The 72,089-nt window shown below is 37.9% G+C and overlaps 2 protein-coding genes and 1 pseudogene across 2 annotated transcripts in view; 1 reads left to right on the forward strand and 2 right to left on the reverse strand.

Moving 5' to 3' along the window:
* Positions 1-427: 427 nt before the first annotated feature.
* LOC121419828 (hemicentin-1-like) lies at positions 428-36,712 on the forward strand. Its single transcript, XM_041614293.1, has 17 exons — positions 428-762; positions 6,276-6,349; positions 7,209-7,559; positions 8,769-8,944; positions 13,520-13,679; positions 14,406-14,753; positions 16,335-16,649; positions 17,060-17,368; positions 17,717-18,037; positions 18,435-18,743; positions 19,081-19,371; positions 20,315-20,335; positions 23,117-23,383; positions 30,421-30,555; positions 31,413-31,553; positions 35,308-35,345; positions 36,211-36,712. The coding sequence occupies exons 2-17, from the start codon at positions 6,286-6,288 to the stop codon at positions 36,421-36,423; spliced, it is 3,459 nt and encodes a 1,152-aa protein (XP_041470227.1). The 5' UTR covers positions 428-762; positions 6,276-6,285; the 3' UTR covers positions 36,424-36,712.
* A 3,853-nt stretch (positions 36,713-40,565) lies between these two features.
* Positions 40,566-41,695, reverse strand: LOC121420586 (annotated as a pseudogene).
* Positions 41,696-53,168: 11,473 nt separating this feature from the next.
* The window catches only part of LOC121419829, a 19,396-nt gene continuing 475 nt past the window's right edge, over positions 53,169-72,089 (reverse strand). The window contains exons 2-7 of the mRNA XM_041614294.1: positions 71,502-71,585; positions 70,838-71,008; positions 65,572-65,733; positions 57,012-57,090; positions 55,523-55,593; positions 53,169-53,762 (exon numbers count right to left, since the gene is read on the reverse strand). Coding sequence (XP_041470228.1) covers positions 53,494-53,762; positions 55,523-55,593; positions 57,012-57,090; positions 65,572-65,733; positions 70,838-71,008; positions 71,502-71,585 — 836 coding nt within the window. The 3' untranslated portion in view covers positions 53,169-53,493. The remainder of the gene's footprint in view (positions 53,763-55,522; positions 55,594-57,011; positions 57,091-65,571; positions 65,734-70,837; positions 71,009-71,501; positions 71,586-72,089) is intronic.

A 72,089-nucleotide genomic window follows, 5' to 3' on the forward strand; every position in this document is an offset into this window, starting at 1 on the left:
CACTTCCGTGCTATAGAGTAAGATCACACACTCACTCTATGTGAACACAGTCCGAGCAAGGAGATATCACATATCTCCTTGGTCCGAGAACCTTCACCTTGTTTCCCCATCAAAAGTTTTGTTCATTACAAGCATAGGCCTTACTAAAATAACGACAAATTTATACAATTCATACAATATTAAATGTGTAATATATACTAGGATGGCAAAGAAATTACTTTCGAAAGAGCCGATAGAAGATCCCTGCACTTTCGTCTCTCAAGTGGGAATTCTTTCTGTATCGATCCTTTCTGTTCTTCTGGCCTGTAAACAAAAGATTAATAATTAATCGAAGATATCTAGAAAGTAACAAGTACTTCATACTCGGGAGGAGAAATTGGGGGTCGGGGAGTGTGGCCGCTCCGTTAAAAAAAAAATCATTATTTTCAAGAGCACTCGCCTGATCCTCGGGCGATAGACACGTCCATCTACTCTGCTTGGGCACCATTGCCGTGATTGATGAACTAGCAAGGATGAAAATCTGGGACACATTGTGAGAACCCTTTTTCGAAAAAGTGCCCCCGTTGTCACGTATCTTTCCTGCTTTACGGGGAAAATATCCATTGCAATCTTATAACAGAAAATCAAGTGGTCATGTATTTTGTAACACAGTGTGGATAATTATGACACAAGCTAATCTGCTTCCGCTTTTTGATTACGAAAACGATTTTTACAAGCACAAATTCTCTTGAAAAGCATCTCCAAAGATTAAACGGAACTCCGGTGAGTATAAGAACATTATCTTCGTCTGTAATAACTATTTGCATTTTGTTATTGTTTCCAGTTACTTAAAGCATTGCGGTATATTAGATGTCATGTTAAAGGGGAATGAAACCTTTGGAACAAATAGGCTTGTGAAGAAACAGAAAAATCAAAGAATAAGAATAAAAAAAGTTTGAGAAAAATCGGACAACTAATGAGAAAGTTATGAGCATTTGAATATTGCAATCACTAATGCAATGGAGATCCTCCCATTGGCAATGCGACAAGGATGTGTGATGTCACTGATGAACAACTTTCCCTTTGGTGGACTATAAAATACCCTCAAAATGTCTCTTTTTGCTTATTCTTATGATGATGCAAACTCTTTATCCATGATGTATTCTTAAAAAATATGTATTACATGCCCTCATGTAGAAAGAACACATGATCTATGGATAGATGTGATAAAATAGGCAATTCAAGTGAAATATATACTAAAGTAATGGGGAGAGTTGTTCACAAGTGACATCACACATCTTTGTCGCATTGCCAATTTGCTATCTCCATAGCATTAGTGATCGCAATATTCAAATGCTCATAACTTTCTCATTATTTGTCCGATTTTTCTCAAACTTTTGTTGATCTGTTTCTTTGATTTTTCTGTTTTCACACAAGCTATCTTGTTCCAATGGTTTCATTCTCCTTTAAAGTTTATGATTCACCAGTAACTGAGTGTTCCCTATGCAAAGCCTATTGGAAGAAAATAATTCCACATTCAACGGGTAAACGTATATTAATAACCCATCTAGGAAATTATTCCATTAAATTTTTGAACGTTTTAGTCATCCAACCTCTTAAGTCCAGATCATACTATATATATATATATATATATATATATATATATATATATATATATATATATATATATATATATATATATTGTTAAGAAATGGATGAAGAGAACAATGGTAGGCGTAGCTACGAACGAATCGAACCTGGGCCCCCAGCTTTGAACGCCGGTGCCTTAACCACTAGACCACAGAGACGGGTTAGTGACTAGGGCGAACCCAATCCGATTAACCGTCAGATAGACAGATTTTCGACACTATACCAATTATAATTTCCTTTGTCAGGTGAAGGTGGGTTTAGAACAATGACAAGCCGTCATGCCTCGACTGGATCAAAGCTATTGCTTCGATACAGTACGCGTATGGGAGAAGAAATACAAACGTGTAAAGTTATACTGTACACCAGCTTTTTGGCAACTCTTTTTATTTAAATATTGTAAAGAAATTGATGAAGAGAACAATGGGAGGCGAAGCTTAAATCAAGGTTGCCCAGAGCTATCTTCCCTGCCGGGAATCGAACCCGGGCCCCCAGCGTTGAACGCCGGTGCATTTACCACTAGACCACAGAGACGGGTTAGTGACTAGGGCGAACCCAATCCGATTGACAGTCAGATAGACAGATTTGCCAAAATAAGTAAAGAGTTGCCAAAAGCTGTTGTACATGTATAACTTTACACGTTTTTATTTCTTCTCCCATACATGTACTGTATCAAAGCAATAGCTTTGATCCAGCTGAGGCATGGCGGCTTGTCATTGTTCTAAACCCAACTTCACCCGACAAAGGAACTTATAATTGCAGTGTCGAAAATCTGTCTATCTGACGGTCAATCGGATTGGGTTCGCCCTCGTCACTAACCCGTCTCTGTGGTCTAGTGGTTGAATTTGTGACCCCCGATTTCTTTCACCAAATTTGAAGCTTTTAATCAGCCCGGGTCAGCTGTGCGCACACACAGAACCGACTAAGCGTACAATGTCCGCTCAGCTGCGCGGTTGAATCTGATTGGATCGGATTGGATCACGCTAGGTTCGCGACCGTTCTATTTAGAGCAAGGGTGACACGGAGGTGGGCATGGTGGGAGGGACACGTACGGCGATTTATTGAGACTGTTTTTTTTTCAGCAGGCATTGTTTCTTGTCATTTTCTTGTCAAGGAATGTGAGATGCAATTCATTAGCTATCTCATCGCTCTCTGCCTACGTGATTATTTACTGAAGATTAGTACAAAATAATGTCGCCTCTCTTCTTCATCTTTTTCTCATTCAATCTCATCGATACCCGGTGTCGGGTTTCTCTTCCCTCCCTCGTGGAGAAATGAAATGCGCAAATGTAGCAAAGTTCCCCAAATCAGACGGAGGCTCGAATTTGTTTAATCTTTTGACGGTTTTTTTTTTCATCCAATCAGAATCATTTATATATCAAAATGTTCAGAATGTACTGAATCACTTGAATCTTTTTCCGGTGGTAAAAAAAAAACACTCCCGGCAAGAAACCGCCAGATCTAGCCGAAGTGTTCAGTCAAAAAGTTCATTACCACATAAATTTTGACCAAATTGATGGAAAATAAACAAAAAATTGACGGTGCGATGGCACAACAAAAAAATCGTGATTTTACATCACTATAACGGTGGTGAACAAGGCCAATCGGATCAAAATATGTCGTTGAAAAAGGGGGGAAATTATGGAAGCTTAAAAGTGCCACCAAGATGTTGAGATAATTATCTCGGGAAGTCGACATATTGATATCAAAAGATAAGATGACGAGATCCCAGATCTCATCATGTCGACATCTTTTAAAAGAGATGATGAGATGACAAGATCCCGGATCTCATCATGTCAACATGTTTAAGAAGAGATGATGAGATGACAAGATCCTGGATCTCATCATGTTGACATCTTGTAGAAGAGATGATGACATGACAAAATCCCGGAACTCATCATGTTGACATCTTGTAGATGTCAACATGATGAGATCCGGGATCTTGGGATCTTGTCCTCTCATCATCTCTTGTCATCTCATCATCTCATCATCTCTTCTACAAGATGTCAACATGATGAGATCCGGGATCTTGTCATCTCAACATCTCTTCTAAAAGATGTCAACATGATGAGATCTGGGATCTTGTCATCTCATCATCTCTTCCAGAAGATGTTGACATGATGAGATCTGGGATCTTGTCATCTCATCATCTCTTCTAAAAGATGTTGACATGATGAGATCCGGGATCTAGTCATCTCATCATCTCTTCTAAAAGATGTTGACATGATGAGATCCGGAATCTTGTGATCTCATCATCTCTTCTAAAAGATGTTGACATGATGAGATCCGGAATCTTGTCATCTCATCATCTCTTCTAAAAGATGTCAACATGATGCGATCCAGGATCTCGTCATCTGATCTTTTGCTATCAAGATATCGACTTCCCAAGATAATTATCTCAACATCTCGGTGGCACTTTTAAGCTTCCATAGGAAATGGCACATTTTTGCGGCTTTTCACGGCGGCGCGCGGTGTGTTTGAAGAGGTTGACGCTTAAGTGTTTGAGCAAAATCCATATGCGTTTAAAGCCGGGGGCCCGGGTTCGATTCCCGGCAGAGGCATTTTTTCGGCATCACCAATTTTTCCAAAGGGTAGATAGCTTTGGGGAACCTTGATTTAAGCTACGCCTACCATTGTTCTCTTCATCCATTTCTTTACTATATTAAATAAAAAGAGTTGCCAAAAGCTGTTGTACATGTATAACTTTACACGTTTATATATATATATATATATATATATATATATATATATATACAGTGCGTCCCAGAAAAAACGAAACCGAGATTTAGCGATCATTTATCATTACTTAATCATAAATAAAATAAACAAATGACCTACCAATTTAAAGCTTAGAATCTCCTCTTTCATCTGATATTACTTAGATTATTTCTCATTCACGCATGAGTGAGCAAATACAATTTGAAGAAAGGATATCAAAAACTCATTTTGCGGGGGGTATCTGGGTTTCAAAAAGAAAAACACATTTTTGAAAAGTTCAATATCTCTTCTTTAATTTGATACCTAAATTACAGAGAATGGTCAAGAAATAACAAAGTTCTGGTCATTTGAAATAAGGCTTGAATTTCAATAATTTCATAAATTGAAGAGGTTCTCCAGGCTGGCTTTCAAACTCACTCGACACTCCGTTTTGTTGACGATCAGCCATGCATTAAATCTTTTGTTCACCATGCGAAAGCTTCTGTGGGAAACCGGTGAAAACACGTTTATCTCATGAAATTATGGAAATACAAGCCTTATTTCAAATGACCAGAACTTTTTTATTTCTTGACAATTTTCTGTAATTGAGGTACCAAATTAAAGAGCAGATATTGAATTTTTCAGAAATGTGGTTTTCTTTTTGAAACCCAGATACCCCCCGCCAAGTGAGTTTTTGGTATCCTTTCTTCAAATTGTTTTTGCTCACTCATGCGTGAATAAGAAATAGCCTAAGTAATATCATATGAAAGAGGAGATTCTAAGCTTTAAATTGGTAGGTCATTTGTCTATTCTATTTATGATTAAGTTATGATAAATGATCGCTAAATCTCGGTTTCGTTTATTCTGGGACGCACTGTATATATATCAATTTCGTAATTTTTCTTTCTTTGATTGGTGATCTTTCTATTTTTGATTTCTATGGACAAACATAGTATTATCGGCACTGATTATCGGGTACAGCTGAAATGCTTTGTAAAAATAGAAAAGAAAAAAAAACTGTTGTTTTTTGGTTAAAATATATTACACAAACTTTTCCCTATTTTCTTCTATCAAAACCTTTGCTACAAGTCTCCAACCGTTGCCGCTACTAGATAGATATATAAATTTATATTCACACTGTAAAAAACCCAAACAGATACAGAGTCTGATTTGCATTGGGGCCGTGTCATGAATAAAGTGTACAAAGTAAAAGGCGCCCAATCTTAGTAAACGTGAATACAATTGAGTGCGTTTTAGTCAGAAAAAGGGTAATCCAAACCTAGGGAGCCGATATACAATGACCATTTTAGGCTATAACATTGTGTTGGTTTGATATGAAGAAAATAAAAACAAACTCGTCAGCTTTCCATTGATACCATCTTTGTACCAATTGTGTCACGCATGACCGAATTTCTACTACTACTGCTACTAGTACTACGACGACGACGACGACGACGACTACTACTACTACTACTACTTCGACGACGACGACTACTACTACTACTACTACTACTTCAACAACAACTTCTACTACTTCTTCTACTACTATTACTACTACTACTACTACTACTACTACTACTACTACTACTACTACTACTACTACTACTACTACTACTACTACTACTACTACTACTACTACTACTACTACTACTACTTCTACTTCTACTACTACTACTACTACTACTACTACTACTACTACTACTACTACTATTACTACTTCTACTACTACTACTACTACTACTACTACTACTACTACTACTACTACTACCACTACTACCACTACTACTACTACTACTACTACTACTACTACTACTACTACTACTACTACTACTATACTCCTACTGCTACTACAACTACAAATGTGTGATTGATTTATATACATTGTTATCATCAAGCATGCCAAGAAGCATTTTTTTTACTTGGAAATTGTTTTCCACTGATTTCCTTTCCAGACTAAACGCAATGGCGATGTTCTTTCAGGCCTTCTTTTCTCGACATACGCAGTCAGTGATCTTAATATTATATGGTAAGAATTAATGCTTTCTGTTTACTTTATGGTCATTTGGAATTTAAAGATTGTGTGACCACCAGAATAAAACTGATCAAATGAATAGGCATATGGAATTTATCCCTCATCCAGTAAACTCATAAGTATAGAATTGCATTCAAATAAAGTAAAAAAAATCATGAACTGCAATTAATCATATGACAAAAAAGATACGACGAAAGTGATCACTAGTCACTTTAACCCTTCTTACAATATAAACACATATAAAATTTAGATAAATGATTATTAGGCACATATATAGATAAATCAACCATTAGTACATAAAGCCATGGAAGCAATTAGTAGTTGTAATAGATTATGTAGATACACGAACGTGTAGGTAATAAAATATATTGAGTTAAACAGTGATACGACCCAGGTCGCTCATTTTATACTGTTCTCTGTTCTTCCGCTTTTCTCAATTTTTCTTCCCTTTTTTCTCACGTACCTGATTATTTATAGGGAAAGATGGGGCAGGGGCAGAGAGGTCGCCTCCTGCTCCCCCGGGCCCTGTGGCGCTACCCCAGCCCAACATTCTCATTAGTGTAATGACTTGATTTGGTTAAATAATATGCGTTGAAAAAATGAAACCACTAACCCTTTATAGTCAATATTGTGGGTAAAACAAAAAATCATTCGTTGGTCTGGCAATTAATTGCAAATTGGGACTTCACTGCTTGTCTCCTAGCTTCCAACAGGCATTAAAATTCGATTCGCTCCTGTAAGAATTGATATATTAATAATTGTTAATTTGCATCATTAATCTGATTTTTTTTCGTAAAACTTTTTTTTGGACAACACTCCGCTTAAGAAACCTATTTGGTGCTCTTGTTTGAAGGAATGACTGTGTATGCCTTTGCCATTGAAGTAACGATAAAACAAACTGGACTGGCTATTCTTGGAAGGAACGCCATTTTAAGATGCCACTACCGAGAGACGTCTTCGTCCACCCAATCAGGGCTCGTCTACTGGAACTCGGACAACAGAAGAAATTTTATCAGTGGTACATCGAACTCTAGTATCACAAATAATTACCGCCCTCAACGGTATCAAATGTGGTTTGATGGAGCATCGAATGGCGTCTTAAAGATTTTGAATGTGGGTTTTGATGACGAGATGACGTATACATGTGGTGTAATCACAGAAAGCGGGAGCGGCGTAGCAGAAGATTTTGAGCTAATTGTTCTTGGTGAGATATAGAATGTACAATAAATGGAAGATGATCATGACGATGATTATGACATGGGGTCCGTAACACAAGGATTAGCGATCATCCGCTAAATCGATAGACCAATCAACATCTATGTTTCATGCGCATTTGGTTCAAAGTGCCGGAAATGAACCAATGTTTGCTATTCGTCGCCAAGCTTTGTGTTACGGGCCCATGATGCTATCGAAGATGGTCAAGATAACATGATGAAAACAGGAATGCTTTGTTGTCCGACATGACTTTTAAAAGATTCTTATTGGGAATGAAATATAGATGAGAGCTCTATAATGATGAATTGACATTGTTAGGGATAGTAGAGGAGGTTGTTGTCAAAGACCCGGGTCAAAGGATACATATCAATACGAAAGGCCTAACGTTACTTGTAAAGTCATTCATGTCAATAACGCCAATCCCTCGAGTTGAATGAATTCTATTTTTCTGACTTAAAGGGGAAGTTCACCCTGACAAAAAGTTTATTGTAAAAATAGCAGAAAAAATAATAAAAAATATTGCCGAAGGTTTGAGAAAAATTCAAAAAATAATTAAAAAGTTATTAGAATTTCAATTATTTGATTTGTGACGTCATATGCGAGCAGCATTCCTACGTAGCGAATGGTAAAAAAATCAATGAAATGTCATTTTCTCAGAAAATTGAAAATGGTTTTCACTGTATTTTTTGTGTATCAAAAGACAAATCATTTCACACCCGATCATGAAAAGAAAACAAAATTAAGTCATCAGGAACCATACAAAATTTGAAATTCATACATTTTATATTATATAACACATGGGGCAGCTGCTCGTTTATGACGTCACAAATCCAAAATTTTGAACTCTAATAACTTTCTTACTCTTTAACGGATTTTCCTCAAACCTTCACCAATATTTTTTACTATTTTTTCTGCTATTTTTACAACAAAGATTTGTTCAGGGTGAACTTCCCCTTTAATGATATTAATTCTATAACTTGTTTCATAAGGAAGTATTCTTTGGAGGCATTGAATAGGCCTTTAAATTTTTATCAAAATTTATTTTTAATGATTCCCTTTTTCGATATACATATTGTGATATTGGTAAAATGGAGAAATAGAGGAGGGGTCCCAGTGGAAGAATCTATGGCGTCCCAATGGTGATATTTACATGTACGACTCACTTTTATTGAATAATCCTTGGGCAATGTAAATACAGCTCCACCGTCTCATGTAATCATTGAGAGCAACGGATCCGGCAGCAGTGAAGTGGTCGTCGTTAGTGGTCAATCCCATTCAATTACATGTGCTTCCGGGTCAAGCAAACCTAGTGCGAGTATCACGTGGTCTAAGGTAGATGCGAACTTTGACCTCCAACTTCATGAATTTGATCAGGTGAGTTTTGAATAATAAAGTATTTTCCATAGGTTCGATAACCACTTTGCCGTGTAATGATAAACGCGAGATTTAAAGTAAAAAAGTCATCACTAGTGCTTGGTTTTTTTTTGTGTGTGTGTGTGGGGGGGGGGGGTGGTCACAAACTTACCTGATAGAAAAGACAGTGTCTCACAGTGGCTCCCAGTGTGTGTCGCCTTTACACAGTCAAAATGTTCCTATTTAACAATGTTAGTCTCATATTTAAAGAGTATGCGTGGGTTCGTTGGTAAGACCTTTGGCGAGTGAGGGTGTTTGTTTATTTACTTATTTATTTATTATTCATTTATTACTTATCTATTCATTTGGTTATTTATTTATTCATTTATTATTTAGTATTTATTTATTTATTTCAAAGAAGGGTAGCCCAATCAGCAACAAACTGGTTTTCGTTGGGGCCCTTCGTAAACAAACACAAGTATCAAACATGGAGACATATTAAAAATCAAGTAATGAAATAATCAGAATTAACTATGGAAAATAACAAAATAAATGAAATATGATAGTGTACTAAAAGTACACCAAAATTATATATACACAATAAAAAATGAACGAGATTAGATATGTACAAAATGATGAGAAAGAATAGATTCCACCATCAGTCCCTACTACATATCAAATGTTTTTTCCCATTTTGCCATTTCCCGTTTAAACTGTTTAATGTATTTTATGAATCGGAGGTGTTCGGGTAATTCATTCTAATGAAATGGGCCTCTGGCAAAAAATGAATTTTGGTAGAAAGGTTGTTCGAGCATATGGCACCTCGATTATCATCTTATTTGTGCTCCTTATTGTTCGAAACGATACTTCTTCAATAAAAATAAACTTATCACAAAGCACCTGAGGAGAAGCTTCGTTAAAAATTTATGAACCATATTAAGCAAGATGGTCTACAAAAGACATTGCGTATTTTTGGCCAGGATAATACTTTAAAAATTTGTTCGGATTGAGTTTCCAAGAGAAATTATACATCATGTATGCTATCCTCTTATGTAATCTCTCTAACTTACTGTGATTAATTTCAGATCTTCCCGACCAGACGGTACATCAATACATTATATGATGCATTACAAAAGCCCAATACAGCTTATTCAATTGTGCTTTATCAAAATACTGTTTACAGCGACAAATAGTTCCTAGTTTTTGTTTCACAATTAAAACTATACTCTCAACATGTTTATGTTAAGTCGAGATTGTTATCTATTTTAACTCCTAAACATTTGTATGTTATTACACATTCCAATTGACATCCATTTAACACTATCGATAACGTATTGCTGTCTAGTGTTCTTAACTTTTGTTTTGATCCTAGTAGCATCGTTTTGGTCTTGTCTCTATTCAAAATCAACTTGTTTTTGTTGAGCCAAGAGTCCAAATGCCTTAGAGCTTTTGACGGTTTGAGCTCCACCTCTTGCTTCGATTCCCCAAACAGAAATAGTAGAATCGTCAGGATGCACATCTACGGTGCCATTTGGTTTAGCGTTAGGGAGATCGTTAATGAATAAAGTGAAAAGTATCGGGGCTAAGATCGGACCCTGTGGCACACCCATTGTAATGTTTCTTAGGGTAGATTTTTCTTTTTCTAATGATAATGATAATAATAATAATGTAATATAGGATGTTAGGTGCTCAAGGCGCTCCTATATTACCCGGTTAAGCTAGGCGTTCATAGCGCACACAGCTTTTTAAGGAATTACTTCCTACCGGTACCCATTCACCCCACCTGGGTCGAGTGCAGCACAATGTGGATAAATTTCTTGCTGAAGGAAATTACGCCATGGCTGGGATTCGAACCCACGACCCTCTGTTTCAAAGTCAGAAGACTAATCCACTTGGCCACAACGCTCCACATGATACATATTGTTGGCGGTTTTTCAAGTATGAATCAAACCATTTGATGACATTTGGTGAGAAACCATACTGATGTAATTTATCTAATAGTAGAGAGTGGTTAACCGTAGTAATTGCACTTCGTAATATCTTGGAGTGTTGATAGATACGGAACTTAAATGGAATGTTCATTTTGAACACATGTGTTCAGAAATTGGTAAAATGATTGGTTTCCTTGGCGGACTTAGGCGGTTTGTTAATGAATCTAGTTTAAAGTCAATATAGTCTTCGGTTATCCTTCCACACTTTGATTATGCTGATATTTTTTGGCAATCTGCATCTAAAAAAATATTTGAATTTATTGCAAAAGCTACAAAATCGTGCAGAATGAATTATTCTAAAAATCGATCCATATTTGCATACTGTTACGATACTGCAATAAATAACAGTAAATATTGAGTGTTGAATTTTTAATTTCCTTTTCCTTTATTACAGGAAATTGATTATACATTAACAATCCTAAATAAAACATAAATAAATATTGATCATACGTCTCTTAGGATTGCGATAATAATCCAAATAAAAGTCCAAGTTGGCTGGCGAAAAGTAAAAATTGACAATGATGGCGATGGTGAAACTGATGTTGAAGCACGATGAATAACAAGAGTCACTGTAGCGAGTTGAAATGTAGGTGAAGACGATGTTGATGATGATTAACAGTCAGTTTCAGCAATCCATGGGTTAAAAAGCGTTCATTAAACAGGTTGATGATCTCGATGAGAACTGAGAATTCCTCACTCAAAATAACAGCAAACAGTTCATTGATGGCGGGTAAATAATTCCACAGAAGATAAATATTCCAGGTGGAAATAAACTCTGCTCTGACTTAAAGTCTGGGTCCTGTTCTGATATGATGAAGTGATCTGGTATGATGAAGTTATCTGGTATGATATGATGATGTTCTTGAAGAAACTGTCACCTTATGTATACACATTTCAACTATTCTACATACTTCTATTATTGCCTTTAAAAAGAACCTTCTCCTTTCTGGAGTAATCACATTCTGGAAGACTCTTGAATGTTCTCAGTGAAATTAACATGTCAACAAAATAGCTAAGCCTATTGTTTATTTCCACTACCAATACAAGTCTATTGTAAAGCAATCTCTATATATTGTTTAACAGTCTGTATTGTCTCTCTTGGGACATACTAGAGATAACAAAGATTATTCAAAGATTATTCAAAGATTACTCATGTGTAACACAGCTATATATTTCAGTATTTTGACGGAGAGTTTGTCATATCCATTTGGGTTTTTGGTTTTTGCAACTATAAGATTTTATATCTTTGATGACGAAATCTACAAAAATAATAGAGAAATTAAACAAATCACTTTTTGCTGATGTGGTTTACGGTACACCATGTGGAGTGCTATAGAAACAGTGGATAGAAGAAGAGAAGAAGTGGATAGGCGAAAAAGTGGAGATTTGAGAGTAGAGTATTCTTTCTTGAAAATAGTCCTGAAAAGGACTGTAAACCAGAAGGAATGTTGAGTGAGAACAGCTTGAGTAGTAGAGCTGATGAGGAGATGCGGGCTTGAGTCGGCGAGTAGAGATGATGAGTAGTAGAGAGACTCGACGTTTCGGACAGGTTGACTGTCCGTCTTCCTGAAGACTATTACTCAAGCTGTTCTCACTCAACATTCCTTCTGGTTTACAGTACTTTTCAGGACTACTTTCAGGAAAGAATACTCCACTCTCAAATCTCCACTTTCTCGCCTATCCACTTCTTCTCTTCTTCTATCCACTGTTTCTATAATACTCCACATGGTGTATCGTAAACCACATCAGCAATTGTACATGCCACCATGCAAACCTTCAAACAACATCCAAATCACTTTTTGTCTGCTTCTGTGTGTGTGTGGGAGGGGGAGAGGTGCACGTGCGTTTGAGATATATTGAATAGTATATCTCAAACAATGAAAAGACACCTAATTCAACGTTTAACAAAATTGCAAAGGGGACATTGGGCACCTCAGCATTTCATGAAGAGTCCAGTCAAGGCAGAGGCGATGGAACGTCAGGCTCAAACAATGAAAGTTAAGGGGCATCTATTGTTTGGAATACAAGAGATGCCCCTCCATTTTCTTTGTCCGAGCCTGATTTTCCGCCGCCTCTGAGTCAAGGGTTTGTTAGTGACCACTTAGTTGTGGGCCAATTTGGCCAAAAATGTCAAAATACGCTTGTACAAAAAAAGGAAGATTATTTTGCGCATGGGATTTTTTTTTTCTCTATTCCCCTTTTTTGCCACCTACCCATGTCACATGAGTTTCTTTGCAAATTTAAAACTAATAAAGGCCTGCTGGAAAAGAAAACAACGTACTACGTGCACATTCTTCTGTCTTTTTATGCAATATTTGATTGAATGCGATTTATAATTTCACTTACACTTACACTCATTAATTAGATCCGTCATAATGAAAATCTTTGTGTAATCTAATGTACTATGTATTGAATGATTGTTTTTTTTTAATCATGTACTCTTTGTAAAATATCTTTGTATGTTCTCATATTTTGTAAACATGTATATTTCAGCAACTGGCTGCCAAGCATGTATATACTGCCAGTAAACCATGACTATACTATACACATTCTACGATACATCATACTCTTTAAAGTGAATAATCTTTTAGAATTATCAATTTAGTCCACTACCCCTTCAGAATCGGATGATCGCATGGTGATTACCCAGCGCCTGGTGAGTTACATACCGATGCCACCCCACGACAAGAAGAAATTACGTTGTGCTGCTTCTCATCCTGCTCTTACATCTCCAATATCATCTACAGTGACATTGCGAGTCATGGGTAAGTGGTGTTCTTCTACAGATCCGTCACTTTAATAAACCGGTTGGGTGTTTCATTAAGCTGTCGGAAGTTAAGAGCGACTTTAAGAGCAACTGGTGATCCTTTCTTGTGGTATATTCATTGGCGACGGTTTCGCGCGTAAGAAAGGTTCACAAGTCGTTCGTAAAATCGCTCTTAACTAACGAACAGCTTTATGAAACACCTACCAGAATGTTCAAGTTATCACGCTATTTCTTATTAGACCCTATGCATTGACGTCATGCACTCCGCCACCTCAGAGGCTGAAGCCATCGACTTATATACCTTCGTATATCTGCATTTAACAACTCCGTTTATGCCTATTTCTTTATCCTTTGAGAGATGGCGCTATGAGATTATGACGTCATATGCAAGGTCTATTCAATGAAATTTCGAGATTATCATGTGTAAGGGTGCAATAATGGGGCTAGTTCTTGAGCCACGCTCCCAGTTGGCAATCTCGAGTTTTTGGAGTGCGCTTTAGTGAACTAATTGACAGATGAACCGCACACAGGTTTTACTTCAAGAAAACTTGGTAATGTTTGCCCATTGCATTTGATAAACTGTACACAATGTGTGCATCCTCCATAAAAAGAAGGTTTCATATAGGCTTACTGACTCTTCTCCGACGTGTCGATTTCTTGGAACGCTGTATATACCTCTTGATCTATGCGATAACTTACGTAAAGTTATTCAATCTGTTCGTAGTTCTACCTCGTGATATGAGGCTGATCTTGAAAGAAACCAACCTAGAGACCACTTTAACCGGAAACCTTGATGTAGATGATGGTGATACCATCACCTTCCAATGCCTGGTCCTTCAAGCTTCTCCTGCAGCCACAATCTCCTGGAGGATTACCGAATCTCCAGGAGATACCATTGATTGGGTAACCAGGGTAACTGACAGAGGTGATGGTCTGATGGATACTGATTCTCACGTCCAACTGGTTCTTTCCAGCGAGCAACACCATAACCGTCTACTGACATGTGAAGCTACTCTGCGCATCAACTCGAAGACCCACACGATTTCAAGATCTGTTACTCTACGTGTTCATGGTAAAGAATCCTTTCCATGTTTTACGTATTGATAGTTAGGAGTTTTCGTTCCGTAACATATGGTGGATTCAAGAACGGAATAAATGTATTGTCAAATGCCTGCTGTGGGAGCAAAGACGTCTGTGGCGAAATTTAAAGGAGAATGAAACGATTGGAACAAGATAGATTGTGTGAAAACAGAAAAAATCAAAGAAACAGATCAACAAAAGTTTGAGGAAAATCAGACAAATAATGAGCATTTGAATATTGCGATCACTATTGCTATGGAGATAGCAAATTGGCAATGCGACAAAGATGTGTGATGTCACTTGTGAACAACTTTCCCAATTACTTTAGTATATATTTCACTTGAATTGCCTCTTTTATTACAACTATCCATAGATCATGTGTTCTTTCTACATGAGGGCATGTAATACATATTTTTAAGAATACATCATGGATAAAGAGTTTGTATCATCATAAGAAAAAGCAAAAAGAGACATTTTGAGGGTATTTCATAGTCCACCAAAGGGAAAGTTGTTCATCAGTGACATCACACATCCTTGTCGCATTACCAATGGAGGATCTCCATATCATTAGTGATTGCAATATTCAAATGCTCATAACGTTCTCATTATTTGTCCGATTTTTGTCAAACTTTCTTTATTCTTATTCTTTGATTTTTCTGTTTCTACACAAGCCTATTTATTCAAAAGGTTTCATTCCCCTTTAATGAATACAAACAGCAGCTGATCAAAGATACATTTGCAAATATTGCCAACAACTCTGGAACTACGACAAAATTGCTGTTCCGGTTAATCAAATTTCGACAAACACTTCTTAGCTGTTTGTCGTTAGACGGGATTTTGACAATACATTTATTTTGTTTATGAATCATACGTACGATGCTGAGCAAAAACTCATTGATATCTGTTCAAAAATGTTCCCACGTTGGAGGGCTGAGAATAAGAATCTGCGCATAGAACTGTGAAGAATCAGTTTCCTTTGGTCCAATTGTGTCCTTATGGGAACTATCTACTGTACTTGTTTGGCTAAAGTTTGACAGCTACTTGAAAATCCTTCCCATTCTTGAGAAGACATCCAATTTAATTCATAGTCTGTAAAATATATTGATGGACAACACTGTAAAAACTTCGAAGATTCCCCAACATCAAAAAGTAGATCTAAACGGATATGTGAAGCTTATTTTTGGTTGGAAAATTGAGTTTTTCATAGATTCCAGCAATAAACCTTCCGTAAGTGAAATATTCTCATGTGCTTTCTTGAAATATTTGAACAGATCGAGATGAATAGTAATACATAAAAGTAAGACACTGTACCTGCGGTGTTATCATCAGTGATAAATTATAATGGTTTTGCAGTATCAATGCTGATTTCGTAGGATCTTTATGAATTCATGCTCGTTGAGCAGGGGATATACATGTACGTATGACAAGGACAAACACATTTTTTGGAGTTAAAATAAACATTTCTATTGTGAGCAAATCCATTTACGCGGTCTATGGAATTGGGAATGTCAGCCAAAGTCTTCTTCTCCGATGCTGTAGGTAAACCGATTCTCTCTCCTTACTGTGTTTAAAGGTCCCCCGAATACGGTAACACTTGAAGGAACAAATAACCTCCTTGAAGGTGCTCAGAGCTCCATAACCTGTTCAGTGCCCAACGCTTTCCCTGAGCCAAGGATCACCTGGGACATCGATGGTCGTGACGTCACGGGAATGACCACTAAAAGTGCAAGTGTAACAGATAGAGGGCGCTTTACCGTAAATAGTTCTCTTCCCCTTGACCCCCAGAGAAGCGACAATGGGAAAGTTGTGACATGCAGAGCAATTCATTCCAGTGTCAGTGGTGGGGAAGATCACGTGACGGATGCAGCAGCCACACTTGATGTTCACTGTAAGTACATGCATATACCATTCTGCTTAAACAGGACACATTTCCTACATACTGGGTGTGCGAGATACCAAAGACGCTCAGGCGAACTTGCAAAGACGGTATATGTTTTTTGTAAGCCCGGTTACTTTCAAGGAATATGTTTTTGACGATAAATCTATATTCTTGCAGGGCAGGTCCCTTTACCATGTTTACCTCCCAATTTTTACTTCTACTAGAAATCAAAAAAATAATTTGCTTTCTGGAAGGATTTCGTTAATCCATTGGCTATTCTCCCATATTGAGAGCCAATCAATTTTGCAGAATATTAAATCACTGATTACAGGCCCAATGCAATATACCCCGTTCCATTGTGAGGAAGCGGAATAAATGTATATTTGTATCTTTGAGAAATACCCTGTCACTCTTGATAGATTGCCCATCGAATATCACAGCAACATGTCCTGTGGTACGAGATGGCGACGAAGCCAGAGTTAGATGCAGCGAGGTGATTAGCAACCCGGCCACCGTCGTGAGGATGTTTGAACATGAGCAGACCGTTCCCAAAACCTTGACGATTGTAAAATACAGAAATGTAACGTCACCGGTCCATGGGGTTAAAACAAATATCATTTACAAGAGGCAATTCACCAAGGACAGTGGTCCCAGGGAGTTCCGATGTTGCACAGAGTCTTCTACGATTTGTCCGAACATCTGTCATCGCTGTAGAGCTGACATTCAGTGTAAGTCTACTCTAATTTATATATGCCCTCTTACGAAATTCAAAATTGTGCACCGGCCCATGCACAAAACTCTAATTAATATCTTCCCTGTTTTCAGTCGAATGAAGTAATGAATAGATTTGCTTGTTTTTATGGCCTCACCAGAGCGAAAAGAATGTCAGAGAAACATAGACACGATGGTCCAGAAGATTATATCTATAAACAAACAATCCTTAATATCTGCTATTGTAGTATAAGTTATCATAATTAATTTCGTATCATGAATGATATGCCTTTCTTTTGGCGTTGGTTTAAATAGAGTTATCATATCTAAAGATTATTTCGTTCCGACACCTTTCAAACTCCCAGATCCTCCTGAAGTTTATCGGCTTTCGGAAGGTCAAATACTCCAGGTCACAGAGGGGGATAGTGTCAATTTGACGTGCTGCGCAGACGCAAACCCCACCCCGGAAGGACTGATCACCTGGATTGCACAAGGTCGACATAATGTCTCCTGTTCATCCGGAGGCCATTCACATGTTATTGAAACAGTCAGGGGATCCACAGGTGACGCTTGCAGCACGTTGACCTTTGAACCAGTGACCACAGGGGATGCCGGGATACACGAATGCATGGCTGACAATGGATTCGCTACCTCGTACTCTGTCACCTTCGAGCTCCAAGTAAAATGTAAGATCTAGTCGGTGAAAAATATATTGCATTGGACAGAGATACTGTTTAGGGTGGGTGCTTCATAAATATGATAAAGTTGTTTGTAATATCTTGCACGACTTTACACAAAAATGGCGCATACATGCTAAGCAAAGTTCGCTAAAAAGATATATAAGTTAACAAAGTGTCACACCTGAAAATTTACCCTGATTGGGCGCTCGAGCATCAAGGAATTCCTTCCTACCGCATAACCAATAGTGCTCGATGTTAAACTATTGGTAAACTATAGGGTCCCCTACTTGGATAATTCTCACCACACAGTATTATTTAAGTTGGATATCAATTACATGAATATTACCTTTTAATTTTATTCACTGAGCTAACTAATGTTCATTGATTTACATTTACCTGCCAGTCCCGCCTTGCGCTACGGCAGACCAAAGCACCATGTTATTAAATGATGGAAGTCACGCTACTCTACTGTGTGACGTCATTTCAAACCCACCATCCGAGGTCACGTGGTACTTTGACAACCAGCCAATCAACACGAGCAGTCCGCGGTATCAGGTGACTACTGGTGGCAGCGGTGGGATCAATCACATGCTCATAAGAAGTGAGATTGAAATACTTGGCATATCTGCTTCGATTGATGCAGGAAACTATTCCTGTATGGCGTACAACTCTCTGGGTAATGGCACGAGCACCACCCATCTTAAAATTGCAAGTAAGTTAACCCAATCGTTATATCTACTGTGATCTTTAAAAATAATCTATTCGTTTATTGTTTTTTTTTTATTGAAAACTTCTTCATAATAACTATTCTAGATTCACCACTTTAATTTAAAGTACTATTACTAACTCTTGTAAACAAAACCCTATCTTTGCCACCATGCGTGTCGTGAACTTCTACTCTATATTGGTAAATACCGTCTGGACTATAGAGTATATCAATTCATGTGATCACTGCTACAGTAATAAAATATTCCAGATTACAAGCCTTGTTTTCTTCTTCATATTTTGTAACATGTGTTTTTCTCGACTCTTCCCGATTTCCACTTCAGCTGTACCAGATCCACCGACGGAACTACAAGCTCCCATAAACTCAATAAAAGAAACATCGTTATTGGTGGAATGGAAACCTGGCTACGACGGTGGCAAGGAACAAACATTCCGATTGGCCTATTGTTTGGTTGACTCAATGACGTCATGTTTTCAGATATCCAACCTTCGGAATAATACATCTTTCGAGTTTGCGGATACTCTGAAACCGTACACCTTATATGCCATTAGTGTCTGGAGTACGAATGAAGTAGGGCAAAGTACCGAAGTTTCGATCAACGCCTCGACAAAACGTAAGAAATGCATAATTCCACTATTCCTCTCGTATGATTCCACACGTGCACATAACGATATAGATTCTGTATACTATGTACTATTTGAAGTTTTGTATGCAGGAACGGAGATGTAGTGTGAATATTTCCCCTTTTAATCGCGGATAAATTATGGAGCTTTTTTTTTAATTCCTGGTGGTGATGGCAAAATATATATCTTTAAATAAATGCCTTATGTGTTCAACCAAGTCACAGAATCTTGAAATACATATAAAAATTATATTCCGCACTTTTCGCATTTACTACAGGGAAACTCCCTACAACGCACCAATTCCTTTTGAAATGCAAGTTAAATAACAATGGAGAGTTGTGGGCTTCTGTCGAAAGTTGGTGGACCGGGACAGCATCGGAATCTCTTGACTCTGGACAACGACATATTTGCAATTGTATGTCCATTGCAAATCTTAGGATGATCAGCTGTCCCAGTACACCAAGCTTCGACAAAAGCCTCTCAACTTTCCATTGTGAGTTTAATGGCATTGTCAAAGGAATCGACGAATTGAAGAGCTTTCCCCCCAGTATATGCGAAAACTCCGTATTATTACTAGGAGGCTGCGGCATGTTTTGAATAGGAGGGGGGGGGGGGGGGGCTGGCAAGACTACATAGAGGTGACGTATGGCATATTTCGTTCTCTAACAAATTTATTTCTCAGGGCAATATAGAGTCATATGTCATGACGTATCGTTATAATACTATCTTTCCTCTTTTTTTCCTTTGCCACATTCCAGTTTTCCCTTCTCTTTCCCTGTTCTTTAATGCTTGCAAAACCACAGGGAAGGGGCAGGGGTAGTCGTCCGCTGCTCAACCATAGTGCCGCCCCTGCTTTTTTTAAATTCTAATTCTAACAAATATTTTTTATTTTTTTCATCTTCATCATTTTTTTTTTCTTTTCATATTTTTCAGCTTTATCACCTTCGGACTTGGGTGAGTTTTATATTCAACAGTACTTTCTATTTTCAGTACGACCCATGCTACTAATTCAAATCCATATGACCTCACATGCAGTTAAAATAGGTTTGAGAATATTCTATCACATTGGAGATGGAGCTCGCTTATGAATGGGCAAGAGTCTATAATGGGTTAAGAAATTCCTAGCAATTTCGCTAAATAAGTTAACCGCAATATTCCAGAGTTTGACAGTTGTATAATTCTGAAGCACCTATCCAAATATCATTGAGGCAACAAATTTGACAACTTAGTAAGTTTGTGCTAGCGTGTTGTTACGGCTTTTAAGGAAGTTCTTATTATAACTTAAAGGGGAATGAAACCTTTGGAACAAGTAGGCTTATGTAGAAACATAAAAATCAAAGAATAAGAATAAAGAAAGTTTGAGAAAAATCGGAACAATAATGAGAAAGTTATGAGCATTTGAATATTTCAATCACTAATGCCATGGAGATCCTCCTATTGGCAATGTGACAAGGATCTATGATGTCACTGATGAACAACTTTCGCTTTGGTGGACTATAAAATGCCCTCAAAATGTCTCTATTTGCTTTTTCTTATGATGATACAAACTCTTTATCCATGATGTATTCTTAAAAAATATGTACTACATGCCCTCATGTAGAAAGAACACATGATCTATGGATAGATGTGATAAAAGAGGCTATTCAAGTGAAATATATACTAAAGTAATGCGGAGAGTTGTTCAACAGTGACATCACACATCTTTGTCGCATTGCCAATTTGCTATCTCCATAGCATTAGTGATCGCAATATTCAAATGCTCATAACTTTCTCATTATTTGTCCGATTTTTCTCAAACTTTCGTTGATCTGTTTCTTTGATTTTTCTGTTTTCACACAAGCTATCTTGTTCCAATGGTTTCATTCTCCTTTAAACAGTCAAGGAAACTCCCGCTTTTGCGAGAGCGACAGAATCTCGATTAACAGGGATTTGTGGTCGCATGACGCAATCTTTTCGGATCTCACCGAATAGCTTTCCTGTACAAAGTGAATGGGGTTTTTTTGACATACCCTCACTAAAAAATTCATATAAAAAAAGCACCACGGTGGCGGATTTTTATTTTCAAATATGTTAAAGAAAACTAAATTTCTCATCTATATTCCAAAAAATAGAATTCGCCACCGTGGTGCTTAGATGCTATTGAAGAAAGAAGACACATTTATGCTGAAAAAAAGCAAGCAAAAGTTCTCGTAAGAGGAGGTTAGTCTCTGCGTTCAGCCTTTGTGCCGCGATACTCCGTTGCATGTTGTAGCCGAACGCGTGGTGTGTGTGTGTGTACAAATTGTACAAAGTGTGCATAGAGCTATGGTACTACCATGGACATTCCATGATCATGCTGAAAGTTATTTTGGGTACGGCATTACGTAATATATGATAAGAAAGACTTGGAAAATATATTCGTTCCTATGGTAATAACCTCTAACCAGCTCTCCGGCGGTTTAGTGCTATGGAAAATGGATATGCAGTTCTCGATAATGTTCATAATCTAAACCATTGATCTGACACCTGTTCACTGCTAGCATGGATCATGTCGAATGGAGAATGGTCATGATTATAATGACATCATGATATTCTCATCTGGGCTGGACGTTTGAGGGAAGTTTGGACATGGATCGAGCTGACAGGCAGACTTTTATAATGCACTTGATTTGGTGACCGGTAGCCCCAATACTTTGCAGTATGTATGTTTTGAAGGTGAATACAGTATACTTTCTTCCAATTTGTTGGCTTCGTCAACCAGCCAATGATTGTTTTAGGACAGACCTGTATTCGGCATGTTTTGAAATTGCATATCGACGTAATAATTTCCATGATTTCAGCCGGCACTGGTAGTGGAAATAATATTATAATGAATTGATTATGGATTGTGCATCAGATCATAAGCTGAATGCTGAGGTGGAATCAACATGAAAGTTGGATATTACGGATATGACGGTGGATCCAAAAATATGGTCTTATTACGGTACATTTAACGTCAAGATTAAGGGTAAGTGATGAACGATTGAATGCTTGACAATAAATAAGAGAGAGAAAGAGAGAGAGGGGGAGAGAGAGGCACATGTTCTAAAGATAACAATGTCCCGAAGAATGCACGGTTGTCATGGAGCTAACAGCTCTATGGTTGTATACACGCGTACACATTTTCACCGCTCTTACCGAGTGTTCGCACACATACATAAGGGTCTGAAAGCAGCCGAGAAAGACTACACAGGGCGAAGGTTTTCAGCGGTGATTCACGCTTCGGTGAACGCAACTATCTCGAAAAAGGGACGTTTCAAACGATCTCGGAAAAGCGGGAGTTTCCCTGACTGTTAAAGGGGAGTGAACTGTGTGTATTCTCTCATTGACTGTGTGTTGTTAATACATAGCCTTAACATATACGTTTTTAGATATCTACTAATACTACAGAGAATACATTGACCTATAATTGTATTTGTAAAGAAAAACTAAAATGTTTTGAGAGGAAAAATAATTGTGCTACTTGGTAACATAATTATTGTGGTATAAATGTGTTGAGTAGTTAATTAGCATCTTATCATTCAAGTGGGTCTATAATTATAATAAGACTACAGTAGCATTATGGGTCAGGACACTGGTCAAGTATGAGTAGCTGAGGACTCGAGATGGCGCTATTGGTTCGTATCTGCTTTAAGAAAGTATACGTCTAACAACAGTGTAGTAAATAATAACATTTACAAGATCCACTAAGAACTGCCTCCATTTTGTGATGTATAGAATTCGAAATCACCTACAGCCCAAGCCAGGGCGTGGTCATCATGCAGTCAGCAGGCGGGTCAGCGATAGGTGGCGTTATTCCCAATGACCTCTGCATCCGAATTGAGGTCAATCTAGGTCAGGACTGGGTCCCAGGAGAAGGATGTCTTGAAGTGGGCGTGGTCAAGACTATACAACGTGATCTATTAGAAGGTCAGCTTCGAGGAGTAAGCTGTGGTCGAGAGTTATGTAGCATCCACAGTTCAGTGAAAGTTCAAAACAGCCAAGGTACCACTTTTTTCGTAACCCATGGCCACTAAAAAATGTAGTTCATTCGAATAAAAGTAGGAACGTAAATCAAATATATTGTTGAAAAATTAATCAAAATCGGATGTCAAGAAAGTTATGACATTTTAAGGTTTTCCTTATGTTCACAAATTTCATGAAAATTCATGAAAATCAGATGTCAAATGATAAAATTATGATATTTCAATATTCACAAAACAGTTATACACACATCCAGATCCAAATGCAAATGAGGTTACTGATGACGTCATCCACTCATTTTTGTCTCACCTGCAGAGCAGAGTGAGACTATAGGAGCCGCTTTTCCGACGGCGGCGCACAGTGGGCCGGGACGAAACAAAAGTGCGCCAAAAGTCATTTTGGGCAATTTCAGATTTTTAATTTTTGTCATGCCCAGCTAAAAGACAATACTTTGAAGAATATTTCAGCAAAATATTTCATTCCGGAATTTGCATAAAGGTTGTTAATTTCCTACCTCAAATCGTAAAATGTGACATTTTGCGAAATGTCGCGTATATGACATCCTAGTTGAAAAACAGGCCATTTCACAGGAGGTTTTTCATGTAGGAATCTGAAATGGCTCCCACATAATCCTGATATATTCTTTTCTCGTGTGAAAGGGTTCAAAGTAGATAAAAGACACATTTTAAGAGGTTTATAGGATGTTTTTTCCTCGAAATAGGCTGAAAAATCCATGTTTTTTGCATTTACAATAGAATAGTTTAGATTTCCGTGGATTTCCGTCTAAATTCTATAAACATCATTTTTCCCGATATCTAAGCTTTAAGTCGATACCAAATTTAGCTGCCCGTATTTGCCCGTTTTTATATTAGAACCGATTTAACTCGACACAACACCCCAAAAACCTGTTCAAAAACGGTCATTTTTATACCGCGCAGTCATCTTTAGCGCACCGCATGGGGGTACATTGCCGTTCGCTTTTGCACGGCGGGGACCATTCCCCTTCCATTCCATGAAAGTGACGTGAATTCCAGGCTTAATTTAAACAAAATAAATGTTGCTAAAACAAATAAGGGCTATACCCACAACTCTTCCAGGGAAAAAAATTACTTGTAGAATAATTTCATCTCAAAACCCTCGTAATAGTGATACATTCGTGGTGTTATTTACTCAACGTTTTACACAGGTCAACACAGCTTGATAAAGCACGGTTAATATTTTTCAGATTTTAAAGTTTTTTTGTTTATAAATGTAATCAATAATCATTTTGATGCAGTAAAAAATATTTTCGGCATCTCTTAAAACACTTTTAAGGCATAAACTAACATTCACTCTGCCCAACTTTAAAGTAGCACATAACACAAAGTTTATATACTACTCTATGTAATTTGTGTTTTCACAGATATTTCAAGTAGCCAATCAAAATTTGGTATGAAGAAGACGTCATATCGGTTTTAGATTATGTTCAGTCGATTCTACGCCCAAAATTACCCATAATCAACATGTTAAAGTAAAAATCTAACACGGAATATAATTTTGGCGCACTTTCAACCCATTCTGGCCCACTATGCGACGGCAGTGGCGTCAACATCAAATCTTAACATGAGGTTAAGTTTTTGAAATGACATCATAACTTAGAAAGTATATAGACCTAGTTCATGAAACTTGGCCATAGGGTTAATCAAATATCACTAAACATCCTATCAGAGTTTCATGTCACATGAACAAGGTCAAAGGTCATTTAGGGTCAATGAACTTAGACCATGTTGGGGGAATCAACATCAAAATCTTAACCTGAGGTTAAGTTTTTGAAATGTCATCATAACTTAGAAAATATATGGACCTAGTTCATTAAACTTAGACATTAGTTTAATCAAGTATCACCACACATCCTGCATGAGTTACACGTCACATGACTAAGGTCAAAGGTCATTTAGGGTCAATGAACTTTGGCCGATTTGGGGGTATCTGTTGAATTATAATCAAAACTTTAAAAGTTTTTTGATCTCATTCATGAAACTTGGACATAAGAGTAATCAAGTATCACTGAACATCCTGTGTGCATTTTAGGTCATATGACCAAGGTCAAAGGTCAATGAACTTTGGCCATAATGGGGGTATTTGTTAAATTACCATCCTCTGTAAGTGTATTGGTCTAGTTCATAAAACGTGGAAATAAGAGTAACACTGAATCACTGAACATCTTGTGCGAGTTATAGTAGTTTTCAAAGTCAGCACTGCTGCTATGTTGAATCGCGTGATGCAGGTGAGACGGCCAGAGGCATTCCACTTGTTCAAAATTTTATTTAAACAAAATATGAAACATAATTTTACACTCATGTACATGTGAAACAATGTTTGATTTCTCGCTGAACTTGTGGAAGTACCATTGTTGTAACCAACAGACTGTTATCATATACTGTTGTCAATATAATCAAATCTACCCCCAAAATAAAATACTTTATAATAAATAAAAAACATTCAATGTAAAAAATGAAAAATCCATATCCATATCACTGTGTTAAGAATATGTGGTGTTAGGGAAACGCAAGGGAAACTTTAAAACTTTCAAAGCTTTCTTAATTTACATCCGATTTACATAAAATTTTCTGTGGTATGCTAGTCTGGGTTTTCTCTTTTTATTCAATAGCTTTTTTGTTGTGATGTTCTCGACCTTTCAGCTAGATTTAAGTTTTCTTTATCTCGGGCATGTACAAATATATATACTAGTGCCAGTCTCTCTGATAACAATATTCAATTATTTAATAGTGCATATCACAGGAAAGCAATAACATCAAAATCTTAAACGCTTAGGTTGTAGGTAAAATCACTTCAAGTAGTTATATGGTTGGTTCATTCCACATGTCAAAAAAGAAAATAAAACTAGAATTTTAATTCGTCTTACGGACGAATTAGGTGATCTGTCTGTGAATCTCATGATCACGATCACGATCTATTTTTTTAATCATGATCATCATTTCAATGCAGATCAATATGAATATCATCACAATAAACGTAGTTTTACCAATGAAAGGACCTGTTAAATACTGTTGAAAAACATTAAAATAAAAGGTTTTATAAATCTTGTTTTTCTAAAGAATGTCAATTCCAATTTAGCAAGTAATAACACGAAATAGTGAGCATAGTGTTGACGAAAGCAAGATTCTAGAATCCAGTTTTGAAAAAAAAAATTAAACCAGTATGCATTGACCAGTATTTAGTTGCCTCATGAGCAGTAATGACTAAATGACATTTAATTTCTTACATGACGATATGTAGATTTCATTGCAAGATATTATACAAGCATGCCTTACAAAGCAGGTTGGAGCAATTGCATAGACCAGGTGAATAGAATAGCAAAGCAATGAACACTGACGGAGGCATTTGTTGCATTTCTTTCTGGAGTGCAGCGTTAGCCGTGTTCTTATAACAATACATAGCCAACTCTGAAATACCAGTTGCTAGTACACGCATTGTTGTTTTTTGCATGTATTGAATCGCACAATCTAAAAGAATAATCAAGACATCAAGGTTGTTACTAATATCTCATTAAATATAAAACAATCATGTCACTTTAGTACCAACGAACTTTTTCTTATCATTTGCAGAATGAACCCCAAACTGTCTATAGGGGTTACACGCAAAATGAGACAAAATTTAATAAAAAAAAAATAATAGATGCTGATGGGTTTCGATCCAGGGACCCTCGCATTACAAGGCAGATGCACTAACCATCAGACCATAGTAACTGCCATACACTTGCAAGGCAACGATAAAATATAACTTCAAATTGAATTTTTAAGGTGAAAGTTATATCATAAATTATACTTCTATACATTGTTAATATTTATGATGATCTCCTGCTCAAAATGATACAAATGTAACATAATTTGGAAGAATATATAATTAACTACAGTATGTCGAAAACCGGGCGAAAAACGACCAATGATTACGGAGTTATAGTCATATTTGCAAAATTATTAAAACGACATGAAACAAAAATTGAAAATTTTAGTTTTGACGCCAATTTGAAGACGTTATGATAAAATGTATTGTCAAATGTGACATGAAATCACATCTACAAGTCCTACTCTATCCAAATATAAAAGAAAATTTGGGGGTCAACGGACTATCTGAAGAGTTATATAGAATTTTGTAAAAGCATGTTTTTGCACATTTTTGGCCTATTGTGAACGCGCGCTTGCGCGCGTAATTCAAACTTTGACGGAGGCGCATTCCTTCATTACTGGTCGTAGAAGGTCGGTTAAGGTATCAAGTTATTGGAAATTTCATAAAGAATGCATTGATGTAAAATAAAGTGCAGTTGTACGTTGCGTAAGGACGTTACGCGCGTAAACGCGCGCGAAAACCTGTGAGCGCGCAAATTTCTGAAATGCTTAGAATGACCTGATTCGTACTCTACTTTGATCAAAAAGTGATTTTGAGCATTTTAAAATTTTGACGCGCGCGTACATGCGCGTCGTAACCTGTACATGACCTTTGATGACATGGACAGTTGACCCTTGATCTGAAGTTAATTTGATGTTAATATTGTTAATTTTTGATGATTGATAATGGAGATATTGTTGATAATGTGATTTTACAAAATGGCGCGTAGATGACGTCACGATGACCATTTGACGTTGAACTTGTTTCGTACACATTGTATGATAACTGTCCATAATTGATAATATTTTGATGAAAATTGATTGAATAGTTTTGATGATTTTGGTGGAACAAGAAAAGGGTGGAAAAAGAAAAATAAACTAGAATTTTAATTCGTCTTACGGACGAATTAGGTGATCTGTCTGTGAATCTCATGATCACGATCACGATCTATTTTTTTTAATCATGATCATCATTTCAATGCAGATCAATATGAATATCATCACAATAAACGTAGTTTTATCAATGAAAGGACCTGTTAAATACTGTTGAAAGACATTAAAATAAAAGGTTGTATAAATCTTGTTTTTCTAAAGAATGTCAATTCCAATTTAGCAAGTAATAACACGAAATAGTGAGCATAGTGTTGACGAAAGCAAGATTCTAGAATCCAGTTTTGAAAAAAATTAAACCAGTATGCATTGACCAGTATTTAGTTGCCTCGTGAGCAGTAATGACTAAATGATATTTAATTTCTTACATGACGATATGTAGATTTCATTGCAAAATATTATACAAGCATGCCTTACATAGCACGTTGGAGCAATTGCATAGACCAGGTGAATAGAATAGCAAAGCAATGAACACTGACGGAAGCATTTGTTGCATTTCTTTCTGGAATGCAGCGTTAGCCGTGTTCTTATAACAATACATAGCCAACTCTGAAATATCAGTTGCTAGTACACGCATTGTTGTTTTTTTGCATGTATTGAATCGCACAATCTAAAAGAATAATCAAGACATCAAGGTTGTTACTAATATCTCATTAAATATAAAACAATCATGTCATTTTAGTACCAATGAACTTTTCTTATCATTTGCAGAATGAACCCCAAACTGGCTTATAGGGTTTACACGCAAAATGAGACAAAATTTAATTTAAAATAAATAATAGATGCTGATGGGTTTCGATCCAGGGACCCTCGCATTACAAGGCAGATGCACTAACCATCAGACCATAGTAACTGCCATACACTTGCAAGGCAACGATAAAATATAACCTCAAATTGAATTTTTAAGGTGAAACTTTTATCATAAATTATACTTCTATACATTGTTAATATTTATGATGATCTCCTGCTCAAAATGATACAAATGTAACATAATTTGGAAGAATATATAATTAACTACAATATGTCGAAAACCGGGCGAAAAACGACCAATGATTACGGAGTTATAGTCATATTTGCAAAATTATTAAAACGACATGAAACAAAAATTGAAAATTTTAGTTTTGACGCCAATTTGAAGACGTTATGATAAAATGTATTGTCAAATGTGACATGAAATCACATCTACAAGTCCTACTCTATCCGAATATAAAAGAAAATTTGGGGGTCAACGGACTATCTGAAGAGTTATATAGAATTTTGTAAAAGCATGTTTTTGCACATTTTTGGCCTATTGTGAACGCGCGCTTGCGCGCGTAATTCAAACTTTGACGGAGGCGCATTCCTTCATTACTGGTCGTAGAAGGTCGGTTAAGGTATCAACTTATTGGAAATTTCATAAAGAATGCATTGATGTAAAATAAAGTGCAGTTGTGTGTTGCGTAAGGACGTTACGCGCGTAAACGCGCGCGAAAACCTGTGAGCGCGCAAATTCCTGAAATGCTTAGAATGACCTGATTCGTACTCTACTTTGATCAAAAAGTGATTTTGAGCATTTTAAAATTTTGACGCGCGCGTACATGCGCGTCGTGACCTGTAAATGACCTTTGATGACATGGACAGTTGACCCTTGATCTGAAGTTAATTTGATGTTAATATTGTTAATTTTTGATGATTGATAATGGAAATATTGTTGATAATGTGATTTTACAAAATGGCGCGTAGATGACGTCACGATGACCATTTGACGTTGAACTTGTTTCGTACACATTGTATGATAACTGTCCATAATTGATGATATTTTGATGAAAATTGATTGAATAGTTTTGATGATTTTGGTGGAACAAGAAAAGGGTGGAAAAAGAAAAATAAATAAAAAGAATAAATAAAGAAATAAATAAAAAAGAAAATTCGTAGAAACACAAGAGGTGATCTGTCAATTGACAGATCACCTAATAAATGTTGAGGGAAGAGAGAGAGAGGGAGAAAGGGAGATAGATAAGTTTGTGTTGGCTAGCGTCCATCTTACAACCGGGAAGTCAGTAGTTGATGCCCCAGCCGCATCAGACCAAAAGGCGTTTAAGAGATTGGAGTTTCTGAATACCATGTTTATAAAGCTCGGTCGATCTGGCGCTGCACGGTGGCTGTCGGGCCCACGATCGATTGGGCAAAATCAATTGTATGAGTAATTCTATTTCAGATAAGATCTATTTTCTATTTCGAGCAATAAAATATGGATTATCAATTTTGGGGTTAAATACCATTTTTTCTCTTTAACCTCAGGTATCCCCTGGACGATAATCATAATCATATCTGGTTCCGTTGGAGGCATGATATTATTAATACTCATTGTAGTCTTTTGCTGGTGCATCTGCCGGAGGAGGAAGAATAACAAGGAGACAATTAGAGATCTCAAAAGTAAGTTACGATCCCTTTTTTGTGTTTTAAGATAGGATACAACATTACTAAGTCCCCCTCACACCTAACCGTATTGCCTGAAATATGCCTTGCGATAGCTGGCGAAAGGCATGTTTTAAGAAATCGCTTTCAATGGTAACGGATAGTAAATCATATTTACCCTTCGTGTTTGGGTTCGCACACCTTCTAAACTAACAGCTGCAATTATTCAAATTCGCGCAGAAATTTTGAACATGTATAAAATTTCCCGACGAATTGAGAAATCGTTGGTCATCTGTTTGAATTCGCATCTCTTATTTAGTCTGCGGTAATCGTTCGTTTATCGTTCGTGTTTTTTGGTCGCGCATAGTCCCTCAACGCACATTTGCCAAAGTGGCCCGATCTCGAAAGAACCCGTAACGAACCAACACGATGACGCAACGAACAAGATTTCCCGATCTAATCCCTCGTCTTCGTTTCTAATCGCACGCAATATCAAACCATTGCTTACTGTTCGTTCGTCTTCTGGGTTATATCAGCCCTTTGCTCGCCTTCAGCAGCAATTCTCTCATGTCAAATTTATCCTTCGCTTACTGTTCGTTGATAAATTTGACAATAGTTACTGATCGCATAATTTGACTGAAATTTTATTTGAATTCGTTGAATTCGCGTGCATTTCGTTCATTTTTTTCCATTCGTCACCCTTCGTCCTCCTACATTCGGTCAGGTGTGAGGGGGCTTTAAGGCCACTCGAATGAAGTGTTAGCCTATGCACATCCATGCCTTCAGACTATTAAATCTCACGTCGAGTCACGGTTCCCCGGCATCGCTGTTTTTTTTAATCTTAACATGCTTGTCCCTTCCCCTCTCTCCTTTAGAAACAGTATCATCTGATCCTGTCCGGCAGACTCCGAGTAGTTGGTACCAACCTTTGTCCTTCCGGAGGAATTCCCTACAACCTCCTGCTCTACCACCGGATAGACCGAGTGTCAAGTCCAAAACAGACCCCGAAGCTGAAGGTAAGTATCAGACTGGCAGTCATAGGGACGCACCATTAGATATCCGGGGGGGGGGCTGCAATTAAAAAAAAATCTTGACTTGCTAAATGACACACCATCAGAGTAAAAAAAAATGAATGGTACAGTGATCAGTCATCTGAAGGGGGGGGGGGGGGGTGTTGCACCCACAAATGTAATAACGCCCACAAATGTAATAACACTTTACCCACAAATTATCACAGTCTCTAAATGCCAAAAAAAAACTAATCAGCGCTCCGTAACACAAAACTTTGCGATGAATCGCAAATATCAAAGAACTGCACTGATTGGTCCCTGGTAGGAATGTTTTAACAGATATATGGCGCAATATGGATCGTCATCATTGCAAGTATTCTAAACCAAATGGGCGTGTAAAGACTTTGGGCTCATATTATTATTTTTGAAACAACCGGGTCTGGAATAAAGACTTTGGATTTATATTATAATTTTTGAAACAACCGGGTCTGGAATAAAGACTTTGGGCTCATATTATTATTTTTGAAACAACCGGGTCTGGAATAAAGACTTTGGGCTCATATTATTATTTTTGAAACAACCGGGTCTGGAATAAAGACTTTGGATTTATATTATTATTTTCTAAACAACCGGGTCTGGAATAAAGACTTTTGATTTATATTATAATTTTTGAAACAACAGGGTCTGGAAAAAGACTTTGGATTTATATTATAATTTTTGTAACAACCGGGTCTGGAATAAAGACTTTGGGCTCATATTATTATTTTTGAAACAACCGGGTCTGGAATAAATACTTTGGGCTCATATTATTATTTTCGAAAAAACTGGGTCTGGAATAAAGACTTTGGATTTATATTATAATTTTTGAAAAAACGGGTTTGGAATAAAAACTTCGGACTTATATTATAATTTGTTAATTAACCGGGTCAGGAAATGAGACTTTGCACGTTTGTGCTAAATGAACGCATTACTATACGATTTTAGCTTAGAACGGATTTGCCAAAAATCCCTTTTAAATTTATTACATTTGTGGGTAAAGTCATTATTACATTTGTGGGCGATCAAAAATTATTACATTTGTGGGTAAAGTGCATTATTACATTTGGGTGAAATTATTACATTTGTGGGTAAAGTGTTATTACATTTGTGGGCGTTATTACATTTGTGGGTAAAGTGTTATTACATTTGTGGGCGTTATTACATTTGTGGGCGATTATTACATTTGTGGTTGTAACAGGGGGGACTTGTTTTAATGGAATAAGGAAAAAAAAACTTTACTCAAAGAAGAAAGGAAAAAAAAATGCGTCAAACCAGAACTTCCAGCCCCCTTGGTATCTAATGGTGCGTCCCTTATCAAATATGAGTAAAATACTTCGTAGATACATGGATTGCTGACCTCTTAATGTCACAGATGACGATGGAGGACTTGGACCTCCACCCGGATGTCCCGCGGTGTCTCCGGGGACATTTGCTCCACGCTTGATTTCGTATAAGATTAGGGTTGGGGCTGCAATAGAGTTTTATTTTAGGTTAGGGGTTAGTTTTAGGATAGGGTATATATTGTCAAATCCAGGGTTGGAGTCGGCGATTCCATAAGTGTGTGAAATTCAAAGCGGAGGAATTGCCGGCGGGGTAAATGTAATAGAACTGTTCACAGACCTACACAGACCTCCAAGGATACCCAATGCGTTAACATGGATCTGTCCCTGGATCTGATCCTTGGTAGTCAGGTGTCTATATGTGACTGATGATTTAAGCTAATTGTCTATTTGTTGTTCTAGAAAACAAAATCATTATTATCATGAAGCAGTATATTGCAGGTTAGAATCCCACTGGTTCCATTTTTTTCTTAAACACATACTAGTAATGCCGAAAATTTGTTTACAAAATATAATTTCTCCTATTAAAGCCTCATTAGTAAATCGTTATCATTGCTTATTACATAGAACCCTACCTGGCGACTTATGTTGGTTTTGGGGTGGCTGGACACATCCGTTCCTACGGTGTGAGGAGATAAACTCGCAATCTGAAGACCCTTTATTCAGCTAAGCCCCTTTTAACACGGATCATCCCGTATTGCCGATTCGGGGTCATCCATGCACAGTCAGGGATTACCGTGTACACACCGGATAATCATTCGGCGCCATCCTTGATGAACTGGAATATCCGGGAGAGAAATTGAACATGTTCAATTTTTCATCCAGGAGTACACGAACGAATAATTATCCGTGTTCTTCCTTGTAGCCGCCGTGTACGTCCCGAATGTATCATACAGGCTCCGTGTATGCCCGGGAGGTACTGGATAATACCGGCTATATCTGGGATCGAAAATTTCCATTATATGCGAACATAAACAATAGTCCGTTTTCTTCGCCATTTTTATATATAGGCGTTACAAAAATGAAGGATACTTAATCTTGGACACTGCTCTAGAAATATCCTAGTAGAGGCCTTAGCCACCGTGAAGGTCCGTGTAACGACCAAGTAACTGTAGTCACTCTGGCAGTGGCAGGAAAACATTAATTTGACACCCCGGATCACCACGACTGAGATCCGTGTTGCATTCTTGAAGATGTGAAGAATGGGTTTGTAGTAGTTTGTGATGCGGGGTATGCTGAGTGTGACCAAGGAGATATCTCCTTGGTGTGACATGCATGAGTGCGTGTACATGGACATAAAAGGATACTCGTAGCGGTGTGTGTGCGCGTGCGACAGATGAGGGTGTGCGTTAATGTGTGTATGCGTTCCCCATTTCAATTAACAATGGTATTTTTGCAGTATAGTTAATTCAATTACAGTAAAGAACCATGTAAACGTTTTCTGCAGAGTTCCGAGCGTTCATATCACTCCTACCAGCATGACCAGGGACTCCCTCTTACGTCCCTGGTCCTACAAATGAAGCTAATGTTTTATGAGCCTAATTACAACAGGACGGCTAAAGATATTCGTTCGACCCAAATTGTTTTCAATTTGATATTGCTGATTAACAAAAGTCTATGAATATAATTGCGAATCTAACACTGATTTTCGAAATCGTCTACTTCCTATGTCTAAATTGGGAAGATATGTCAATAGCTTTGGAACTATTCTTTTGACTTGCGGAAGAATTGGGGCTATTTTACTGTTTCAGTTGATGAATTTGATCCCATCATCGTTATCTTCATAAATGGCGATTTATTTTTAAAATGAGCTGGCTATGATGCCTTTTTCTGGTCAGATATATATCCTATCCAATGGTAGTAATCATTCGACAATCTAATTTCATCTTTATTTTTTATGAACTTTTCAAAAGTCTATCGGGAATGTTTTACGCGCGCGACACCCCTAGCGCACAGTAAAATCAGTGACGCGAGAGGTATCCCTCTGATGTCCCTGGTAAAATTCACAAACAACAGAACATAGCGTGGAGCGTTGTGGCCCAGTGGATTAGTCTTCGGACTTTGAAACAGAGGGTCGTGGGTTCGAATCCCAGCCATGGCGTAATTTCCTTCAGCAAGAAATTCGTCCACGTTGTGCTGCACTCGACCCAGGTGAGGTAAGTGGGTACCTGGCAGGAATTTATTCCTTGAAATGCCACCGCGCTGTAAAAGGCTGCGGGGCTAAAGCCAGGGTAATAATATCCAATGGAGCGCATAGGGACGCATTTGGCAGTGATATGCGCTATATAAGCATGTTGGTATTATTATATTATTATTATCCATGTAATTAGTAGATTGGATTTTCCATCATTCGTTTTTTACATTATTTGTTAACGTTGCAGATCCAGCTTATGAGATTCCGGATCAACCTCCAATTCGGGTGAGTATCGTTAATCAAAGTAATTTAAGCCAGGAGTGGGGTTCCGTGGCCGAGTGGAAAGTTCATCAGGTGTTCAGTGCACTGTAAAAACTGTGGTGTTAAAACTGACACCAATTGGTGTTAATAGAGGACCACACCCTGAGGTGTTAAAATAACACCCTAGAGATTGGACATAACACCAAATAGTGTAAATGTAACAACCATAGGGGTTGTAATAACACCTATAGGTGTAAAAATAACACCACCAATTTAACACTGGTGTAAAATAACTGGTGTGGTCCTCTATGTACACCGGTTAACACCACAGTTTTTGCTATGTGTGCTTCTATTTGTTTACAAAGGGCATTGTGCAAATTTCCGTTCAAATTATGACAGTGATGGATTTTCTCATGCATATTTTGAGGTTGATTGGAGCCCTGGGAATCTTTGACAAGGCAGACAGATAATGGAGTTCCATGGACAGATCAGTGTTCTGTCTTTCAAAGAGTTGCTATTAATCAGATCAACCCCAACTATATGGAAATCCGTAAAAGTCATAGATTTTCCTACAGGAAATAAAGAGTGGCACACTGAAATCCTCCAGACGATGGACTAACGATAGCAATGATAATAATTATAATGAAAATGATAATACATAGGATTTATATAGCGTATTTTCCATTTTTATTACAACCTCAAGATGCTTAGAAAACATGAAAAACAAAATGTGGGTTAATGTATGAGTATACATAACATCTCGATAACTTGCAATTAGTTGTTGGCGTTGCTGGCTCTTCATAGTCGCGGTTCGGATCAATCGCAACTCTCTATAAGGAGCCCTGAAATGTATTTTCTCTTACAATTTTTCACTCTTACTTCCCATCAGACATTCATGTATAACGACACTTCACCGAGATCCCCTTCCGCCGTGAGAGAAGACCCGGATGTTGCTGATGACGGATATATTCCGATGATGACTAACACAATGACAACCTTCACGAAGACGTCCATAAAGCCTAAACCTCCAAAACCATTACCTAAACCCTCATCTACATATGACAACATCAAAGGAGGAGTTTATGAGAATCTCAGGAGTTGAAAAGAAATGGCTCTAGACATGCTAGATAAAAACAACTATAATTATCATCACCACTTCAGCCAGTGGCGGACCGTAGGCGCCGCTTTTCCGACGGCGGCGGCGTCAACATCAAATCTTAACCGAAGGTTAAGTTTTTGAAATGACAGCATAACCTAGAAAGTATATGGACCTTAGACATAATGGTGATCAAATATTAATAAACATCCTGCCCGAGATTTAGGTCACATGACCAAGGTCAAAGGTCATTTAGGGTCAATAAACTTAGACCATGTTGGGGGAATCAACATCAAAATCTCAACCTAAGGTTAAGTTTTTGAAATTTCGTAATAACTTCAGAAGTATATAGACCTAGTTCATAAAACCTGGCCATAAAGGCGAGCAACTCTTAATAAAGATCCTGCTTGAGTTTCAAGTCACATAATTAAGGTCAAAGGCTACTTAGGGTCAGTGAACTTTGACCATTTTTGGGGTATTTGTTGAATTACCATCATAATCTTTTATAAACGTTTATAGATCTGATTCATATTACTTTGACATAAGAGTACATGAAGTTGGCGCTCTACCACTGATGACCGGTTATCTCTAAATGCAAAGCTAATCTGGTCCGGTATCAGAATTTTCTCAGAGTTGGACGAACTCACTCATTTTCGAGTAAGATTTGCATCTTTCTAGAGTGGTTTTACACTTTTTTTGGACTAAAAGTGTTTAAAAGATTCAAAGTTCACTTCAGAAAGAACTATAAAGTCACTCTAAAAGGACGTGCAGTTCACTCCAAATGGATTGGTCCTTACTATCACTCTAAGGAGGCGTTGCAAGAAAATATTTGCAATCAATCGCAAATATTCCGTTGCAATTTTACGTTTGATTGATCACTTTTACTTTAGCAAATCGGGGCTAATATTTTGTGCTCAATCAGCTCTAACCCAGGGAGCGCCGGCTCGCGTAGCGGGCCAGCGCTCAGGAGCTCACCGTGTATTTACCCATACTCACTGGACAAGGGTAGATTATGGTCAAAATATCTAGCAAGATAAATTATGAAAACAGAAATTATGCACTTACCGCGATTATATGGATGAAGGTCTAACGAGTGGCAGTTTTCCTGACATCTGGGCACAGACTGGAACCTCAAAAAAAAAACACGAAAAGTTCTCTCCTACCCCCGTTTCGAACGGCCATTTTGTTACAATTCATAACCAAAATGTTTTCATAATTTATCTTGCTAGATATTTTGACCATAATCTACCCTTGTCCCGTGAGTATGGTCAATTACACGGTAAGCTCCTGGGCTCCCGACCGCTACGCGGGCGGGAGTTCCCTGGGTTAAATCAGCTCGTAAAAAAATGTATAATCAATCTGGGCATCAGAGTAAATTGCAGTTAGACTGTTATAAGGAATATTAGATGGAATGTAGTTGGATCAGAATTACGGTAATGTGATCAATTGATAGTTTATCAAGTGACTTTATCGACGATCTACAATGGTCAGAAACGATCTGAATTTGCTCGTAGACCAAGTAAATTCACAATCGTTACGTACAGCCACTTGATTCAACAAAAGAAGTATTTCTGCTTTGTAGTTTTATCCACATCCGATTTAAAATGTTCAAGGTTTAAAGAAATTTTGTACAACGCTCTTTGAAACAAACTATTGGAACACTGCAGTGGTTGTGCTACAGTTTAAAACAACCACGCTTAATTTGTTGAACATTACATATATTTATTCTTTATGATTTTAAACAGCTGTTCTAAACTGTTAAACAGCTACTGTAAAATACACATTATCTTCAACAGCGTTTGCACTGCATGTTCCGTGTATCATAATCATGTATATTTATTTGCGATGCTTTTGCCGAGTCAGTATGTCATCAGAACAGATAATTTCAGTTCGTAAAACAATTTTAATGATACCATCCTGGAATTGCTATTTATGCTGTTTTAGGCCTTACTTGTTTTGTGTGAAATTTTATTATTGTACACAATTTTCTGTTTATAACGTGGAGAAGGTTTACGGTTCACCATGTGTAATATGAAGTAGGGAATGGAAATACAAGCAACAAAATTGAAATGGAAAGAAGAGAAAGGATGAAAAAAAGGAAATTAGAGGTATTTTCTTGAAAGTGAGTGAAGTCCTGAAAAGGACTGTAAAGCAGATGAGATGAGCTGAATATGGCTTGAGTAGCGATGGTTTGAGTAGTAGCAGGATGAGTGAAGAGAGGTTACTCGACGTTTCGGGCAGGTTGACTGACTGTCCATCTTCAGAAGACGGACAGTTGAAATGGTGAACCGTCAACCTGCTCCATGTTATAAACTCCACCATGCAAACCTACAAATAACATTTGCTATGTTTACCTGTTATGTTTTTTTTTATTGATTCCATTGATGATTAGGTGCAATTGATAGTACAAATAATCTGTATATAATCGGTCGCCAAAGACTATTACGAATGCGATACGAACGATATATCAATATGATCTAAAATACACCGTAAATTGAAACTGTTTATATGCACGTTTATTAATCATTCGCCTCCAACACATGGTCCTTCGAATTGAGCTGCGTTGGGTCTAGTTTGGACACTGATTCCCATGCTCGAATATGTAAAGCATACAACTTAAATACAAGTAAATCTATATAACACGCTGATACCTTGATTTAATGCAGATTGTGTACCCTACCTCGTGAATTTTAATTGAATAAAATTATGCACCATAAACGCACACACATGTCGTCGGGTGTATATATATATATATATATATATATATATCGCATTCATTTACGAAGTTTTGTTCAAAAAAGTAAAATATTGTAACAAAATAATCAGTTTGTCCAATCACTCTGGACGTTCCCCTGGATAGGTAGTATAGAACGTAGGCTCCTTTCCAGTAAAATAATACATAAGTACTTAAAATGTTTTTATCTATTATTGATAATTTCATGAAAACTTGGCAACTTTTCTTAAATCACGTTTCATAAGTTTTTACTCTGATTCCCGTGCTCGAATATGTAAAGCATACAACTTGAACACAAGTAGATTTTATATAACATGCTGATACCTTGATTTAATGCAGATTGTGTACATTACCTCGTGAATTAAAATTCAATAAAGTTATGCACCATAAAGGAGATCTGTCTTTGGGTATATATATACTGCATTTATTTTACGAAGTTTTGTTCAAAAAAAGTAAAATATTGTGACAATATATAATCAGTTTGTCTAATTGTGCTTAGGTAAGGTGAATTTGTGCGTATATGAGAGAATCCACGATGATGTGTATTTCTATAGAAGTCACCCTTGTATGAGGTCCAAGTCAAACAGACATGTATACATAGAACTACAAGGAAATATGGTAATATGGTAGGCTTACATTGGACCAATTGAACCCCCCAACAAAAAACAAGTCACGTTTATTAATGGTTTTAAAAACCATTCCTTTGTGCGGATAGAAACTGCACAGTTTAGGTAAGTGCACCAAGGGCAGAACACTTTTTTACGATTGATTACATTGACTACAATGTACAATTAATCATAAAAAAGCGTACGATTAATCTCTAACCTTTGTGTTACGGGACCCTGGTCTGAAAAAAATGTTTCTTATCTAATATCTAGATATCTTGACAATTATTATGCACAATATGTCTGTTAAATCTCAATTAACATGATTTATATCGTACTTTATACATACAGGGTGCTTCTAAAAAGAAACCGAAGTTCAAAGGTGAGCTATTTCAAGAATGCACTAGTTATTCATGTGATTTCTATTTTACATAACTAAGTAAAACATCAACTGTGATTTGACACCTTGCTTGCGTCACAATTGGCACCGGTCATGATTCTTCAAAAACATTAAAACAAAGTTGGTTTTGTGCCTGTACATTAAGACCCTAAAAGTAAAAAAAAAGTAAAACTTGAAAAAAGTAGGTTGTGTATCCGAATGAAACACTTGGATGTTTTACGCTTTGAGCACTCTGCTGAGTGGATTTGGCGAATTATAAATCATGACTGTTATCATGATTATCAAATCATATCTCTATTTTCATAATTATCATATCTATTACATACCAATGAGTGGTGCAATTCCTTTATACACATGCACACCGTTGCACATCTGGCATAGGTTGAAGGGTCTACTTAGCTTTACGCGATTACCGAGGTCTTTTGGTCAAATAAATTGTCCGAATGCTCTCTCTTCTCTGCAAGTTTCCATTGAAGTCTTGACCAAATAAAGGTACCCGGATGGTCGAACTAGTCTTCCTGGTCAAAATCTCTCTTAAGGCCTTCCTGAACTCTGGACAGTGGATGCTGTAAATTACTGGATTCACGCACGAGTTCAAGAAAGCAAGAGCGACCAGCGCTTCGTATGGAGGGCTGTAGATGAAGCTTGCATCCAACCACTGCATGCTAACGGCCAAGTACGCGAACGTATTCGGTGCCCAACAAATGATGTACATTACAACAATGATGAAAAGGAGTTTGACTGCGCGTTTTTTCGCGACAACGTTTCTGTAGGCAGGACTCGAACGATGATTCCGTACACTGCTGGCAAAGCGTCGAGTCTGCCGATGAAGAGTTGTCACGATCAGAACATGAACGGCCAACATTACAGATGATGGTAACAAGAAGAATATTACGATTACAAATATGCCATAGATCTCCTGTATAATAGTAGATTGGTAGCGATATATGCAATTGTGTGAAAGTGGTTCAACAACATGAAACACGAATTCGGGAGCAACACACACACAAGAAGAGCACCAAATTATACCCACGACGATGGAAACCCGACGACGTGTTATTAATCGCTTAGCACGCAACGGAAACACTACGGCGATACAACGTTCAACTCCGATCGCAGTGAGTGTGAATATCGAAGCGGAGCAGGATACCCAAAGAAGAGCAGACGATTTTACTAGTTTACAGACGAAATTCCCAAGGAACGTTACTGGAACATTCTGTGGTGTCGGATGCGGAAACATGTACAGTGACGTCAAAAGATCTGCCGCAGCAAGAGCGCCGATGAGAGTATCTGCGGGCCGCCTCGTCGTTCGTCTTTGAAACAAAACTATCACGACCAGGGAATTTCCGACCACGCCTAACGACGCAATTGCGGTCTGGAGTATCTCCCACCATGACCACGTGACCGGTTCCACAGCCAATCAGAGAAAGGCAATCCAGATATATTTGAAGTGGTTTCGATGCTGATTTCACCATGGGACTCTTGCGGAATCTTAGAGTCTGCGATCAGTTCTATCTCGGAAACTTGGTCGGATCCCATGTTGATCACTCTTGACGCTCCCCTGGATAGGTAATATATAAAGTAGGCTCCATTCAAACTAAATGATACATTGGTAATTCAAATGTTTTATAAACCTACCCCTAAACCTATTTTCGACAATTTAATGAAAACTTGGCAACTGTTCATAAGCCATGTTTCATAAGTTGACTTGGCAAAATAATGTATTTCGCCATTTCTACAAGTCGACGACACCGTCAAGTTTCCGTAGATATCAGCGTTAACAATTTAAAAATATTAATGGCTCTGTTAAAATTCATAATTCAATTTTTTGAAGGGATAAAGCGAAAATATAAAAACAGGGCAGCGGAAAAAGAAGAGAAGTAAAAAGGAAGAAACGAGGAAAGCGAAGAACATGAAGCCGAAAAGAAAAAGTAGGATAAGAAGTAAAGGAAGAAGAAGAAAAAGCACGAGAAAAGGAAAATTATTTAGGAAGAAGTAAGTATGAGTAGACGTAAAATAAGGAGAAAATTGTAGAATTTCAATTCCTATGATAAAAACAAAACAAACAGAATTATATTTTGTCAATACACACCTACCTTTTCTCTACGCGGGACGTGCAGTCGATAGGCATAAATCATCCAGATGTGAGACAACGTGAACGCTTAAAATCTCACGGAAAAGAAATGTAGAGAGTAAACTCTGTAAAAAACAGCATCGGAAAGTTTTGAAATGTCAACGGGCTGTCGCACTATTGAGGGTCTGTTTCATAATCGTCGCAACTATTGGAAATTCGTCATTATATCAACTCCTATGAGACAAGTTGATTTTGATTGGCTGCTGATCCGTGTTAGCATGGTAGTTGCCAGTGGCAAAGTTGATAGCATTCACTCTTTATGAAACACATTCCCTTATACGTCAATGTATCTATGGCAATATGGCATCTGGCATATTAACGTACAATGATATTTCTTACTCTAATTAATTTACCACCATTGAAACTCCGCAAAATGTTTTTTTTTTCATGCTTTAGATGGGGATTGCAAAATAGATTTCAGGGGTTTCAATGCCCATCATATTCCATTTGTTTCCACAAAGCATATTCTTAAATGATATTAGTTCACCTACTTTGAAATGAGAAAGGAAATGTCTGCTCCTTGCTTTAATCTCTCTAAGTATTGTTGGATACCCCTAATAGGAATTGCATTGCCTTTGGCTAGTCTAGACATATGCATATTTTACAGCACAAACGTCAAATAAACTTATGAAAACTGTATTCTGTTACATCGTCCTTAATGCACTTTAACAAATTAATTTGAAAAGAAATATAGTCAAGGAACGTTTATACTGCAGAAAAAAGTGAATGTTTGAAACTAAACAGCTAGATGTAGAAAAGTACCGTGTAGACTACAGAGAACTATGAAATATTAATTTAAAACCAAAATATAGGCAAAGAATTTAAACCACAGAGAATTATAAAATATTGCAGCATTTACAAATTGCAATGCTTGCATGTCCACTAAAATTTTCTTCCAAGCCTTATACTCAGGTGTTGTCGACGAATTTCTTTAAAAATATCTGACCAAAAAAATCTGACTAAAAAATATCTGACTAAAAAAACTGAAATAAATAAAATTGAAATTGACCATACACTCTGGAAGAAAGAACTCCAGGGGGTGTTTCACAAAGATTTAAGTATGACTTAGAGTCGCACTTAAATACTGAGTTGCATACGATATGAAAGGATTCACTGCATTGGTCAGATTGTGTCATGGGGACGCGCACTACTGCGTGTCTATCAATAAGATCACGCGTTGCATATCATGTACGCGTCAGAATTTAAGTGCGACTTAAGTCATACTTAAATCTTTGTGAAACAACCCCCTGGCTTTTTTCTACCACTATGTAAATGCTCTAATAATTATGTTTACATATATATATGTTAATGGCTACCATTGATCTTCAACAAATCTTGGGCCCATTTCATAAAGAGTTACAAATGTTGTAACTTTGTCATTATGGCAACTACAATGGTAACCTTGATTTTGATTGGCTGCTGAGCCCTGTTGCCATGGTAGTTGTCATAATGGCAAAGTTACAACAGCTGTAACTCTGTGTGAAACGGACCCTCAGAGTTTGCAAGGTCCCTCCTGTTTCCCGTGTCGATAATAAGTTATGAAAATGATGTCCAGATATAATTGCACTAAAAAAACTTATTTTGTATTTACGAAAAGTGAAATAGGTATAACTTAAGTGACTGAAAAACAACGTCTAATTTAAATCTTTAAACTAGCACGTTTGGATTAATGTGCTTCAATGAAATTAAAATGATTTTTCTTTCACCGATATCTTGAAAGTTCTGCAAGAATACTATTATTTTTTCTTCCTTAGTGTATTTCATCCATATGAAAAAGCAATATATACAACATGAATCAAATGTCAGTATTAATAAAAAAATACTTTTCTAATGTTAGCCTAGTCCTTTAATCAATATGTTACTCTTCCAGAATCTTCTATTTACCTATTCCTACTGGTCTAGATATTACTTTGCCGTAAGAAGGTAAGATAGAACTCGAATGAGACCATCAATGAGCAGTCAATTCTTGTCAGCCTCCATTCTGCAGATGACAGTCTCAATGAAATTCGGCTAAATATTCATTTATTGCTACAGGAGAGAAGCCAAAAACGATCCATTAAAAAAAAACTATAGATTGGATTTATATGAATTACATTAAGTGCTTGTATTGTACGAGGAGCTGATGACTTGTTATTGTTCGTCACCTCCGATATAGCTTTTATCATACCAAGGAAACTATTGCCAATAGTCAGTAAATTGATGATCGATTATTAATGCAAAAGTCCTTGGGTGTTGTACGTTGCCCATAATGGTAGGCAGTATTTCTCCACTTTAATGGCTGTCTCGATTTTGTTTCCTTTCATACCTATTATATAATGTCTCCATTCACACAGTTTCTGTTGGTGTGATATGATTTTTTTCTCTTAGATCATTGGCATTCTTCGGTGTTTAGCTATTATGCCCTAATAGAAAATTGATCATTTCCACTTAAAGGTTACCTGTCAAGGCAATCAGCATTTTTTTTCTTCTGTGGGTGGCATTTCACCCAGAAAAAAATTCTATTGGTTTTTGTGGGTCCTATTATAAATGCATTTATTTTTGTAGGTCCAATATTCGATTTTCCTTATGGAGACCATTATCCACAGATACATCATGTACATGTAGCTTAAAAGGTTTCTGGGGCCCGTTGCATAAAACTTTTGCCATTAAAAAAACTCTGGCAAACAAAATTATGCCATTGGAAATTACACATTAAAAGAATTCTGGCAAAAAAAAATTGCCAGAGTTTTTTATTGCAGAAGTTTTATGCAACGGGCCCCTGATGATTCAATAGACGTAGAATCTCCACTAAGGTCTTTCGGTGTACGTACTAGTTTGGTGTTGTTGGTATTTCTTAAACAAAATTTTCCCGATTCCCCTGTTCATGCAGTCCGAACCGTGATCTTTTCGCGGTTTCTCCTCTCAAACGATTCTCAAGTCGATTGAATAAAAACGCCAAAATAAATTCTTACTCTGGTAAGCTAATGTTAACAGTGGAAACAAAATCCTGATTATTATTCCGGAAAAGAAAATGTATGAAAATAGGCTGCCAAAGAAAAAGATTCTTACGATTTTACAAAAAAAAAATGATCATGATTATGGCTACTTTAAAGTTGTATTCCCCATGACTGCTATTCTCTCAAGCATTTTACCTGCCATACCTGGCTACATCTATCTATATATCTCAAGATGCAGTGCCAAAGTCATCGAAAATATATATATATGTTTATACATACATACATACTTATATATATATATATATATGTTGTAAAGAAATGGACGAAGAGAACAAAGGTAGGCGTAGCTTAAATCAAGGTTCCCCAGAGCTATCTACCCTTTGGAAAAATGATACCGAAAAAGTGCCTCTGCCGGGAAAGCTCTGGGGAACCTTGATATAAGCTACATCTACCTTTATTCTCTTCGTCCATCTCTTTAAGATATTTAAATAAAAAGAGTTGCCAAAAGCTGTTGTACATGTATAACTTTACACACACACACACATATATATATATATATATATATATATATACATTAACAATATATTAGATTATGCTCTTCTTCAAAGAAAATAGATAATGAACAAAGTAATCGAAGTAAAGTCAAAGACAATTTCACCTTAACTATAGTTTGGATTTATTTGTCGGAAAGTGAAGTATGATGAACAAACAAGTTCATACAAAATTGCGTTCTGGCGTCGTATACGCTAGCTCGATACATTGCTTGGTAACCATATCATTTCTTTAACATAATTACGTAATAATCAAATGATATTTATTATCGTTCTGTCATTGTTATTTACATATTTAAACTCATGAAATAATGAAGAACCCATACTAAATTCAAAATTCGAAGATTAATACAATTTTCCGGTCTATTCATATACGGCTGAACTATGTTTATTTAGATTGAGATTTTATTCACTTTCCGTTCACAATGCACAATAAAAACAAAGTAACAATACATAGTCATATTTAAAGTAATAATAATAATAATAACTAGAATTTAATTCGTCATGCAGACGAATTAGGTGGTCTGTCATGATTTTTCATTCAGTGTCGGCTAATGTATAAAATGAATCACTTAGATATGATTGATAATCTTGATTCTAGACATCCTAAGAATAAATTTTGACCATTGCTCAATGTGATTATTAATGTGGTGATGACAATCGTCAGACATACATATTCACACAGATATATAGAAGATAGATCATGACTATATATATATTGATGGATGGCGCGATGGATGGATCAAGTGATGGATTGAGAGATAAATGATAGGTGGTTATATTAATAAAACATAGATAGACAGACATATAGATAGATTGATGGATAGAGACAGATAGATTGATATAGAAAGATAGACATATTCAAATAGATATATATAATAGAAATTGACAGATAGATATATAGATAGATAGATAGCCAGACAGACCGACATACATATAGAAAGATAGATAGACAGGCAGATAGATAGATGGATATATAGAAAGATAGATAGATATACATATCTAAACAGATTGATATATTATATTAGACAGAGAGAGAGATAGATAGACAGATACATATGCAAAGTAGGTAGAAAGACAGATAGACATATATATGGATAGATAGAGTGAGAGAGAGAGACATATTCAAACATGTAGATATACATTTCACAGAGAGATAGACATATATGTCATGTAGGTAGATAGACAGACAGATGGATGGATTGATAGATAGATAGAAAGAAATATACATAGATTTATAACAGATAGCGGATGGACGTATATGATTAGATAGATATAATATGAAAAAAGGTGATTATAATCTGTTTTATTTTGCAATATTTTAGCTATTATTTATTAGAATTGTTATAATTGATCGTGCGCAAGATATTAAAAAAAAAATCATGTTCAGCCGCGGACTCAAACCCCTGCCCGCATAATTGAATGAGATGCAAGTCTGACGCCTAACCGATTGAGCTAGAATATTTCCCATAGACTTTACACGTAAGCAATTTTGAGAATTACAATTCCAATATTGCAAGTGAAAAACGGGCATGATCCCGGCATCTGGTCAAAAAGTAGCGGGCACATTACCGAAAGCCCAGAATCTCAGCTATAACATATTAAAAGCTCAGGAAAAACTGGCAAGAAGAAATGGAGATATGGCTCACGAAATAGAGGAATGTCGAATGTAGTTTTGAGAAAAAGTCATGTCCCATAGAGATTACACGCAAAGTACACGTGATATGAAAAAAGCAATTATAATCTGTTTTATCTTGCTAAATTTAAACTTTTATGCCTTTTAATTATCATAAAGGATCATGTAAGAGGTGGCAAAAAGAAAAAAAAATTGAAAAAAAAATCATCTTGTTCACCCCAGGACTCGAATCTCCGCCCTCGAGAAAGCAAGTCAAATGCGTTATCCATTGGGCTACGATATTCCCCATAGAGATTATACGTAAGCAAATTTGAGAATTACAATTCCAATTTTGCAAGCGAAATACGGGCATGATCGCGGCATCTGATCAAAAAATGGAGGGCACATTCCGAAAGCTAAGAATCTCAGCTACAACATACTACAAGCTCAGGGAAACCCGACAAGAAAAAGTGGAGATATGGCTCACGAAATAGAGGAATGTCGAATCTAGTTTTGAGAAAAAGTCCCATAGAGATTACAAGCAAAATGAGGAAAAATGACATGCCTCTTTTCATCGCTGTTTTACGCAATGATGCGTTTCTCAAAACGAATATTTATGAGGAGAAAGAGTACATTCTAAACTAAAACATATCAAAATCTGGGCGAAAAACAATCTATATTCGAGAAGTTACAACCAAATTTGCATAAATTTGATGACGTCATTTTTGAAAAAATAAAATTTTTAGTTTAGGCGCCATTTTGATGACGTCATGATATAATTTAGGGATATTGATGACATGAAATCAAATCTACAACTCATACTCTATCGATATATGAAAAAAAAATGGGGGTCAATGGACTATTTAAAGAGCCACAGTAAATTTTCAATAGGCATGTTTTTGCACATAAATATGGCCTATGGTGAGAGCTCGCGCGCACACGTGCTGCAAAATTGAACGGGTTTTAATTTCGTCATTAATGGTCGTAGAAGGTAAATCAAGGTATCAAATTGTTCAGAATTTCATTATCAATGCAAAGATGTAAAAAAAAACGGTGTTTCTGCGTCGCGTTAAGACGTTACGCGCGAGCAAAATTTTGAAATGCTTAAAATGACCTGAAACGTACTCTATTTTGGTCAAAAAGTGATTTTGAGCATTTTGAAATTTTGACGCGCGCGTACGCGTGCGTCGTGACCTCCAGGTGACTTTTGATGACATGACCTGATGACCCTTGACCTGAAATTGATGTGATGTAAATATTATTGATTTTTGATAATTGATAATGGAGATATGATTGATAATGTGATTTTACAAAATGGCGCCTAGATGACGTCATCATGACCTGATGACCTTCAAAAGCTTATTCTGACGTGTCCATGACAGATCCTATAAATGACATCAAATTCAACCAAATTGATCAAGTCTGTTTTGAGATAACTTGGCGACAAGAAAATCGTTAAAAATAAATAAAGTAATAAGAAAATTCTGACGAAATTAAGAGGTGATCTGTCAAAGACAGATCACCTAATTAAAATAATAATACCAACATGTTTATATAGCGCATATCACTGCCAAATGCGTCCCTATGCGCTTCATTGGATATTATTACCCTGGCGTTAGCCCCGCAGCCTTTTACATGCAGCGCGGTGGCATTTCAACGAATAAATTACTGCCAGCTCGTACAATATCAATCGGTATAATGCATAAGATTTAGAAGGTATAAACAATGAAAACTAATGCGAACAAAAGCAACCCCGACTAATAACTATATAAAATAGAACGGAGGGGCTTGCCAAGAAAAGTAAAGCTTGTATGGGAGGCAAGCCCCTGAAAGTCAGTTTCAATACGTAGAGACAACATTACAAACAATAGTATAAAGAGAGACGGAAGACAGTTTTAAGGAGGCTATACAAAATATCGAAAGTAACAACGAAAGAGTGACACAAATTTCAGCCGAACCATATATTCATCACATTTTATATTTACTGAAATATGTTTATTTCAGTGTTTCTCTTTTAAAGTTGACTCAAAAGTATTTGATAATGACTATTTGCTTTCATCAGGCTTTTTCATGAGGCTTTAGGAATCAGCCCACGAAACATATATTTTCAGTCCATATATCTGCATGACTTCATCAGTCCTCCGACAAGCTAGTATAGGAGTGACGTCACACAGATGACAGCAGTTGTGTCATTCACTTTGCACACATTCGCGCCTAATCTCAACCGGTTTCTGTATGATGGGGTGTCTATACTTCGCGGATATTTAAAAATGTTCATCAGGCTTAAATTCATTCACAAAATATTTACATTTATGCAAAACCATTTCAAATAACATCTAACAAATTGACGGCAAGACCGTAAACTAAAATATATCTTCGCGGAATCCACGAAATGGCACAACGTCCCAAAATCATGAAAATCAGGTGAAATAGCAATTTTGAGTTTATTTCAGTTTTAGTATTCTCTAGCTATGGTCTATCATTTCACCGAAATTTAGAACCCAATTCTTTCTAATTAATGAGATAATTAACGTGAAAATGCAACACAAGCCTTAAAAACTTTTGTAAAAAATTCCACGAAGTGGCACACACACAAACCGACACTTGTGTTTGATTCAGTGCTACGTCAAATAAATTTGATGTTCATTCGATAGATTTTTTTACTTTTTACTTGAACGTAGCATTCTGTCAGGTTTATATGGTGTTAACAGTTCAATAAGATACAATGGAGCAAACTGATCTTCTACCATTTTCCATAGAGGTTCATATTCTCATATTTTATCAACATATGCATAATTGTTCTCTTAAGTAAACAAAGATTACATTTATCATCATTTTTTTAACTCCATTTAAATAAATTGGAGTGGGACGGAAGTACGCCAAGCTGGTATAACCAATTACCTAGGAAACATTTTACGTCTTGGTTTATCAGTCATAGTGGCTGACTTTAAAGGACGAGTCCACCCCAACAAAAACTTGATTTAAATAACAAGAGAAAAATTAAACAAGCATAACACTAAAAATGTCATCAAAATCGGATGTAAAATAAGAAAGTTATGGCATTTTAAAGTTTCGCTTATTTTCAACAAAATAGTTATATGAATGAGCCAGTTATATCCAAATGAGAGAGTTGATGACATCACTCACTCACTCACTATTTCTTTTGTATTTTATTATATGAAATATTTTTATTTTCTCCGCATTGTCATGTGAAATGAAGTTTCATTCCTCCCTGAACACATGGAATTGCATTGTTTTAACATTTTAACACTTTGAAATGTCATAACTTTCTTATTTACATCCGATTTTGATGAAATTTTCAGCATTGTGCTTGTCTGATTTGTCTCTATTGATTCAAATCAACATTTTTCTGAGGTGGACTTGACCTTTAAAGACATCAGATATTTATACTCTTGGGTCATTTTATCAAAGTGGAGACAGACAATGGCAGAGTGGGGATTCGAACTCACAACCTTGCGATTACGCTCTAATCACTGGACCACCACACCGGTATCGTAATCACAAAACCATACCGGAGCGTGGCCGAGTGGTCTAAGGCGCCTGGTTATACATAAAATATCCGGGGTTCGATCCCCGGCCGCGGCACCTATTCCCGTGAGCATGCATTTGATCGACATTGCTCTTTTATCCTGTATTCAAACAAATGGAAATGCTATATGCGTTCTTGGTAACTAGGTGTGCACTTGTTAATAAAAATATTCCAATCGACGATTACATGTGATGGAAAAAAAATCTGAAAATATTATACATATAATACAATACATTCATAGATTCGAGTCAACAAATCCATCGCACCTTTTAGAGATTTTTTCTAGTAATCATGAACCATTAAAAATGTCCATTTTATATTACATAATATATGGGGCACCTGTTCGGATATGACGTCACAAATAAAAAAGTTAAAGTTTAATAATTTTCTTAGTTTTTAATGGGTCTTCCTTACACCTTCATCGATATATCTTTCAAAATAATTTTTTTTACAACAAACTTTTCGTCTGGGTCAATTCACCTGAAGCTAAATAGGTGAGTAAATGATAGTAATTTCACTGGATAATATATTAAGTGGATATTTACATGAAATAATACAAACAGAGATTCAAATATGAACAAACACGTTCATTAACAATACATAAAATGAGCATGTTCAATTTACCTTAAACCTGACTTTTACTTAACTAAATACGGTTCAGAAAAATACAATACTGCAAAATGTCCCAATTCACCAACAAGTGAAATACAATAAAAATCCAATATTCATTTAACATTAGAATACTGATGTTAATCACGAAAATTTTTATTATTAATTTTTGTTTAATCATTATCACCATGCTTGACAAAAATAAATTGACATAAAATAATACATGTAAGGAACTAAGTATATAATATGCTTGAATCGCAAAGTCCCTCAAATATCATCGTGTTTAAGTATTTCGCTTAAAACAAGCATCGGAACCAGGGGGGGGGGCAAAGCCGCCCCTTGGTCTCTCCTTTTGAGAGGCACAATTAAAATTTGTAATGGAAAAATGTGCCCCCCTTTTCAAATTGAAGACCTTTTGCTGTCAATTTTTCCTTGGGAAAATGTGACCCCCTTTGGAAAATCCTGGATCTTCCACTGATAAACGTTACGTCCTACAAATTAATATTGATTGATGGGCTAAAGAACTTCACGGAGTGCATAAATGAATATCTAGTTGGATAGCTATGAATGTCTCCATTCAAAGTAAAATCATCAAAAAATATAAAGGTAATTCTTTTTTTTTAATTTAAGCGACATAATACGTTCTCTAATTTGCTATTTCATTCATATGGATATAAGTAATTTTCAATTCTTTAAGTCTATAAAATAAACGAATAGTATTATCAAAATATCCAGATCCACTGCAAATCCGTACGGCTCTCTTTTGAATTTTAAAATCAAGTTTGTATTTACTTGATTGTATGCCAATTGTATGGAGGCTTAATTGCGCCATCCATATGTTCAGATAATCATCTTGTTTACATATACATCCTTCAGAAAAAAATGAACAGAAGATCTAGCCATGTCTATCAGATGACGTGTATTCATCCTGGATTATGATCAGATGACACGACGAAGACAAAGATATTTTCATCATCTCATCATCTTTTTAAGGATGATAGGTATGACAAGATGATTATATTTGAAAATGTGGGTGGCATCTATAGGCTTCTACAATATTGCAATATGAAATGCTAGAGTGAATGAATGATTTGTAAATTAGAAACTTTAATACGAAGTGGTATAATCGAGACTATTGGATTCAATACCATCTAACACAAAAGATCTTTGCCTTATTGGAACTTCCATGTACCCTATCCTCAAAGCTATCCGGAATTAAACCTTTAGTCTCCCTCCTCTTGAGAATGCATCCATATTTTGCTTCGTTTAATTTGATATACCATAAATTCCGGATGCTTCATTTTAGTAATAATGATAATAATTGTAGTATTTGTTCTGGTATAGCTACGAAATATATATATATGAAGTGAATTTGTTTTCAAAATGGACGATACAGTCATGACAAATTCACCCTTATGATTAATTTGTAGAACCCCTCCCCATTCCCAGTTAACTTTATGTCTTTTTTTTACATTGTAATAACAGATTAAAATATAGCTATAATTAAGTCGTTTATTTTAGGAAACACCTCTTACGTATCGAATCTAATTTCTTTCACATGTTTTCACATGCTCCCCCTTGCCTCCATTGCTTTAATGTTTGTTTTTTTTAATCTAAATGTGTTTTGATGAAATTTGATTCTACGTATTCTAATTCATTTTTAATGTTCATAATTATGTTTATAAACTATCAACCGGTGAAGGGGAAACTTAAATAGGAACTAGTGTCCTTATGTCTATCCCTGACCAACGGTCAATGGGTCTTGCAATTTTCGTGTATTTGTAATTTCTTGTACTCCTTTTGCCAGAAATAAAATGAATAAATATAAATACAAAAAAATTGACAAAGGTCGCGTACATTCTCGTGCATGTACATGTACGTGACCTTGACGTATGTACTCATTATGTAAAAATTCATTCACCCGGCTTGATGTGCGATATCTCTACATTATCTCACATTTCCCTCTGGGCAGTGGCTCCTTCTCTTTTCGCCAGTGGAACGTGATGTTATCATCGGCTCTCTTGATACAGGCTTCCAGGATCTTGAGAAGAGCAATGTGTTTCTTAGAATCCATCTCGTGGTTCAAAGCTGTGTAGTTCTCAATGAAGAATAGACTGTTCTTCTCCATACCAGCTCCGGTGATGTCGCCAACGATCTCTTTCTGGTTCAAGATGCTGTTAGCGAAGGTCACAACCATGATCGGATACGAGCCTGCATGATGATGATGATGACGATGGTGGTGGTGGTGAAGATGGTAAAAAGTGGTGATGATGATGATAACGTGAAGATCGTGATGAGGATTATGAAAGTGATATTGAATACGGTGGTGATAATGACGAAAATGGTGAGGGTGATGATTGTAAAAAAGATAATGGTAATATGTAAATAAAATGTACTAAGTAGTAGTACACTCCAAATTCCAAGAATTTAAACAAATCCAGATTGGATAGTGACCAGCCGAAAGCTGTACTAATTTCAAATCTTATATAACACCTGCTTTTGCAAACTTTGCTCATTCACCCACACTTGTCGAAACGTCGAGTTTGGGTGGTTCTTTTCAGGACCAATATTTGCCCGAGAAAGTGCCCGAGAAAGATACATGGTGTACCGTGAAACCTACAGCACTATGTCATTGAACCAATACCTTCAAAACATCCAAAACCCAAACAATGGTCAGGAGAAAAAGACTACAAAATTTTTCAAGTTACCTCATATTGGTAAAGCATCAAAGGAACTTGAAAAGAGAATCAACATTATGGTTAAACAATATTGCCAAGATCTTCATATTACTCTTTCTTTCTCATCTTTCAAGCTCAGTTCTTTACTTTCTGTTAAAGACTCCATTCCCCAGGCAGGCCAGGAGCTTCGTGCTCGTGTCATATATCAATTTACATGTGCGAGATGTGAACTCGGCTCGGGGGTTGAACACGAGAGCCGTGCTCAACACGGCAATTTTATGCTGTGTAAACGCAATCAGAGTGATCCGCGAGCCGTGTCGAACACGGCTTTATCGATCCTACAAAATCGAAGGTTTCAACCTGCGACCCGAGTCAGACTCGGCAATTTTTTCGTGTGTAAACAGAAAGCCGTGTCGAACTCTCTTGACCTAGGTCACTGCGCGCTTTCACTTTTGGCATTGTTGTTGTTCGCACGGACAAGATTCGATTCCGGCGGTGAATTTCCCGCCTTTAATTTGCGACGTCATAATTCTTCTTCCGTTCGAGATCCGCGAGCCGTGTTGAACTCGCCTTTTCATATGTACGTATGAACGCGATCTCTGATCCCTTCTTCGCAGTCTTCAACCCGGCTCGCGGATTCAACACGCGAGCCGAGTCAATGTGTAAACACGGTATAAATTGGTCAAACCAAGCGTCATTAGAAGACACGAGTACAGGAGCACCTGGGAATGTACATGTAGTTACACACAGTGTCTCTCATGTCTGGAAACACATGCAATCATCACCCCAAAGCTTGTTAGAATGCAATACCCACTGTTTCAAAATTCTCGATACTGCTCAAACAGATTTTCAACTAAAAATAAAAGAAAGGCTTTTCATCAAATGGAAACAACCTCAACTAAACCAACAGGTGTACAATTACCAAATAATGCTATCCATTTAATTTAACCCACCCCTATCTGATAAATCCATAGACTTTGTAAAAATGTTTACTTCATTCCATTTAACAATTGAATTCACACCTGTGTAATCCTGTGTAACTACATTCTTGAAATTTTTATTTGACATCCTAACTGTATAAATACCAATGACTGTTAATAATTTTCAGGCTGAGGATGAGGTGCGACACCTCGAAACATGTTCCGTTTATTAAAATATTATGTTCTATTCTTTATTTTTGTCTTCAATTTAGTATCGTGTCGTTCTTTTGGAAATACAACACTATATTTTACGTGTTAAAAGTATAAAACAATGCAATGGTAATAACTTTTTTTTAACGATAAGACAACTTACCGAACTCTTGCCTGATTTTTGGTACAAGTGACGATATGAATTCACGACAATGCTGTATTCCAGTAGCAGAGCTAGGAAATAAAATACAAATAAAATGATAACGATGACGGTGAAAGTGATAATTTGTGTGGCGACGCAGCGGACTCGATGCGATTTGCAATATTCAATTAATACGAGGTGCCTGCCCCAAGCGTTTGTGCATATAGAACGCATTTGCACCACGACGCTGGACGAACCCTAGAACACAGCAAATGCATTGAAAACGTCCGTCAAATCACAATGAATAGCTGGGAGGCCTTTGTCGAAAATTGGTGAATAGGAGTAGCAGCTTTCTCCTACGCTTTGGAGCTGAAAAAAATGCAAATATGACGTTTGTCCATTACACTCTAAAAATGAAGTAAAAAAAAATTTGAACTAAGACAAATCAGCACTCCGAAGTGCAGTCACTATATACACGCTCTTTAAGAGCTAAATTAGCACTTAATTTTTTAGAGTGTATATAGTCCAGGAAAAAACTGATGCCTCGATTCACCAACCATCGACAAAGACTTCAATGTCATGAAAGGCACTTGACAATACATTCTCGATGTTCTTGGAAGCGGTCTGCCTCGCGGTTGCGAAAACAACCGAATAAGGTGAGTAACCTAGATCCCTACATCGTTCCGAACATCTCAAATAGGGCCTGTAAAACTGTGCATTCTATTTTTTTATGAAACGAGAGAATGCATTTCTAGATGATAGTTCGCTTAAATTACTTCATATCTTCTAGGATTGTCGCGGTAATTTTTTTTTGATATGATTTATCTAGGCCCCATCATTCAGACTATATAGGAGAAAATGAATCCACAAACATTGCAAGTCTATACAATATTAAATAGGGGTACGTCAGGCTGAAAAATATAAATATAAACACAATAACAAATCAACTGCATTAAAAGAAAATTCCAAAACCCTTTGGAAAAGCAGTCCATGTATTTCGGTATGACCGATTAAAGTGCCAATGACGTCATTTTTCCCTTCTCTCTATTTAACACACACCCCACAGACACCCTAACACGCCCCTCTCACACATACAGGTCCCCATTATAGGCGGATATCTCTCCCCGAAGATAGGGGGACAAGGGGCTGAAAATTTTGACAGGCAAAACAAAAAATAAATCACCCAAAAAGTAGCGTCACCTCGTCCAAAATGCACGTTTTATTTCGATTTTGAATGATATAATTCTTTCCACCAAAAATAGTAGGGGGACATTTGATATTGTGTCCCCCCCTTAATATTTTGACTAGGGGGACGCGTCCCCCCTGGGATTTCCGCCCATGGTCCCCGACCATACACATCCATTCACCCTCACGCAAGCACTCACACAAATACACCCCAAAATCATACGAACGGACACATCTACACACGTGCATACCCACACAGATATGCACATAACAAACATGACAAATAAAAGACAGAATGAACGGATAGATGTGCATAATTACATACTTGTATTTAAGGATAAAGATGGGACAGTCGATCCTTTCTCCAGCTGTCCAAGAACGAGGGTCGATTCCTCGCTTTCCAGCTGTTTGGAAGAAAATGTAAAAGATGAAACGGTTGAATAACAGTGATTACTCTGTTCGAAATACATTGTACTTCAAAAACTGATAAACAAGCTCACAATAACATGTTGCCAGGTTCATTTTCTTCATATTTGAAGAAATTGAAAAAGATATATTTTTGGAAAGGTTATTGTATATTAAGGAATTAGAATAACAATGTGTTACCTCTAAGGACGCCCTCTTAGATATTACAAAATAGCCGTCAAGTACAGGGTTATGTCCTGGATTCTAAAACCACTTATGACCACTGAATGCAATTTTTATAGAATAAGGACTTATACTTGCTAAATTATCTGAAAATTTTAATCCAAGCCTTGGTAAAGTATTGAAACCACACTATGACAAAAGTTCATTGACCCTATATGACCTTGAACATGTGACATGAAACTCATGCAAGAAAATCCGTGATACGTCATAACCACTTTTTCAGTTAAGTTGACTTTGTCAAAAACTTTAATCCTCAAACTGATATCCCAATATGGTCATAGCTCATTGACCTTTACTGACCATTGACCAAGACCATGATATCCGAAACACGTGCCAAATATGTCATTCATAAGGCATATGCGACACCCTGGTTTAACATGTCCCTTACTGAAAGATAAAATTTAGTTGCATTATTTGCAACATGTGCTTCATTCTTGCAATTAGTAGAAAAAAATATGCAAAAAATAATGTCGTTAAAATGATTTTGTTTCTGAAAAGTTGCTTATTTGATACCATTAGTGTTTCCTGATCTCAGAAATAGTGGTTTAGTGCAAAACGTAATATTCAAGGTTACTTAGAAGCAGATATATTACCTGATTTCGTTGGAAATTTTGTAAAATCCAAGACGGTGGCTTTATAGGTCTCAGTGCAAATGCAAACATTATTATGCTGATTCTTCATACAATAACCTTTCAAAAATGGATAATTTTCAAAGTCTTACCCAAATCTGGCGAAATTACGTAGCGATCTGTCTCTGAGACATGGTGATATGCAGATCTTTTTTTTTGCTCGGCAGACACGATGCACAAACTTTTTCGACAAAACTCAATGACCGAGCTTGTCGTTGGGGCGCTTTTCCATTTTGTAAAGTCAAATTGAAGGGTTTTGTAAGAATTTTCAGTGATTTTTTTCCAAAATAATTTTCTGGCCGTGGGGCACTTATTAAACTGATTTTCGGTTAAAAAATGAATAAAATTCTATAATTATATTTTATAGCTTGCTGGTCTTATTCATATTATCATTGTATCTATATTATTTTGATTGTTACATGTACCTTCCGATAATGTCTGTGAAATTCATATAATTGGTTGAAAAATCTTTAAAATTTAAAGTATGCCTCCTTATTTCAATCATTAAAAAGAACATAACTGGGTGCAAGAAGCGTTTGGCGATTTTCGCAAGTCATTAAAAATCCTTATATATTGTCACGAAATGGGTTTTATTTCGCGTTAGGAAATTATCTTTGGTTGCTTTATAATAATTCTGTCGTAGCTGGCGAGATTACATGCATGTTTCTACACTAATAATGACGTAGACAAGACATTGAAAGTTATGCATGTTTTGAACCGTTTTTGTGGAATAACGATTTCCTGGAGATGCTTAACTGATTATTATGGTTATCACTAGCTTGATCTAAATGAATGCTTTAATTTGCTATGTCATTCATGCATATCCGGTTTTGGAGACGAAAGTTATAGCTGTTCTAAGATTGTAATAGAGGTTAACTATAACAGATATTGTATAATTAATGCATAAGTACAGTAAGTTAATGTACTCGCGAGGCTTTGTCGATGATCTGTTGAAATACGGCGCCCACGGGGGTGCATTGCACGTAAAGTATGCAGATCGATTTGGATTCGCTATCCAATAAATAAAGTTGGTGGATGCGATCGAAATGATTTATATGATCATTCGCATGTCTTTCCACGGGGAAACCTAGAATTCTAGGCGACGACTGTGGTTAGATTTCCTTGTATGTTGGGTCTTTTGCACGCCAGCAAGAGACTATACCTGGGCTTGCTCTTTTGGTAGTCTGGGGTTGGTCTGGAGGCGGACGGTTCGGAGTCTGGAGCAGACGGCTGGTGGTCCGGAGCAGACGGGTTGGTCTGAAGCGGATGGTTGCTGGTCTGGAAGCAGACGGTCGGAGGTCCGGGGCAGACAACGGGGAAAACTACAAGTAGAGCAGAGCCAATGGGTGTGGTCGTGAGAGCCTGACTGCAGAAGGACCCATACATATGGTCGAAGAACCAGACGTCGTTCCGGTACTGAACAGACGTGGTTGCAGTACGGAATCAGACGTGCATGGTTGCAGTACTGAACAGATGTCAGTGGTTGCAGTACGGACTCAGACGTGGTCGTGGTACTGAACAGACGTGGTTGCAGTACTGATCAGATGTCAGTGGTTGCAGTACGGACTCAGACGTGGTCCTGAACAGACGTGGTTGCAGTACTGAACAGATGTCGGTGGTTGCAGTAAGGACTCAGACGTGGTCGTGGTACTGAACAGACGTGATTGCAGTGCTGAACAGACGTTGTTGCAGTACGGTATCAGACGTGGTCGCGTACTGAACAGACGTGGCTGCAGTACGGAATTCAGACGTGGTTGCAGTACGGAACAGACGTGGTTGCTGTACTGAACAGACGTAGTAGCTGGTCGTAAGCAGACGACGGAGGAAATTAACAGAGTCCATGGGTATGGTCGTAGGAGTTTAACTACAGAGAAACCCATACCTATGGTCGAGAGAGCTTAACTACAGGAATCAGATGCATATGGTCGTAGGAGCTTAACTACAGGATTCAGATGCATATGGTCGGGTGAGCTTTTGGAGCTGATAACAAAGAGTGTAGCCGTCTGGAGGTTGCCTGGTGGTGGTACTGACAGGATCGAGGCGTGTGCAAGTGTCAACTGCGGCAGTATATCTCTGCCAAACGGATCCACGACTAAAAGTTTGGAAATCGACGTGGCGACGCACCCGCCGGCGGCAGGCATCCTGACAAGAGCGAGCTGCCGGCGGACCGAACCACCCGCCCCGCCCAGCGATTCCGTCACAAGTGATGTCAGTAGTGGGATCCAGTGACAATGGCACAACAAGGAAATATGCAGTATCGACCGACGCCAGGAGAGATGATGGCGAACTTAGAGAGGAGTATGACAGAGATTGACCAAATGATGGAGCAGTTAAGATTGTCCATAAGACAAGCACCCGGAGCAGAATCAAGTGGACAGGATATTCCCCCAACTGTGAGTGGACAAGCGGATAGAGGACCAAGGAATGACTCACAGATGGAAGGGGCACAGCAGGCTGGATTCAGCTCAACGCCCAGAGAGCAGATGAGACGATCATCTACTGCAAGACCCGGTGTTCAATTTACACCCCCACAGTTTTCCCCACATATTCAGGATGCGGGGATGGCAAATTTTGATGCTATGATTGGCAGACGACCACATCTGGTACCGGACAGATTTGATGGACGTACACCTGTCGAAGATTATTTGCATCACTTTGAGGCCTGTGGTGGATTGGCATATCCCGAATTCGACGAAAAGGGGCAAGATCGGCTTGCCCGAGGGCATTTCCTAGATGCCATAGTAACACCAGAAATAAGAGAGGGATTGTTCCGTGCTCAACCTCGCACATTGGATGATGCTGTGGAAGCTGCTTTAAACACAGAGGCCTTTCTGAGAATGGAGGGTCAGAGGAATGAAGTGAAGCGGGCCATAAGGTACAGCCGAGCTCTGGAAGAGCAGGAGTGTGAGGTTGCAGCAGTGGAGGAAAAGCAACCAAGAAATCCAACTATCGATAAGATAGTAAAGGCTGTCATAGACGCCTTGGATGAAAGAGACAAGAAAAAGGAAACAAAAATCAGGACCAAATATCAGGAATCAAGAATAAATGGCGTAGAACCAAAAGGAAAAAGAGAGGAACCAAATAAATCAAGGATTGATGAACAAGAGGAACAAAGATGTTTCAACTGCAATGGATTGGGGCATTGGAAGAACAACTGCCGATATCCAAAGAAAATAAAAGGAAGAACAGCAGCTTTTCAAGTACCCGAAAGGGAAATGATGAACGAAATAAAAGGAAAAGAGGAACAAATCAGAGTCGGAACGACTCTAGATGGACAAGACAAGAAAGGAACAAGAGAACAAGAAACAGATGAACAAATCAGAGTCGAAGCGACTCTAGATGGACAAGAGAAAAGAGGAACAAAGGAACAAGAAAAAGAGGAACAAACAAGAGTCGAAGTGACTCTAGATGAGCAAAATAAAAGAGGACAAAAAAAGAGGAACAAACCAGAGTCGGAGCGACTCTAGATACCAAGAGAAAAGGGCTTTACCTTCAAGGCAAAGTAAATGGACAAGAATTGAAATTACTGGTCGACACTGGAGCTACCAACACTCTCATTGGAATGCCGACCCTTCCTGCATGAGAAAGTGTTTGATCAGATAGAGGAAAAGAGAAGACCAGAATTACTACCAGTGACAAGTGTTGTACTACAAGCAGATGGATCTCAATTGAGAATCAAAGGAAAGTCAATGTTGGAAGTGCAGATTGGAGATATAGTCGTCACTACAATGGCTACAGTGGCTAGTCTAAAGAATGAGGGCATTTTAGGGCTAGATTTTCTAGTCAAAATCAATGCTGTACTAGACTGCCAAAAGATGGAATTGAGGACCAACTATGGCATAATTCCATGCCTAGATAGTAACGGAGAATCATTCTGCAGGAGGATAGTAGCGGGAGAAGATTATTCAATTCCTCCAGGACACGAGATGGTATTAGCAGGTAGAGTTACAGGCAGAAAAGTGTCACTAGGTGATGGATTAGTAGAACCACCTGCAAATCCAACAGAACTAATCAAGAAAGGACTCATCGTCGCCAGATCTGTTGTGAAGGCAGACGAAGATGTACTACCTGTTCGGGTTTTCAACCCAACCAAGGAACAAAGGATCATAAAGGCAGGCACTGCCATTGCTTCATTGTCAGGGCTGGACAAAGTAAGCATGGAAATGTGTAACCTTGCCGAGCCAACTGAGACAAATACCAACACAGAAATACCAGAACATTTGAAGGACCTCTTTGTTCGCAGTACTGACGAAGTGCCAGCCCAATGCCATGATTTGATAAAAGAACTGCTGGTTGAGAATGCAGATGTTTTCTCTACAGGACCTTCGGATCTTGGACAGACCAGTTTTGTCCAACATGGCATAGATACTGGTACTGCGAAACCAATACGTCAAGCCCAGAGGAGACATCCCCTGACGCAGAGGAAAGAAATAGACGAGCAAATAAAGAATCTACTAGCTCAAGGCCTGATTGAGCCAGTGACCAGCCCATGGGCATCCAACAGCGCACTGGTCAAAAAGAAAGATGGCAGTCAAAGATTGTGTGTTGACTACCGTCAACTCAATGCAAAGACGAGAATTGACGACCTTCAGGAACAGGTTGTTCAACTGGTTGAAACCATCACTGACCAGAGCTCACAGGAGAAAGCTGGCTGGCAAGAAGAACATAATGATATACGTCCTATCTACAAGGCCAAGAAACCTGGCAACAGGCCTCATGAAGATGAAACATGCACGCGTTCCATGACTTCTAGACGTCTACTAGAACATTGGGATGCCTTAGAACTGAAGGAAGATTCTACATGCCGTCTTCTTCGAATAGACCCTGTGCCACCGGACCGGGAAGATAAGGAACCGCGACTGAGCCGATCTCTGATGAGGTCACAACATCGCTCTGACTTTCGCTCACCACGTCGGTCAGAATGTTCTAGTTTGGTTCGTCATTCCCGTTCCCGATCTCCAAGACGGAAGTCCAGGACACTTCAAATGGATATCCCTAAATCATCCGTTCCAGATTGTCCAAAGTCTCCTGAACCTGACCGATCAGAAGTATCTCCACGGCATGGTCGGAATTCTACCCCTGAACCAGAGGAGCAGCTGGACTATGATGAGAGGCCGCCTTCACCGCTTGATTTGAGATACGCTTCTAGGAAAGTGGTGTCGGAGATGCCGTCTACCAGTGACTGGATAGAATGCACCGGTAGGGATGCTGAGACGCAGACTGACAACCCCCGCCAGAGAATTCAGGCAATGAGAACCGGCGGATCAGAAGAGAAGGTGACCCTGAACAAGTCAACCGACACATTCCAGATTCCACCAGATGTCACCTAGCTTTGTTCGTACCACGGAGCGTTACATCACTAAGAAAGGAGAACTGCTAGAAGTAATGACAGATGAACTCAAGGAAGAGGAGTCGTCTTGAACAGTATCTCTCGTGTTGGACATTATTCTTCATGCCAAATTCTTTAAGAGTTTTCTTTGGACTTACACTGTTGTGTTTTGTTGAACCTGAACATTAGTTGACTACTTATGCATTTTTGTTTGTGGAGAAAAGACACAATGCATAGTTTGATATACAGATGGATACGTTTTGTTATTGTGCTACAGTGTCTGATGTTGTTAAATGACGCTCGGGGGCCGAGCTTTGAAAAATAAGGGAGTTGTGTCACGAAATGGGTTTTATTTCGTGTTAGGAAATTATATTTGGTTGATTTATAATGATTTTGTCGTAGCTGGCGATATTACATGCATGTTTCTACACTAATAATGACGTAGACAAGACATTGGAAGTTATGCATGTTTTGAACCGTTGGGGAATAACGATTTCCTGGAGATGCTTAACTGATTATTATGGTTATCACTAGCTTGATCTAAATGAATGCTTTAATTTGATATGTCATTCATGCATATCCGGTTTTGGAGACGAAAGTTATAGCTGTTCTAAGATTGTAATAGAGGTTAACTATAACAGATATTGTATAATTAATGCATAAGTACAGTAAGTTAGTGTACTCGTGAGGCTTTGCCGATGATCTGTTGAAATACGGCGCCCACGGGGTGCATTGCACGTAAAGTATGCAGATCGATTTGGATTCGCTATCCAATAAATAAAGTTGGTGGATGCGATCGAAATGATTTATATGATCATTCGCATGTCTTTCCACGGGGAAACCTAGAATTCTAGGCGACGACTGTGGTTAGATTTCCTTGTATGTTGGGTCTTTTGCACGCCAGCAAGAGACTATACCAGGGCTTGCTCTTTTGGTAGTCTGGTTGGTCTGGAGGCGGACGGTTCGGAGTCTGGAGCAGACGGCTGGTGGTCCGGAGCAGACGGGTTGGTCTGAAGCGGATGGTTGCTGGTCTGGAAGCAGACGGTCGGAGGTCCGGAGCAGACAACGGGGAAAACTACAAGTAGAGCAGAGCCAATGGGTGTGGTCGTGAGAGCCTGACTGCAGAAGGACCTATACATATGGTCGAAGAACCAGACGTCGTTCCGGTACTGAACAGACGTGGTTGCAGTACGGAATCAGACGTGCATGGTTGCAGTACTGAACAGATGTCAGTGGTTGCAGTACGGACTCAGACGTGGTCGTGGTACTGAACAGACGTGGTTGCAGTACTGAACAGATGTCAGTGGTTGCAGTACGGACTCAGACGTGGTCGTGGTACTGAACAGACGTGGTTGCAGTACTGAACAGATGTCGGTGGTTGCAGTACGGACTCAGACGAGGTCGTGGTACTGAACAGACGTGGTTGCAGTGCTGAACAGACGTTGTTGCAGTACGGTATCAGACGTGGTCGCGTACTGAACAGACGTGGCTGCAGTACGGAATTCAGACGTGGTTGCAGTACGGAACAGACGTGGTTGCTGTACTGAACAGACGTAGTAGCTGGTCGTAAGCAGACGACGGAGGAAATTAACAGAGTCCATGGGTATGGTCGTAGGAGTTTAACTACAGAGAAACCCATACCTATGGTCGAGAGAGCTTAACTACAGGAATCAGATGCATATGGTCGTAGGAGCTTAACTACAGGAATCAGATGCATATGGTCGGGTGAGCTTTTGGAGCTGATAACAAAGAGTGTAGCCGTCTGGAGGTTGCCTGGTGGTGGTACTGACAGGATCGAGGCGTGTGCAAGTGTCAACTGCGGCAGTATATCTCTGCCAAACGGATCCACGACTAAAAGTTTGGAAATCGACGTGGCGACACACCCGCCGGCGGCAGGCATCCTGACAAGAGCGAGCTGCCGGCGGACCGAACCAACCGCCCCGCCCAGCGATTCCGTCAATATATATATATATACTTACCAACTCATCAATGCGCTTGACAGCTGCTTTGCTTAAGTCAGGGTAATTAATGCTTCAGAACTTTAGAGCAATTTGAACTTAAGCGATATACAAACTTTTGTTATTATCATTATAACTGTTCTTTTCCAAGACTATACCAAAAACATGAGCACACAACTTGAAAGAGAGGGAGAGGGGAAAATCACACGCAAAAGTATGGCAGGCATTTTCGATTATCAGGGATGGGGATCAATATCCCAGTGGGGGTTAACACTGCCAATTGCAAGCAGTAAAATTGGGGGGAAAAAACAAATACTCAACTGATTTCATCCATTACATCCCGAACTTTGTAATAACCCAAATCCGATAGTCCACGTGTATCGAAAGTTGTAACCTGATCGGTAAGTATAACAGGGTCTCGGAATAAAGTCTCCCCTCCTTGCCCTAACGTATTGCTCTCGATGTAGATCTGCTCCCATACACCTTTGTAATGAGGGGGAAATGAAAAATGGGAAAAAAAAATTAAATCTGGTCCCCAAGTAATACAGAAATCTTCTTTTTTTTCGGTGAAAATAGGCGTGATTCATTCAGTACATGCATGTGTGACAGATGTAGTAATAAGTAATGTATTGCGGAATTTGCACTAAACGAATTTATTGCAATCAAACGAACACTGTAAAAAATGATGTGCTAATTTAGCAGTTACAGTGCTTGTATATTGACTGCACTACAAGTGCTGATTTTCTACTTCAAATTTAAACTAGAAAATCAGCACTCGTAGTGCAGAGAATATACAAGCACTGTAACTGCTAAATTAGCACTTCATTTTTTACAGTGAAGAAAGAACTGACTTCATGTTGCTTCGCATAAAGAAATACAACAGAATATGCACACGCACCGTGTTGAACTAATATACAATATATCATAAATGAGCAAGCATACCCTAATGCTAGGTTCCCACTGCCGATCAAACCAACACAACCAAGCCCGATCAAGCCCGATCACCCATTTTTCCCCGACCAATCCCGACCACATGCCTAAACACGAGCTCTTCCCGACCGCTATTTGACCATTCACGACCCATATTCGACCATTCACGACTCCTTCACGACGTACAGTCGACCACTACTTAGATCTCTTCTCGATCATTCCGATCTACATACGATCCCAACGCGATCCCTACTACACTAGCTGGACGTCCATCCGATCTCTACACAATCTAGACCCAAGCAGATCAACTTGGTCGAAAAGAGATCCAAGATCAGTGGTGAATTGACTGTGGTTGCACAAACATTATCGTCAGCTGATGGTACAGTACGCATTTTTTTTTACTAGGGTTCAGTTCATCTCAAACTTGAAAGAGATGGAAATCAAACAGTTACAGTTGTGGGCTAGGTGGTTAGAGCTCCAGAGAAACAGGGTAATGGCTGTGGTTCAGCTCGAAAAAGAAGAAGTTGATGAACGTAGATGCAGGAGGACGCGTAGGCAGCAACGGCACAGGGAAATCTGCAGAGGCGTCGATCCTGGGGGGGGGGGGGGGGGGGGGGGGGGGGGGGGGGGGGGGGGCGATCGCCCCACCAATGAAAATATTGGGGGGCAAACATATCATTTTGCCCCCCCAATAATTCTGGATATGCATAAAAACAAGATTGTAATGTTCAGCAAGCGAGAATGAGATACACATCTCGTTCTTTATTTAAAATCGTGCTCAAAATGTCCGCTTTTCAGATTGGAATATAAAAATTTTCAGCTTGCGCTTCGCGCTCGCATCATTTCTGTAGCAAAAACCCATACTTTTCATGATTAAATAGGTGAATGTAAATGTCCTGTTTTCAGTTCTAATCCTCAAAAGAACTCCTGCTTCGATTTACAATCATCTTTTCTTGGATATATATTTTGTTCTTTATCAAAAACGTCCATGAAAGTGTCATTTTTCAGATCGAAATATCAAAATTTTCAGCTCGCGCTTTGCGCTCGCATCTATTCTTCTTTTAGATACAAATCTTAATCCTTGTTACCATAAATGCTTAGAATATCAAGTTTTCAGGTCAGAATATAAAGAAATTTCAGCTCACTCTCGGCACTCGTACTATCTGTGTAGTGAGATATGTATCCTTCTCATGAGTTACTACAAACGGTCCTAAACAGGCACGCTTTTCCTGTCAGTATTCTAAAAAAAAATTGCGATCGCATTAAATTGTTGGTGAGATATATATATATATATATATATATATAGTGGTTAAGGCACCGGCGTTCAAAGCTGGGGGCCCGGGTTCGATTCCCAGCAGAGACATTTTTTCGGCATCATCAATTTTTCCAAAGGGTAGATAGCTCTGGGGAACCTTGATTTAAGCTACGCCTACCATTGTTCTCTTCATCCATTTCTTTACAATATTTAATAATAATAATAATAATGGTGGCTACTTATATAGCGCACAGGTCCACCTTTCGGTGCTCATGGCGCTTAAAAAAGGCACTGCTATTATTATTACCCCAGCTAAGCTAGGCAACCGATTAAGGCGCACGCAGCTTTTTGAGGAATTACTTCCTGCCGGTACCCATTCATATCACCTGGGTCGAGTGCAGCACATAGTGGATGAATTTCTTGCTGAAGGAAATTACGCCATGGCTGGGATTTGAACCCACGACCCTCTGTTTCAAAGTCCGGAGACTAATCCACTGGGCCACAACGCTCCACTCCAATAAAAAGGAGTTGCCAAAAACTGTTGTACATGTATAACTTTACACATTTGTATTTCTTCTCCCATACATGTACTGTATCGAAGCAATAGCTTTGATCCAGCTGAGGCATGGCGGCTTGTCATTGTTCTAAACCCACCTTCACCCGACAAAGGAAATTGGTATAGTGTCGAAAATCTGTCTATCTGACGGTCAATCGGATTGGGTTCGCCCTAGCCATTAACCCGTCTCTGTGGTCTAGTGGTTAAGGCACCGGCGTTCAAAGCTGGGGGCCCGGGTTCGATTCCCGGCAGAGACATTTTTTCGGCATCATCAATTTTTCCAAAGGGTACATGTAGATAGCTCTGGGGAACCTTGATTTAAGCTACGCCTACCATTGTTCTCTTCATACATTTCTTTACAATATTAAAATAAAAAGGAGTTGTCAAAAGCTATTGTACATGTATAGCTTTACACACACACACACACACACACACACACACACATATATATATATACATATATACATATTTATATGTGTGTGTGAGGGTGTATGTGGGCGGGTGTTTTGTACGATCGAGCGCATTTGGAACGTTAATGATTTTGCCCCCCCCCCCCCAATCTGAAAAATGGATCGACGCCCCTGGAAATCTGGGTGAGGCAGTGGTTGACTCGGAGACCGCTCTTTGGACAATATGAACAACTGCTGAATGAGCTCAATAGAGAGGACCCTAAAGGGTTTAAAAATTTCCTGAGAGTGGACGCCGACATATTTGGGGAGCTTCTTGACCGCATATCGCCTCGAATAAAGAAGCAGGACACTAACTTCAGGTAATTACACCTTTTTAAAAGCATGATGAAATAGTCGTTTCAAATATAAATCTATTGATACTCATTTCGTAATTCTCTGGGAGTTACCACAGGAAAGTTTCTACAATACTTCTGCAAGATCACTTTTGCTCTGGTGTGAAAATTCATTTTTCAAGGAATGTTGGGGCGTGTTCTCATAGTGAAGAGGTGATCGGTAAAAGTACTTCAAATAGGAAGTTTTGTAAGTGGGCTAGCCACACAAACACTAAAAACGACCACTGTGTGTTGTGTATGGGTGATACTGTGGCCACAATGAACTGGTCAGTCCAATAATGAGTGTAGGTAATGGGGGACACCAACATGGCGACTGTTTGTTATGAATGGCAGGTGTCACAGGAAAGTCCTTGACAAAGCATCTTCTTTTATGTAATGAATCTAAAAAAATGACTGCAGAAATAAGAATAAATATGGGCCTAATTTCCTTTCTTTTTTTCAGAAAAGTTATTTTTAAAGCACTTCAGAACATTTATGATTTAAAGCATCATTTATTATTGCAAACAAAAAGACATGCTTTCAACCACATCTGGTTCATAATGTTTTAAAATAATGTTAAAATCATTGGCTACATGTTTTTCTGTAAGAAAAGTTTTTGAACTTAGCATGACAATCCCATTTTTACTAAAGTTTTCTTGCAAATAACATGATTTGTAACTGTCCCTCATTACCTACACATTTAGGTAATGAGAGACCTTTGATGATGACGTCATTAATCTTCATTATCTTATTAATCAATTAATTTGTGTTCACCATTTTGTTAACAAATATAGAGTAGAAGATGCTGAAGAGGAAAAAATAACTTTTAAGAGTGTGTCATTTTCCATGTTCATGTAAATTATGCAAATGAGCTTAACGGTCTCCAATTACCTACACTTACCCTATGTGAAGAGCTGCAAGTAGTCACCTGTTATCACTCCCAATTCCAGAACTGATTAATTTTAATATCAATAATAGGCCTACTGGTACGAAGAAAATGTGATAAGATCAGCACGTAATTGTGTCTTTGCCCTTGGTTGAGTTGCGATCCGAAAGATCGAGTGCGGTCGAGAAGTGATTGGGATGTGATCGTAAAGCAGTCGAGAAGTGAGCGAGTTCGGTCGAGTAAGTGTTCAGGGCAGACATGTATCGGTCGTGAAGCAGTTGAGTTGTTGATCGAGTTGATCGGGAACCAATCGTGTAGAAGTTGTGTGTGAATCGAGATGATCGGGTAGTGATCGGCGGAAAAAAATCCACCCCGACCAAACTAGACCTCTACACGATCGATTTTCGATCAACTCGATCTCTACTCGATCAGTACACGATCGCTGTACGATGGCTTGCCTTCACGACTCCTACACGATATTTTTTGGCATGCCAAAAAATGTCGTGTAGGAAGCCAGATCGATACCGATCAAGGTAGACCGACCCCGATCGCCCTTGCCGACCGAGCCCGACCAGGCCAAAATAGCTTGATCGGGCTTGGTCGGGCTGGTTTGATCGGCAGTGGGAACCTAGCACAGTGTCCCAGAGTGTGTGCCAAAGTGTGGAAAACAATGCAAAATCACTTTCACACTAAGACTTAAATTTAAGCATATATTAACAGTGTGAATCAATACATTCATATAGTCGACCATGTGAACACGCTGTGTACAGTCACACTGTCGAGGTGTCCACAGTGTGAACATATCTTCAAACTGTTTAATTTGTACGTTTTAAAAGTTTGAGTAATATTTTCACTGTGTGACGACACTGTGATCACACTGTATGGCACTGATCTTTTTGACAGGTTAAGGCCACAACGAATGGATGAAATTAACATTAAAGGATATTTCTGCTGAAATGGAAACACAGGATCATAATTATAAGAGCTCAATTTGCAACATTACTCTGGATTTCGTCAATCATCACTTTTAGATTGTTTTTGGAGCCTGATATTGCAATCATAAAACGAATAAAATTTGCCCATAACTACCACATAATAAACCATAATTGATTTAAAAAGCAGAAAATTTTACATCAAGCTAACGTGATGAAATGTAAAATGCTTTTACTGAAAACAAACCTTTGTAGGCAAAGTGAAGAGAGTTGAGAAAGGCACTCTTGCCTGAGTCTTGCACTCCGAAGACACCTAGTTTAACCTTGGATGGTTTTTCGAAGCTAGACCCTGCATCTCTGATCGTCCAATTACCAGGTCGGTAATCTTGGATCCTTTCACGGAGTCGTCGAATTTCAGCTGGCAAGCGTAAAACATGAATTTTTCACAAGAATGTAAAAAAAAATCGAACAGTTGTCACTGATATCATTGCATTGTATTGCCTAGAAGTTGAACATAATTATTATTATAATTATTATTTAAAAAAACATTTCATTGTACTATATTCGAGCCCGTAAAACCCTTTACAATGGAGATTTTTGCAAATTTCCTGTAGAAAGTTATGACACAGTTGGATTTCCATAGAGTTATGATTGATTGGATCAATCGTACCTCTTTGTAAGACGGGGCCCTGGTATTAAACAAGTGATATAAAACTGTACGCATGACGATTATTATGGTTATTATCACCATCATCATTATCATTATCATTATCATTTTTGTTATTGATATTATCATTATTACTATCAATGTCATTATTTATACATCTTATAATCGTGTATGTTACAAATGCAACTGCCTTATATATTGATAGGTCTAGTGGATTGGAAAATGAGAAAAATATACTACAAACCTGTGTTGTTCATATACCAAGCGACTGCAAATGGAGCGAACACAACGAGAACCGACAATACTACTTTGAAAACCGTTTCACTTCCTGAAAGAAATTAAATCAATATTAAATACTCAATGATGTAGTATGTGTAAATGAGGCATAGTTGAAAGCATAACAGAAAAAAGAAGTTCATTGAGACGATACGTTGTTTTACTGAAACCATTTAACTATTGTGAAAACTTCATGGAAATCCATCAAAGAATGATGGACGTGTGACGTCATATGAGAGAAGCTCCCCTTACCATAGAATATGGTACATGAAAGAGCATTTTCTCTTTTGAAAGACGGCGTGAAATGATATCACTAGTGATATATCCACTGCACGAATTTAATATTTTTACCTTAAAAAAAGAAAGAATTCGGGGAATTTATGTCCTATAAAATAATAGATGAAACGGTCGTCTGTGACGTCATAAAGTAAAAGAAAATAACGATAACTTGTTTTCTAAAATTTATGTTTTTTTCATCAAACCTTCCCCTTTTTTTTCCTGCTTTTAGAATCAATTTAACATCAGGGTTAACTTCCTTTGTCTAGACTGCATAGCA

Source organism: Lytechinus variegatus, chromosome 8, assembly GCF_018143015.1.
Source record: "Lytechinus variegatus isolate NC3 chromosome 8, Lvar_3.0, whole genome shotgun sequence".
In the NCBI taxonomy this organism is placed as follows: domain Eukaryota; kingdom Metazoa; phylum Echinodermata; class Echinoidea; order Temnopleuroida; family Toxopneustidae; genus Lytechinus; species Lytechinus variegatus.

Bases quoted from the DNA above. Each gene is read 5' to 3' on its own strand.
- LOC121419828 (XM_041614293.1), top strand. From the start codon at position 6,286: ATGGCGATGTTCTTTCAGGCCTTCTTTTCTCGACATACGCAGTCAGTG. The intron at 14,754-16,334 runs GTAAAGAATCCT...CTGTGTTTAAAG, and splicing joins TGTTACTCTACGTGTTCATG to GTCCCCCGAATACGGTAACA. The intron at 17,369-17,716 runs GTAAGTCTACTC...TCAAACTCCCAG, and splicing joins CTGTAGAGCTGACATTCAGT to ATCCTCCTGAAGTTTATCGG.